Genomic DNA, 72,089 nt, shown 5'->3' on the forward strand with positions numbered 1-72,089 from the left:
GGCAGGCAAGGTGCAGCAACAACACTTGAGGGGAAAATACATTTGCTCTGCCCTGGAGTTCTCACATACCACACAAATCTAGCATCAATACAGATCAATACAGTGGTACCTCGGGTTAAGTACTTAATTCGTTCTGGAGGTCCGTACTTAACCTGAAACTGTTCTTAACCTGAAGCACCACTTTAGCTAATGGGGCCTCCTGCTGCCACTGCGCCGCCAGAGCACGATTTCTGTTTTCATCCTGAAGCAAAGTTCTTAACCTGAAGCACTATTTCTGGGTTAGCAGAGTCTGTAACCTAAAGCATATGTAACCTGAAGCATATACCACTGTATAACCATCACTGAACTGGAAGACCTCTTGGCTATATTTAACACCAAGGAATGATTTCCCCCCCCCCCCCAGCATTAGTGTGTTTTTCAGGGTTGCCATCGTTCCGGCTTTTCCCGGACAGATCTGGAATACTGTAGTTGGCAGCAGTGTCTGGGCAGAAATCAGGAAAATTTCCGGGACAATGTGGACGCCGGCAGTGCCATTTTTTGCCATTTCCCCGTAAAAATAGCTCAAGACTGAGAGTTATAAGCGATTTTGTCCAAAAAGCCCAACAACTTTCGCCAAAACTAATAAAAGCTCAACAACTTTGGCCAAAAAACCACACACAAAAACGCAGCTCAACAACTTTTCTGTCCAGATTTTCACTGTTTGAAATATGGCAACCCTAGTGTTTTGAGCTTGAACATATGTTGCAGGGGTACCATATGTAGTTCTGCCAGTGCTGCTCTCCAGTTGTTCTGGACTACAGCTCCCATGAGCCTCTGTCAACATGGCTAATGGTCAGGGATGATGGGAGTTGTAGACTACAAGTCTACAACTTTTGGAAGACACCATGTTGACTACCTTCATGTACTGAGTAGAAGATACTTCATAAAACAATTGCATTTAAACTTCTTTGCCTAGGGCATTGTGGAGGATGCTGTTTCACTGTTATTTGCTCAAAAAGAAAAAGAAAACAGGGAGGAGGAGACAGAAACTGTGCTATTTCTGCCATTACCCCAGGGACACTTTTGGAGAATTTCTCATTCTCCTGCAGAAATTTGGTGAAATGGCCCCTCCAGATCCTCTGCCCACAAATAGGATAGCGAATTTCGAGAGCCCATTCACTCACAGTTGTTTCTGCTGTTTGTGAATGACTGTATTTCATTGGCATGGTTGCAAAAATGAGGCATGTGATTCACTGGAACCAAAGGCTCTGTGCAAAACTGAAGAGCTTTCACCCTTGTTCTTACTCTGTCCCCAAACTGACAGCTGATGCCTTTGACGAAAGAAGCAGCTCCTGCGTTTGAGGAACAAAGTGCGCAGCTATTTCCGAAGCTTTTCATGCTGGTGAAAGCATCAGAGAGAGCTTCCAATATTTGGATGGTAAAGGCCTTGGTTATATATCTTAGACTTGCTCCATGATCCTCTAGGGATTTACCTTTGGCTTCACTGCTCTTGGTTATATGACCTGTGAAAGTAGCCCAAGGCAGAAATCTTATGCACAACTTACAAAAGGAGCGCTCAGATTTTCTGTTGAGCAAACATGCTTCAGATCCAGTTGCAATAGGCATGGACAACTCAGTACCCAAAGATGATGTACCAATTTCTCTCCCTCTTGTGTTTTCTTGGTGCGTCATAATGGGGTCCTTCTGATTAAAGGACAACTAGACTTGGACAGTACTTGGTCCTTTGCTATTTTGTCATTTTTGCAAGTCGTGGAGCCATTCCTATCTTCTCTTTCATCATCTCTACCGCCAGTGGTGCTAATTTGGCAGGCAGATGCCCGCTACTAGTCAACACCCATCCCAGGAAGCTCGTGACTCAGGTGATATCTCCTGAACTAACCTGTGAATCAAGTTTCTCTGCTCATTTAAACTCACAATTATTGTGATTCATTAACTAGCTCTTGGCAAAAGTCCCTAAGAAGAACAGGAAACTAATAACCCATTCCCCACCCACGAGGGTTGGAATTAGGGATGGATGAGTCTGTCAATCTTGGTTTCTCTCAGTTTCTCATTTTTCCAATCTTGACTTCAGTTCTCCGCATTTCCACATCTTTCTGCAGTTTTGGTTTTTTTAAGTCCTTGTGAAAATTGATCAGGGTTTGATCATGATTTTTGCCAAATAGAGTAGAACCTCAGGTTACGTACTGTTCTCCTTATGAATGCTTCGGGTAACGAGCTCTGCTAACCCGGAAATAGGTCTCTTGGTAGCGAACTTTGCCCCGGGATGCAAGCAGAAGTTGCGTGCCAGCGGCGCGGCGGCAGTGGGAGGCCCCATTAGTGAAAGCTCACCTCAGGTTAAGAATGGTTTTGGGTTAAGAACAGACCTCTGGAATGAATTAAGTTTGTAACCGGAGGTACTGCTGTATACATATTGTCAAAGCAATTTCCCCTAACACATTTTTTTTGTGTTATTTTCACCAGTATATAAATATGCACACTTTTTATGCCAGTATAAATGCATTTTTGTACACATCGCTTGGTTGGAAAACTGCGCTGCAAGATTCGGAGAAGTGTGAATTTTGGGAGTGTTTTAGTTTTGCATATTGTTTTGCAAAATGCGAAGTATGTTGCTTTGCCTTGAAATGTGAACTGAATAAAATTTCTCCTCCATCTCTAGTTGGAACAGGGAGACAAGTGGGAGGTGGGTGCCTGTTTTTTAGGTGATTGTAAGAAGAAGAAGTGGGATTTCTATAGAGGACTACTTATCGTGCAGTACAACATAGTCTTTATTGTGTCTTAACCTTGACAACAATTCTGTGATATAGTACACGGCATGAGAAATGAAGCCCCAGGAATAATCTCACTGACATCGCACTGAAATTTATCAGAAGCAGCCAGGCTGCTGTGTCGGAGGAAGGGTAAAGTCCTAAATATACTTACGCTGGAACCAACATGCAGGGGAATGAGTTCCAGTTGTGGTGGTAGAACAGATTGTGCTACAGCCAGTAAGGGATAATAATTTTGATTGCTTCCGTGTAGAAAAACAAAATCAATCCTGCCTCCAAACAGAAAACCAGATCTTTACTTGTTACACTGGTTCTCTATTTGCTGGAGTTCCTAAATTCATAAGCATTAACTTCACTACCTGCTCTCTGAAGCTGTATTCTATTCTCATTTTTCTATATGTGTAGACCAAGCCTCAGTCCTATTGATGGGATGTACCCCCAAGAAAAGCTGCTTAGGCCTGGCCTGTAAGTATTCTGAGGGTTGGTGCCAGATAAGGACATGCATACATCAAGGATGCCCTTTCTTCTATCTCTTGTGACTTTGGCACTCATTGGGTTTGCCAGTGGTTGTCTATAATCAGGCCTGTGGATGAGCTCCGGATGTTGGAAGCAAGGAGAAAGGATGAGAGGCAACAGCTTAGGATGCTGTGTCTGAAGATAATGCAGAGACCTAGCAGAAGGCCCAGATCTCAAGCTCCAGTACTAAAAGATTTATTGAGTAGTAAATATCCAAATTATAGTGTCGTTCTTAATGTCCCTCCAAAGTTTGTTGAACTCCAAGGGCCATCAGCCCCAGCCAACATAAGGATGAGGGGATTTGGAGTTCAACAATTTATGGAGGGCCACCAGTTCTGTATGCCTGGTGTATTGGAAGCAGATTCCTCTCCTAGACTCTTAGTTCAATAGCTGACCAGCACAGGGTGATCACAGATTCCCTCTGGTGCCTACTTTCTCTTCTTTGGGAATTCGCAGACAAAGTACATCATGTGATGGCACTCCGTGTCATTCCACTGCCCGGTGCTGAGCATTTCCACGCAGTCTTCCTGCCCGGAGGTGTCTTGAGGTTCTCCTTCCTTCCAATTGCTGTAGCTCTGCAATGGAGTACGGTCGGCATACACGAACTGCCCTTCGTTCTCCATGTCGCTCAGGCCAATGAAGACTCGGAAGAGGCCACTTTGGGATACATAGTCAGAGATCACGGCGTTGGCAGCCTCATCCTTCGGCATCGCCAGAACCCCATCTCGGATCCTGCAATGAGTGAGCGCTTCCTTGTAGCTTTTTTCTTCCTGTACGATGTAATAGTATTTCTCCTCTGTTTCCCTGATACCTGCTAACACTTGGAGAAGAAAAACAAAAAGCCTGTTTTAACAAAGCAGACTTTTTCAGGATATCCTCAAAAGCCCCGAATCATTATTGTTGTGATTTATTAAATTTCTACACGACCGTTCATCTGAGGATAGCAGGGAGATTTACAATATAAAAACAAAAAGATACATATCAATCAAATATTTATTATGGTCATAGACCAGCATAAGTAGGGTGGGGAACAATCATTTAAAATCTGTAAAATGTTTTTTGGAAAGCTAAAATTATTAAAATAGAAGGTATTTATAAAAGACTATTGTAGTCTAAAAGACGCTAAAAGAATGTAATAGAAGGGTTAGAAGCATTAAACGGATGTGGAAGAACATAAAAGGTCAGTATATAAAAGGCTATGGTATAGTCACAAACAAAAGCAATAAATTCTCACCCACAGTTTAAAAGGCCATAAGTTGATTAATTAGCCAAAGGCGTGGAAGAAGAGGTATGTTTTTGCCTGGTGCCTAATTACATTTTTATGCCACCTTTCCCAAATGGCAGTTTTACAACCAAGGAAATGAAACATACCATTCTTCACAAACTTGATGGAACTCTTGAGCCGAGCAACGTTGATGTCCAGTTGTCCAACGACTTTGCGATATTTCCCGCAGTCACAGACAGCACCTAACCCCATATAGGTATATAATCAAATACCCAAAGCATCAAATTGGGTAAGCATTACATAGCTGTTTAAAACAAATATACATATGATAAAGTCAGGAAGGACCTGGGTGTGGTCTGATGCCCCACACAACTCCCGGGAAGGAGTTTCCCCCATGCAAGCTGCTCTGAAGGTTCTCACAACCCGTTCGCCTGAGTCAGTTTGGGGTTGCACGGGTAATGCCCAAAGGAAAGGAGGAAAACTCCTGTTGCATGACTGGAAGTCCTTGTGCTGATTTCCACTAGTGAAATGAGTTAGTTGAGTTCATCCCATGGAATTGCACTGACCATTTGCAGCACCCAAAGCATGGAGACATGTTGGCTAACCTTTAACTAAGGTTAAAGGGGACATTTTAATTATGGTGCTGGAGGAGACTCTGGAGAGTCCCATGGACTGCAAGAAGATCAAACCTATCCATTCTTAAGGAAATCAGCCCTGAGTGGTCTCTGAAAGGACAGATCCCGAAGCTGAGGCTCCAGTACTTTGGCCATCTCATGAGAAGAGAAGACTCCCTGGAAAAGACACTGATGTTGGGAAAGATGGAGGGCACAAGGAGAAGGGGACAACAGAGGACGAGATGGTTGGACTGCGTTCTCGAAGCTACTAGCATGAGTTTGACCAAGCTGCAGGAGGCAGTGGAAGACAAGAGTGCCTGGCGTGCTCTGGTCCATGGGGTCATGAATTGTCAGATACGACTAAACAACAACAACAAAGGGGACTTTGCCACGCAAAGCCAAACTATGGCTCAGAAGCATGAATGCAGAAGCATGCAGGCTCTGGGAAGGGAAATAGAGGCCGCCTCGCTCCTCCCATGCCATTTTGGTACTGTGCCACACTGAGCTAAGCCATAGTTTGTTGTAGCATGCCGTCCATTTTCCCAGCCAAACCATGAGCTGTGAAGCAGAGGACAAAGCTTGCATTTAGAAGCAGTCTTGAGACTGGGAACCGTTATAACAGAAGGTCCTCATTTGTAAGACCTCCTTCCTTACAGACCCTCTTGGGCGCTAAAATTGGTAGAAGGGGCCATCGTGGTAGTTTCACCACACTCAGAATTTCGTGGGTGGGTGTGTCCCTGGAAAAGGCATTCCCTGTGGCAGCTCCTAAATTGTAGAATTGCCTCTAGACAGGACAATGCATGTAGCACTTTCAGTGTGGAGTTTCTGTTGTATGGTGAGTGTGCACCTTTTTAACCTCATTCTTTGACACCTGATAATCATGTTTTTAGGATCCAGACTCATCTTGTGACTGCAAATTGTTTCAAACCCTTTCTAATATTGCATTTTTAAATTGTTGCAACCCAACCTGGGACCTTATGGCGAAGGACAGCTAAGAAATTGAAATAATCATTATAATACTTCTAAGGGTGTTCAGTCAAATGCACACGGAAGCCCCCTTTTTGTTTAACACTGGAAGGTCAGGGGTAGAATGTGCAATGGGACAATCTGGACAATCCTGGCTTATTCAGCCATTGCTTCTTAATTCAGGAATGAGCATCATACTGGGAATGAGCCGTGATGAGGCTCCAGCTAACATGTCCACACTCTTCTCTTTTACCCACCGGGGGAGATCAGAAGCTCCTGCTTCCAGTTTTAAACAACTCATGGTTCCACATTTTGTCAGGGGACTATGGTTTGTTTAAACTCTAGTGAGGGCGCAAACCAGACTCGGAAGCCAAAGGAGCCCTGTTCAGGTGCTCAGCCTGAAATGCCAAGGGCCCTGAAGGAATGTGCAGGGCTAGTTCTGCCCCTTTGGTGACACTGTCCTGAGGCTACACGTGATTGGGCAAGTCTGAAGGAGGCTACCATCACAGCAGAGTTATCACAAAAACCCTGATTGGCCAGAATTCCTGCCCCCATGTCGGAAATTCTGTTGCTCCTTTCAGATTCAGCAAGCGACACACTGGATTGGGAATACTTCTAGTGTACTTGATGTCATTGAGAGGCGCAGAATTAATCACACACGTTCCAAAGGGCCTCTTTGCATGTTTGGAAGTGAAAGCCTGAATAGGGCTAGTTTGATTCTGGTTTGTTCTCACAAATGTTTGGACGTAACAGGAAACTGTGGCTTCCATAACAACAGCAGCAGTAGCAGCAAAAACTTCCACTCTCCTCTGGAATGTGAAGGGGGGTGGACCTGCAGACATGATGCTCATCACAGCATGTTCACATAATGGAAAACATGCTTTTTCATTATATATGAACCAGGCCTCTGACTTGAAATATGGCAGAACTTTTAACGTGGGCCTGTCTCCCGCAGCAGCCCAGCAGCATTAGTCAATGTTTTGGCAAAAGCATGTTTATTGCCGCTGTGTGTCCTCTGTCTTTTATAGGTTTCAACGTGATTATTTTACAGTCGTGTTTTTAATGCAAGCTGCCTCAAGCTCCTGTGGGAGTAGGGAGGATAAAAATACTTTTTTTTTGTGGGCTGGGAAAATAGGCAAGCTGTTATGGAGGAAAATGCAGAAAGCGCATTTGCTTTTCTGCCACCTGCAATCTCAACCTGCGTTCTGCTGACTTTTGCTGCTCTGTCTGCTAGAGTCAGGTGAGGCTACAGGAGAGCAAGTAATTTCTTTTTTTTGTGGGGGTGGCTTTTGTCCACTGTTACTGACCACATGCTACAGCAGCTGTGAGGAACCTTTGCCCCTCCAGATGTTGCTGCTGAACTACAACTCCCATCAGGCTGAGCAAGCATGGCCAATGGCCAGGGATGATGGGAGTTGTAGTTCACGTCAGCAACATCTCGGGGAGGACAAAGGTTCCTCACTCTTCCTCTGCGGCAGTGCTTCCCAAACTTGTGTCTCCAGCATTCGCATCATGGCTACCAAGCAAGACCAGTGGTCAGGGATGATGGGAATTGTAGTCCAAAAGCAGCTGGAGACCCAAGATTGGGGGACACTGCTGTAGAGTTTTTGGTACTGACGACTCTTTGGTAACTGCCCTCTCTTGCAGCTGTTTTGTCTAGTGGGCTTCTGTCATCTTGCAGCTAGAGCCTATTAGCATACTGTAATACACACAGTTTATCACAGCCATGCATTCGGGATGAATGCTTGTTGCAAAATGCTGAGGGCCTTTTCGCTGGACTGCTTTAGTCCTCAGCACGTGCTTCAGCTGGGTTGGCAAGAAACACCCAAAATATTCAACCTTGCAAACTGGCCTTGGATTCTGTTTGGGCCTGGCAAAAAAAAGGCCAAAACGAAAACACCCCGGCAACCTGTACTCCTGAACTCTTTCTAATTCCCCTGTTGAAAGGAGAAGGATTAGAGTTACGTTATGCAATATCTTTCCTTTGTTTGCATAGTACTCTCTCTGCTTTAGGGAGAATGTCAATATGTGCTTTAAAAAATAATTTGGTGCCCTTAAGAAGGAAAAAAACTGGATTTAGAACAGAAAAGCCCTTGTGTGACAAAAATAAAAAAGAGTTATGTCTTTCTTTAACAAAAGTTTTCAGTGTGTTAAGATAACAGAAATCAGGACTTAATGTGTGCCAGGTTTTAATGTTGCATCACTGACCTGGGGTTTTGTATATAACTATTTATTTATTTATTTATTTATTTATTTATTTATTTATTATTTATTTATTTTCTATCTCTCCTTTTTCTCCACAATGGAACTCCAGGCGCTGAATTATTGGCGGTGCCATCACTGGCTGCTGCCTGGTTACTGCTGAACCATGACGGGGCCTTCTTGGTGGTGGGATTGTTTGTGGAATGCCCTTCCCAGTGAAGTGTGTCTACTTCCCTCATTAAAACCCAGAAGGGATTCAAACACAACCCTGTTCAAACTAGGCTTTTAAAGGCGGAAATATACTGTCCCCAGCAAGCCTTGAAATTATTAGCTGCGAGGGTGCGTGGCTGTTTTTAAAATGCTCTTGGACATTCTTTATGCTTTTAAATGGCTTTTATTGTTTGACTGCTTTGCTGTTCACTGCCCTGGGAGGAAAGGAGTAATAGAAACTGAATAAATAATATTTAGTCGGACCCATAGGAGCCAACTCCGGGGGGCCGAAGAGGTCTTTGCCCTCCCCCCAAAGTTGATGGGCACCGCCATTCATATGTTGTGGGTGCTCTGTGTCATGTGATTGATTGTGCAGGGTAGGGCATACCTCCCCCCCCCCCGTTATTTTATTTAAGTCGGCACCCCTATTTGGACCCAAACTTGCTGAACTTGGGCCAAAGTCTTCTCCACTCACTTTCCATTCAAAGTAGAGAAGGAGAGGGAGTGGAACCCTACTGTTGTCGCTGCTTCCGACACCCTCTGACCTTAACCTCTGACCTTTGCTTTTAAAACCCAAGGTCTGCAAAGAGATGCCTAATCCTACAAATGCACGTTGTGCCCCCTTGCAGACCATCATCTCTTTGTGCAAATGTCAAGGAACACGGCTTGTATGGTGGCTTCATTCCTCCTTCTCCACAGATACGTTGCACATTTGGTAGGTAAAAGGTAAAGGACGCCTGGATGGTTAAGTCCGTATGGCGCTCATCTTACTTTCAGGCCAAGGGAGCCGGCGTTTGTCCACAGACAGCTTTCCGGATCATGCGGCCAACATGACTAAACCACTTCTGGCACAACAGGACACCGTGACAGAAACCAGACCACATGGAAATGCCATTTACCTTCCCGCCGCAGCGGTACCTATTTATCTACTTGCACTGGCGTGCTTCCAACTGCTAGAAGAGTTTGGATTTGATATCCCCCTTTTCACTCCCCTTCAGGAGTCTCAAAGCGGCTAACATTATCCTTTCCCTTCCTCCCCCACAACACTCTGAGAGGTGAGTGGGGCTGAGAGACTTCAGAGAAGTGTGACTGGCCCAAGGTCACCCAGCAGCTGCATGTGGAGGAGCGGAGATGCGAACCCAGTTCCCCACATTATGAGACTACTGCTCTTAACCACTACACCACACTGCTAGGCTGGCAGGAGCTGGGACAGAGCAACAGGAGCTCGCCCCATTGTGGGGATTCAAACCGCCGGCCTTCTGATCGGCAAGCCCAAGAGGCTCAGTGGTTTAGACCACAGCACCACCTATGTCCCTAGTTGAATAATACCTCCATGGGCATCATGAGAGGGAGATTACTGTTGTGTGCATGACCTGCTTGTGGGCTTCCCATGGGCATGTGGTTGGCCAACGTGAGACCAGGATGCTGGGATGGATGTTCTCATGATGCTGGGTGGACCTTTGGTCTGATCTATCGGGCCTCTTCTTATGTTTTCAGATCAGTGTACAACACAGTGCGCACAATGTGCATGATGCAGCATAGCAGCTAAGAAACAGAAAAACAAATCAGAAAGCCTCGCCCTTTCCATGATTTTTGTTTGAACTCACCCATCCCACCTTGACTAGAGAGATAATAATACTCATCTGCTTCTCCGGACTATGAAAGGATTAGAAGAAAGCACTTTATGTGGAGTGGTTTGAACATTTAAACACACCATTGAATGGCTAAATATTATAACACACTCAGTCAAGTGTGGCATCCTCACAAGCTAGATGATTGCAAAAGGGGTGGGGGGACAGCCTGTCGGAAGGACAAAGCACTGGAGGAGGAAGAAGAAGAAGAAGAAGAAGAAGAAGAAGAAGAAGAAGAAGAAGAAGAAGAAGAAGAAGAAGAAGAGTAGTAGTAGTAGTAGTAGTAGTTTGGATTTGATATCCCCCTTTATCACTACCCGAAGGCGTCTCAAAGCGGCTAACATTCTCCTTTCCCTTCCTCTCCCACAATAAACACACTCTGAGGCTGAGAGACTTCAGAGAAGTGTGACTAGCTCAAGGTCACCCAGCAGCTGCATGTGGAGGAGCGGAGACGCGAACCCAGTTCCCCAGATTATGAATCCACCGCTCTTAACCACTACACCACACTACACACTGGAGAGGGGCTGTGGCTCAGTGGCTGAGTCTCTGCTCTGTGTGCAGAAGATCCCAGGTTTGATCCCTGGCATCTCCCGGTAGGACTAGACAAAAGGTCCCTGATTAAAGACCCAGGATTGCTGAGGCCTGTAGAGCTAGATGGACAGAAGCTTTGTTGTTGTTTAGTCATTTAGTCGTGTCCGACTCTTCGTGACCCCATGGACCAGAGCATGCCAGGCACTCCTATCTTCCACTGCCTCCCGCAGTTTGGTCAGACTCATGTTTGTGGCTTTGAGAACACTGTCCAACCATCTCGTCCTCTGTCGTCCCCTTCTCCTTGTGCCCTCCATCTTTCCCAACATCAGGGTCTTTTCCAGGGAGTCTTCTCTTCTCATGAGGTGGCCAAAGTATTGGAGCCTCAGCTTCATGATCTGTCCTTCCAGTGACCACTTAGGGCTGATTTCCTTAAGAATGGATGCGTTTGATCTTCTTGCAGTCCATGTGACTCTCCAGAGTCTCCTCCAGCACCATAATTCAAAAGCATCAATTCTTCGGCGATCAGCTTTCTTTATGGTCCAGCTCTCACTTCCATACATCACTACTGGGAAAACCATGGCTATAACTATACGGACCTTTGTTGGCAAGGTGATGTCTCTGCTTTTTAAGATGCTGTCTGGGTTTGCCATCGCCTTTCTCCCAAGGAGCAGGCGTCTTTTAATTTCATGACTGCTGTCACCATCTGCAGTGATCATGGAGCCCAAGAAAGTAAAATTTCTCACTGTCTCCATTTCTTCCCCTTCTATTTGCCAGGAGGTGATGGGCCCAGTGGCCATGATCTTCATTTTTTTGATGTTGAGCTTCAGACCATATTTTGCGCTCTCCTCTTTCACCCTCATTAAAAGGTTCTTTAATTCCTCTTCCTCAAGGTTGTATCATCTGCATATCTGAGGTTGTTGATATTTCTTCCGGCGATCTTAATTCCGGCTTGGGATTCATCCAGCCCAGCCTTTCGCATATAAGTTAAATAAGCAGGGAGACAATATACAGCCTTGCCGTACTCCTTTCCCAATTTTGAACCAATCAGTTGTTCCATATCCAGTTCTAACTGTAGCTTCTTGTCCCACATAGAGATTTCTTAGGAGACAGATGAGTTGATCAGGCACTCCCATTTCTTTAAGAACTTGCCATAGTTTGCTGTGGTCGACACAGTCAAAGGCTTTTGCCTAGTCAATGAAGCAGAAGTAGATGTCTTTCTGGAACTCTCTAGCTTTCTCCATAATCCAGCGCATGTTTGCAATTTGGTCTCTGGTTCCTCTGCCCCTTCGAAATCCAGCTTGAACTTCTGGGAGTTCTTGGTCCACATACTGCTTAAGCCTGCCTTGTAGAATTTTAAGCATAACCTTGCTAGCGTGTGAAATGAGTGCAATTGTGTGGTAGTTGGAGCATTCTTTGACACTGCCCTTCTTAGGGATTGGGATGTAGACTGATCTTCTCCAATCCTCTGGCCCCTGCTGAGTTTTCCAAATTTGCTGGCATATTGAGTGTAGCACCTTAACAGCATCATCTTTTAAAATTTTAAATAGTTCAGCTGGAATATCATCACTTCCACTGGCCTTGTTATTAGCAGTGCTTTCTAAGGCCCATTGACTTCACTCTCCAGGATGTCTGGCTCAAGGTCAGCAATCACACTACCTGGGGTATATGAGACATCCATTTCTTTCTGGTATAGTTCCTCTGTGTATTCTTGCCACCTCTTCTTGATGTCTTCTGCTTCTGTTAGGTCCTTTCCACTTTTGTCTTTTATTATGGTACAGAAGCTACCCCTCAGTCTAAGGCAGCTTCCTATGTTCTCCTCCACCAGGAATGGGGAACTTGTAGCTCTCTTGATGGACCACAACTCCCAAACCCTCCCAAGTCCCCCAATTTTCCTGGGACAGTCCTGGAATTGCAAAAGCCACCCCAGCTTCTGATTTGATCCTGGAATGTCCCTATTGCCCCTTCCAGTTCTGCCACTGCTGAGCTCGGGGAGGAGAAGGGGCTGGCGCTTGCCCTAAGCGGTGGCGAGGGAGCATCCCTGTCAGGATTTATGACCTCCCTCTCACACCAAGACATGGCAGGCTGGTAGTTTTATAACTTTCAGATTTATTGGTGGCGCTGTGGGTTAAACCACAGAGCCTAGGACTTGCCGATCAGAAGGTCGGCGGTTCGAATCCCTGTAATGGGGTGAGCTCCCGTTGCTCGGTCCCTGCTCCTGCCAACCTAGCAGTTTGAAAGCACCTCAAAGTGCAAGTAGATAAATAGGTACCGCTCGGGCGGGAAGGTAAACGGCGTTTCCGTGCACTGCTCTGGTTCGCCAGAAGCGGCTTAGTCATGCTGGCCACATGACCCAGAAGCTGTACGCTGGCTCCCTCGACCAATAAAGCGAGATGAGCACTGCAACCCCAGAGTCGGTCACGACTGGACCTAATGGTCAGGGGTCCCTTTACCTTTACACAGTAGTTTAGTCAGAGCACACAGCTCAGTCTTCCTCACTAGATGGGTCAGTTGAGCCCACTGAAGGGTGGGTTCTTTTCCAACAGGATACACCCCATTGGCTGCTCCTCCTTCTGTGGGCTTGACACCAAGTCTGGACTCTGCCCATCCTCCTAGTACGAGGAGACTCAGGAGCAGATTGTCCAGTTTGCCCCTCTTCCCCTGAGAACATGTCTGAGAGCCATGGCCCCTCTGCCTGCCTTATGCTGTCCTGAAAATTTACAGCCTGCATTCCCGGATGGGAGGTACTCACTTCACTCTCTGCATGTGAAGAAAGCAAGCCTCCATCTATTTCTGCCTGCCACCCCCCTCAGTCCTCAGAGCCCTCGCTCTCACTCTGGGAAGGAACGTTCCTGACAATCCCATTGCCTCTCCCTGGCCATTGCCGCTGGCCACCTCCCGTGGGCAACTTGTAGCAGTTGCTGGCGAGTGGGCAAGGAGGAGGAAGGGAGGCTGTAGCCACTGAGGCCCAGCCCTACGACTATGAGGACCAGGCAGAGGGCAGGAAAACAAGGGAAGCAGAGTGGAGCATAAGGAGTCTTGATTTTATTTTTAAATGCTTTGTGTGTCCGCGTCTGATATTGTCTCTTTCTAAAGTTTACAGTAGTACCTCTGGATGTGAACGGTATCCGTTCCGGAGCCCTGTTCGCATCCTGAAGCGAACGAAACCAACGTCTGTGCGTCTACGTGTGTGTGAGTCGCAATTCGCCGCTTCCGCGCATGCGCGTGAGCGTCTGCGCATGCGCGAGCAGTGAAACCCAGAAGTAACATGCTCCATTACTTCCGGGTCGCCGCGGAGCGCAACCCGAAAATACTCATCCCGAAGCTATTTCACCCCGAGGTATGACTGTATTTGTTGGTGTGTATTTTTCAGTTGTGGGGAGTGAGAAGTGCCTCTATATTCACCTGAGGAATGTTGGACGGTATGAACTCTCATCATCACTGACCATTGGCCAGGCTAACTGGGCTGATGGAAGCTGGGTGGCCAGATTGGGAGAGCTACCATCCCTGGCTTACACGCACCTATGGAATCACTGCCCGCAGACAGGAGCTGCTTGGGAAGCCAAAAATAAATCAAAACGGCCTACCTGCTTTGCCCTTTCCTCCAGATACACCAGATAACCCCTTCAGTCCTTTGTCACCTGATTAAAGGAAGAAAACACAGGGTGTACACATAAGAAAACAGAACTGCTCTGTTGAGTAATGTTTGCTGAGTGGGTTTGAAAGAGGGACAGGGCTAATAATAATAATAATAATTTATTACTTATACTCCACCCATCTGATAGGGTTGCCCCTGTCACTCTGGGAGGTTCCCAACATAATAGAAACACAGCAAAACATCAAACATTAAAAGCTTTCCCGATACAGGACTAAGCGGATGTGCCAAATTAAACAGGTCTGCTTCAACCCTACCGGCCCGTTTGGATGGGAGTAAGTTCCACTGAACACAGTGAGACTTATTTCTGAGTAAACACACATGGAATAGCTCTTTCGGGCTTTTGTTTTAGTGGACAAAGCTGGGAGCTTTTAATAGCTGACCCATTAAAAGTTCAGAGGCTTCGTGGCTGGATGGCGCCTGGTACTGCCTTCCTGCATGCATGAGCAGCAAGTAATGGAGACCGATAATAGTTTTTCGAAGAGTTGATTTGGGTATTGTGAGAGAATCACAATTGCTTGCAATGTGCACACACACACACAGCCATTTCTTGGGAGTCTCGCTATCGTTTCCAGCTGAAGTGTTCTGAAGCATCCCGATCAAAACCCGACAGGTTGCTAAATGTGTCATGACTGCAAACCACACCTGTGTTTCTTAAAATATTAATAGCAGGCACTAGTGGGAAGGTTTGTTGTTGTTGTTTTTTGCTGGAACCTCAGTGTGTGGGATGGGGAGTTTTTTTCCCCTCTTGTTGCAACCTCAGAAAAAAATAAACCCTCCCCCAGTTGTTATTAGCCCTGGGGTAAAAATGTCCCACTTGCCCAATAGGAGTATCCATTTATTTATTTATTTGTCATTTATTTAAGGTATTTCGAACCTGCCCTTCATCAGAACTGATCTCAGGGTAGAGTACAATGGCGTTATGCCATGAGATAAATCTCATTAAAATGATTACAAACCTGAAATCTGTGAAGTGCAAAAACAGGTAAAAACACCTGTAATTAAAATCAGAAATTCTTTTTTTAAAAAACAAACAAACAGCACCCCTACAAATCCTTGCAAACTACAAACAGGCATCATTCATTCCTGAAACGACCAACCTACGAATGCCTGGGCGAACTAATAGGCTTTCTGTTGACATGAAAGATGATTTAAGTGCCAAGCGTACCTCTAAAGGCGTCCCCCAAGGAGGATGGCACCACAGATGCACAGGTGTTCTGTAGGAAATTGCCCCCCACCCCAGTGCATACTATTAATTTATTAAGAAAGACAGATGTGGTTTGTTGTACCTGCTTAGAGCCACGTCTGGTTTGTCTCTGACATGAGGATTGTCAATGTGGTGCCTGGTGGTATGAGGAAGCTCAGTAGCACCTCCTATGGTGCCTGCGAAAGCTTTCTGTAAATATTCCCTCACAAATTCACAGTGCATGAGAAACTGCTTCCTCTTCCTGCTCAGTTCTTGCTGTAAAGGGCAAGCAGGGAGGCACATCTGGTATGCGTTATAAGAATTTTAATGTCTCAGATACAGAATAAATTTCAAGGTCTCAGATACAGAATAAATATCCATAAATGCACACATATCTAAATATATGAACCATGTGTCTGAAATAGTATGGGGGAGCAATCCTGAAGTCATTTTGACTCATTTAACCTCAAATATTCCTCTGCAATAAGGGAGGCAAATGGGGAAAGCCTTCCCATTGTCTTTTTGCTTGCAAATCCTGTCTTTAAGGGCGTATTTGTGTTTGAATAGGGTGAGCCTGTGACCTGGATTCGGGGACTAAAGTATTAACCATCACAAAAGAATGGCCAGGCTGCCCAGGTAATGCAGTCAGTGACCATTTTCAGGTATCCTGGCAGGCAGGATTTCTGCTGCAGACCGCCTCCTTCTGTGATGTATGTATGATTTTGGGGGAGTGGTCTTGGGCTACAGGGTGGACAATTTCAAAAGTTGTTCACGGTTCTCCTCCCTCCTGTGTGTGGTGAGTTGCAACAGTTCCTTGAATAAAGATCAGGCTTACTAACCACTTTGCTTCTTAATATACTCTGGTTGGCCTCTGTTGTTTTCTCCTACCTATAGGGAACCCATTTAAGGACTCTATAGGGAAAGGGGGCAGAATACATGGAAAATCACAAAGTTCAGAAAACAGCAGGACCTCTCTTGGGACATGCCACTGGTGGCTCTAAAGTTCCCGCTCTCTAAGAGAAGACCTTCAGAGGAATACTTCAGCTTGAGTGTGCTGAATGGGCATTGTTAGCTAGTTTGATTCTATTAATTTAGGATTCAACCGATACCAAGAGTTTCTCTCTGACCACAGGTATTAAATTAGCACACTGAAGCTAGCAAATTGGGTCCTCCCTTAAAGAGGGCATGTATTGTGGTGAGACCTGGACAACCGACACCCTGTGTTGTGTGGGTACAATTGGTTAGCCACAACACCTAATTGGTGGGTACAATCTGGCCAATGGGATGCAGTCTAAATGGTTTGAGGGACCTATTTACGCCCATGCATGTTACCCAGAGCTTCCTCTTTCGGCGTATGCATTCAGAACACCCGCCCACCCCTCCCTACTTTTAGGGCTATGCAATTGACCTTGCTATGCCGTTGTGTGTTGTCTGTTGTTGGGACAGGGGCACGGCAGGAGTTTTCCCCAATTGGCTGGTGCCATTTTAGTTTTGCCTGCTGCGTAGCAAATCATCACAACTTGTAAGGTTGCAGATAGGCTCTGGTTCAGGTGATAGGGATGGGCGAACGCTCTCGCCATCCGTACGTGAAGGAATTCAGGGACTCGATGGTTTGGTAAACCCCTGTGAGGGGGTTGTGCCCGTGCCTGAGTCTAGAGGGACATTTGGGTGGTGAAGTTAGCCTGTGCCCGGCTTTCCCCTTATCTAGGAGTCTTGGTTGACCACAACCTTGACATGAGCCAACAGTGTGACGCGGCAGCTAAAAAAGCCAATGCAATTCTGGGCTGCATCAATAAGAGTATAGCATCTAGATCAAGGAAAGTAATAGTGCCACTGTATTGTGCTCTGGTCAGACTTCACCTGGAGTACTGTGTCCAGTTCTGGGCACCACAGTTCAAGAAGGACACTGACAAACTGGAACGTTTCCAGAGGAGGGCAACCAAAATGGTCAAAGGCCTGGAAACGATACCTTATGAGGAATGGCTAAGGGAGCTGGGCATGTTTAGCCTGGAGAAGAGGAAGTTAAGGGGTGATATGATAGCCATGTTCAAATATATAAAAGGATGTCACATAGAGGAGGGAGAAAGGTTGTTTTCTGCTGCTCCAGAAAAGCGGACATGGAGCAATGGATCCAAACTACAAGAAAGAAGATTCCACCTAAACATTAGGAAGAACTTCCTGACAGTAAGAGCTGTTCGACAGTGGAATTTGCTGCCAAGGAGTGTGGTGGAGTCTCCTTCTTTGGAGGTCTTTAAGCAGAGGCTTGACAACCATATGTCAGGAGTGCTCTGATGGTGTTTCCTGCTTGGCAGGGGGTTGGACTCGATGGCCCTTGTGGTCTCTTCCAACTCTATGATTCTATGATTCTATGGGTGTTCACCCTTGACTGACCTATGCTGGTGCCCTGAGTCAGCGTTACCTGCGTGGCAGGGAACTAGTCAAACAAGAGCCTTTTCAACCACTCACTTTCTGTAATCAATAAGTTGTGGCCTAAATTCTGCCAAAAACCAAACCAAAATTTTGAGTCAAGTGTGAATTTATTTAGGGGGGAGGTTTCTGGGTATGAACACGCAAAGAGTGTGATATTGTCAATCACTGGTGTCATGAATGGTCACTGTGTGCTTGACCATTGCAGAGAAATTCCAAAGAAATGAATAAATGAATTCATATAAGATGTATTTTCAAAAACTTTTAGGCAACCCTGGTAAATCTCAGGTCTTCTACTCTGCCAGTCATGGGTTGAAGGCATAAGACCTAATGTAATTCACAACTTTCTTTTTTCTTTTTTTCTTTGGCAATAAAAGCCATCTGTTTAATTTGGGAAGCGTAAATAGCAGATGTTCCACATTTTGCTCTGCGCCATCACAACACATTCCAAAAGTATTAAAGGCAAACCTACCCTTTCTGCCAATCGGTCCAATTTTACCCATGATCCCTTGGTCGCCAATATCGCCAGCAGCTCCTTTGTCTCCTGTGAAGGAAATACCACAACAAGTTCCCGTTTTATTCATTCTCACGCCATTTTCATATGACCTTGTGTAAGTAGATGACCTTACCGCCTTCTTCCGAGAGGACTGCTGTTCTAGTTAATAGCCGTGTGACAGGCAGAAATTCATCGGGCAAATCTTTCCTCAGTGCAGTGATGGGAAAGATTTCCCTTGTTACATTTCTGATTGTCGCTCAGAGGCCCTTTAAGGGGTGGTGGTGGCAACAACAACACTGTTTTTTTTTAAGAAGTGGGGACATTTAGTTTCCTCCAGCGAGCCAAGGCTTCAGCCATGACGCTGAAGCCATCTGTAGAGCTGAAGCTGTGAACATTCATGCTTTCCCTTGTTTCCCAGCCGAACAGTAGGTTTCCCATATGTTCTGAGAGCCCAATCCAACAGAGGGACTGTCTTTGATTCACCGGCACTGGAGGTTCTGAGCCGACTGGCAGCAGATGGCTCTGCGCACCCGCCGCCGGCACTCTTGCAGAAGAAACAGTATGAAATTTCAAAGCTTATTTGCCAAACTAAAAGTTCCCAGTTGAGGAGACTGGAGGCATCGTTTTTTGGTTTTGTTATGTTTTTGTTTCATAAAGCTTTTTTTTTTTACTTTTTAAGGACGATGCTGAAACCAGAATGTGACAGTCTTAATCCACAAGCCCCTCTAGGGCTTACTGATTACCAGCAATGTGCTTGCCATAATGATGATGCTCAGGTTGTGTGTGTGTGTGTGTGTGTGTGTGTAAAAGGAGTATTGCCAATGGCCAAGGTGGCGTTGTTAGTCCAAAAAGCATCTCGACGACACCAAGCTGGGAAGGCTGTTATTCATGCCTCCTTGGAAGCAAACCCCATGAGATTAAAAGTCTTGCGCCACCCTTTGCAAAAACTGGATAAGTGGGAATTTCAAAGGATGGCTGTGTTTCTGGAGGGGGAAAGGGAGACCTTGATGCAGGGATGGTTGCCCCACTTCATGGCAGCTCTATGTCTTTTTAAAATATACTTTAGACCCCATGTGCACTATATAGTGGTACCTCGAGTTACAGACGCTTCAGGTTACAGACTCTGCTAACCCAGAAATAGTACCTCAGGTTAAGAACTTTGCTTCAGGAGGAGAACAGAAATCGTGCAGTGACAGCGGGAGGCCCCATTAGCTATAGTGGTACCTCAGGTTAAGAACAGTTTCAGGTTAAGAACGGATCTTCAGAATGAATTAAGTTCTTAACCCGAGGTATGACTGTACTTTAAAGTAGTATCGTGCCACTTTAAACAGTCATGGCTCCACCCCTGCAAGAATCCTGTGAACTGTGTTATGTTCAGGGTGCTGGGAGCTGTTAGATCTCTACCCGCCCCCCCCCCTCATAATTTCCTGGGTTTCCTGAGAGGAGGGGTTGATTGCTAAATCACTTTGAGAACTATGCTCTGTGAGGCTGGCGGGGGGAGAGAGGGGTCTCCTCACAACTCTCAGCACCTTTAACAAACTACAGTTCCCAGAATACTTTGGGGGAAGACAAGACTGTTCAAGAGCTGTATGATACTGCTTTAAACATATAGTGCAGACGGGGCCTTAGTTTCACAACCCATGAGAGGAATGTCCCAGCGTCTTCCTTTAGCATCTCCTAAAGCTGCAAACCACGTGAATAAATGGAGCAGCCCTGTTTTTGTAGAGGCGGCAATTTAGGTTCTTTTAAGAGCCAATAAATGTGTATGGCAGGCAGCCTATCTCCCCCCACCTGACGTCAAATCCCGTTTTTGCAATATGAAGCAGCGTTGCACCAGAGAGTGTTTTATTATAGCTGCGCATTGAACGTATTTCGGTCGTAAAATCTTACTGATCAAAAACCTGAAGCGTTTAGGCCATTATAAATGTGTGGACAGAATTTATATGGCCATTATTTGCGCCCAACTAGCTGTCTAAAGTACGAAGCAATTTTGCCGCGAAATTTTACGCTGAAGTCCACAGCCAGCCTACGGAGCTGGCATGGGGGCCATTGGTACAATAAATGGCCTGTTTAGCACCTTATGTTCTTTGGTCACCCTCTGCCCTATTTTATCCTACTTCCTAATAGCTCAAACTGTGGCACTTCCTCCCCACACCTTGATGCGTAATGTATTTGATGTGTGATCCCTTTCTGTCTCCACTGTGGGGCATCTCAACATGTGGCAAGCTGCTTCTTCTAAACAAGCTGCTTCCTCATCCTGGTGTCCTTCAGATGTTGTTGGCCCAGTGGTGTAGCATGGACTGCCAGAGTCCGGGGCAAGACGAGTATTGCTCCCCCAGAGATCAACAGCTTCCTCTACAGAGCCAGAATCAGCTTCCCTTTGCAGATATTCTGGTGTGGCGGGGACACTCATTCTCCCTTGGCACGAACTTTTCCTATTCCATGTTGTCGCTGGCACCAGCTGGCAAGGGGGTAACAGAGCAGGGCGGAGCACTGCTGATAGGCTGGAAGGAAGTATCAATAGCTTGGCAACCTACCGGAGTGGCAGTCGCAGTGCCCCATGAACGTCAAGCACACCAGAGAGACGAATGGAGGGTTGGTCAGGAGTGGGTATCTTTCTAAAGCCCTGCAGAGGGCACCCTAGCAACTGGCTGTCACCCAAATCCATTCCTCAGTCCATCCACGCAAATATTGGGAGGTTGACTGTGTGAGGGGGAGGGTGCGCTATTTTTTTAAATACTATTTTCCATCTTGAAATTTTGCACCCCTAAGAATTTTGCGCCCAGGGCAACCACCCCTGTGGCCCTGTCCACACGATGCCAATGGAAGGCACCAGGATGTGAAGGCTGCTCTCAAGTCTCAGTAGGCCCATTCAGCTTGGCCAATGAGGCTGTTCTCCACAAGCCCTGCCCACCTGCCCCACACCAAACTGACATCAGATGTGGGGCAGCCATGGCTGCAAGGGAAACATCTGGGAGGCTTGAAGTGTGTTTGATTGTTCCTCTTGCTTTTGGTGCTGAATTTGAGCATCTCACCCACTGAAGGAGGCCACTGATAATTAAAAGCCAAATGGCTGGTGTAAAAGAAATGTTTTTGCTGGTGCATAATGGCAGCAACGATGGTGCCGGGTTTGGGGAGAGCATTCCACAAGCACGGAGCCACAGCTGAAAAGTCACCGTTCTGAAGTTGCATCCTAATGCGCACAGAAAAGGGCCTGAGATGATGATTGCAGGGTCAGAGTTTATTCTTTTTTCCATTAATCCAGAGGCATAACTGAGCACTTGTGAGAGCATCCCAAAGACGGAATGAATATGGGAAGGTGGAGAAGGCCCAAGACATTTCCAGGGCACAGCAAATAACCACGCACACCTTTACCTTTGGGTCCGGTGGGGCCGAGTTTCCCATGCTTGCCCATTTCTCCTTGGTCTCCCTTTTTGCCTTCATCTCCTTCAAAAACAAACACACTGGGTGAGTGGGCAGAGAGGGAGAAAACAGACACTATGATATAAGTCATATGATACAGCTCACCTGCCCCACACCTGATGTCAGGTGTGATACAGGTAAAGGCATAGCTGCAAAGGAAACAATCAGACGCCTTAGAGTGCTGTCTTCCTACTTGCATTCCAGCATACTGTTTAAGGCATAGCTGTCAACTTTTCCCTTTTTGTGCAAGGAATCCTGTTTGGAATAAGGGAATTTCCCTTAAAAAATGGGGAAAGTTGACAGCTATGGTTTAAGGTAGAGGATTAGGGCAAACAGAGGAGGTGCCAACCCTGCTGGCAGTGTGTTAGTCAAGTTGTTATTGTCAGCAAAAGAAAAAAGACTAAACTATGACCACCTTGAATTGATTTTTTTGTCCATGGAAAACTATCCTCTCCAAAGAACATTCTCTCAACACAGAGTTTGAAGATGTACCAAGAGTTGACTCTTGCTGCCCTCTTGTGGTGTCTTTTGTTGGTCCAAAACTCACCCATTTCCTTTTTCTAGAGCTGTGTAAAATTATTCCTTGAAATTCTCCACCCAGGGGTAGATCTATTATGAACCTAACAACATTTAACCTTCAGGGCCTCTGATCTCAGAGGGGGCCCATAAGTGACTTTAGTCTGCCTACAGCTTGACTTCACCCCCGAAGGCACAGTCCTCCATTGTCTCCCAAGACCAACAGATGCCAACAACAACACCAGACCCAGTTTAAGTCGCATTGAATCGAGAGATTAATTTTTGTCTTTGTCTATATTTCAACAAAGGGACACGGGTGGCGCTGTGGGTTAAACCACAGAGCCTAGCACTTGCCGATCAGAAGGTCAGCAGTTCGAATCCCCACGACGGGATGAGCTCCCGTTGCTTGGTCCCTGCTCCTGCCAACCTAGCAGTTCGAAAGCACGTCAAAGTGCATGTAGATAAATAGGTACCACTCCGGCGGGAAGGTAAACGGCGTTTCCGTATGCTGCTCTGGTTCGCCAGAAGCAGCTTAGTCATGCTGGCCACGTGACCTGGAAGCTGTACGCCGGCTCCCTTGGCCAGTAAAGCGAGATGAGCACCGCAACCCCAGAGTCGGTCACGACTGGGCCTAATGGTCAGGGGTCCCTTTACCTTTACCTTTATATTTGAACATTCCCAAAGCTTGAGAGTCGGTAGCACAGATGTTGTAAAGGTGTGGCAATCTGTCGTGGAACAACCCCATTGAAGAAGATAACGGTGGTTACCCACAACTCGTTGCTGGTTGTGAAGGGGTCTTCACAGAACTGGGGAGTTGGAAGGGACCATGAGGGTCATCTAGTCAACATGACAGTTCAAGCTTCAGGGCCCCCCAAATGTAGATCTGCCACTGCCTGCACCCACTTTGCTGGCAGATTGGTAGCAGGAAAGTAGTAGAACTCCATTTCTCCAGGTGCATAATAAATTATCCCAGTGGTGATCCTTATATCATGTCTGGTGGGAATGTGATAAAATTAAATAAAAATAATAATTGGGGAAATATACACAAGGAACTGAAAAAAAATTTTAAAACAACAATTGGTAGTGTAATGGTTCTGGTGTTGCTCGTGCGTAAGTTGCCGCCACTCCTGGCTAGGTTACCTGGTTGAACCCTTTCTGTCTGGACAGCCCTTCACTTCGTGGCTGTCTCAGTCGCTGGCAGAATCCGTCAGTGGACGTTTCTTGAACTTCTTCCAGCAAAGAAGTTCTTTGATGCCAAGTCTCCGCCTACTCTCCCTGCACGGAAGTCTTCTGCGCAGAGAGGGTGTGGGCAGCGGAGGCCTTGTGCTCTCCCCGCTGGTCTCCGGTGAAGAGTCCTGGAGCCTCCTCTCCGATTCCCCCATCTGCCCCCCTTCTCCACTGGTGTTACGCTGATTTCCTTCCCCAGCAGATGGGCTGCCTTTCTCCCTACTGGGACCCTCTCCGACATCCCCCTGGAGCCTTCCCTCGACCTCTAGCTCCGATGGCAGTTCCCTGACAGGTAGGAAGCTAAAAACATTCCTTTTAGGAATTATAACAAATGACATCCCCAAAGACATGAAGAGAATCTTTTTATTTGCAACTGCCTCCGCAAGGGTTATTGATTGCAAAAAAAAAAATGGAAATCAGAAGAAATACCAACATTGAAAGATTGGCAACGTAAATTTTTTGAAATGACTGAATTAGCCAAAATGACGGCAACAATTAGAGTGCAATCTAATCAAAATCTCAAACAGGAATGGAAATGTGTAGAATAATACATGACCAAAAGATGCTCCAACAAGAATATATTGATATGTATAGGCTGATTTCACAAAGTTAAGTTTTAAGTTAAGCTAAGCAGATATATAAGATTGAATGTTTAATTATTAAGATACAAAATTACAATCTCAATAATAAAGTTACAAAATAATAACAAGGAAGTCACACACGGGTGGAGGGAAGACACAGGGCAAGAAATAGGGCAAGAAATAAGAAATGGATAAAATGTTGGTACATAATGAAATGTGAAAATGTGAATTTACGAATATAATGTATATGTATCACTATGTAAAGATCTCATATATGTATTGCAACATTAAAAATAAATAAATAAATAAATAAATAAATAAATAGACTAAATAAATAAATTATCCCAATGGTTTCTGAGGGCAACTGCACTGCCAAGAGAGGCACACACACACACATACCCCACTCATCTCAACACCAGTATGCTACTGAATACCTTTTCCTGGGGTAGGAGGGACAGTGACATTGAGGGAGTACTGTTGCCTTTGTGCCTTTGGCCAACCCAAGGCATAGAGGCTGCACAGATCAGCTGTGGAGAGAGGCCACATTCTTGTCTTATGCACTTGCATGTCTGCTCGAGCCAAAATCAAGGTTAGCCTTCATTGCCTGCTCTTGGGGCTTCTGTAGTTGGAGGGTAAGACCCAGGCCGAAACCACAAAGATCACCAGCATGACTTTGGGCCTGCACTCTTTCTCCCTCAGCCTAATCTACCAACCTCACAGGATTGTTGTGAAGATAAAGTGCAGGGAGGGTGGGACTTCTGCGCCTTGCACCTGCACCAGAGGGTCTCAAGCTATCATCTGTAGAACATAGGTGGCCTGGAAGTCCCATTTAGGTGGCATGTGGAAGGTTAGTCAAAGAGTTGAGAATAACCTGTACTTGCCTCTGAAGTTGATTTTGTTTCTTCCTGACTCAAAAAGTTGATTTCACAGGCATCCTTGTTACAAGACGACTGTTATTAAAATATGAGTAGGAAGCTGTCTTATCAGAGCGTTGGTTGATCTAACCTAGTGTTGACTACACTGCCTGGCAGAGACTCTCCAGGGTTTCAGACTGAGGAATATTCCCAGCTCTAGGTGCTGGTTTTGATCTTTAGAGCCCTTTGTGGCTTAGGGCCCTCGTATTTGTGGGACCGCCTCTCCTGGTATGCCCCGCAGAGGACCTTAAGGTCCATGAATAATCATAGTTTAGAGGTCCCGGGCCCTAAGGAAGTCAGATTATCCTCCACCAGGACCTTCTCAGTGATGGCTTGGACCTGGTGGAATGCTCTGTCCCATAATAAGACCAGGGCCCTGCAGGATTTAACTTCATTCCGCAGGGCCTGTAAGACAGAGGTATTCCACCTGGCTTTCAACTTGAACTTAGCCTGATCTTTTATTCCCCTTCCTTCCCTCCCCCTCCCCTTTTTATGAAGATTACCCGCTCTGGGATCCCACAGCTAATTCTCCCCTGGTCTCCACACTGGCCCAAATAGGACTAATTTAGCCAGTTAGCCCTGGTGATCATCTAATGTTTATCGGATGGTTTTACCCCCTAAAGTGATTTTTGAATTCTGAATTTATTGTTCTTCACATTTTATGCTGTATTTTATGCTTTTTGTTGTTGCATCAATTGTTTTAAATTTGTTGTTAGCCGCCCTGAGCCCGGTTTTTGAACCGGGAAGAGCAGGGTACAAATAATTTTTTAATATCATTTATTATTATTATTACATAGCAAAACCAGAGATTGAACCCGGGCCCTTGTGTGTGCAAGCCAGATGCTCTTCCACTGCAGGTTGCAGAACATGGATTTTCTCGTTGCAGAATTTGGCACGGAATTCGGATTTTTAATTAATTTTTTAAAATTATTTTTTTTAAAAGCATGGAGAACACATAGGTCAGAAAAGAAGGGAGTGATGACAGAGACGACAGGAACAAGAGTCCAGCCAAGAGTCCTTGAGGATGTGGGGTGAGGTCCTTCTGCACTTCCAACAGGGAGCTCAGAACATGGCAAACTCCGCTTCAGACTGAGCTCGCTTTTTTCCAGAAGCAGAGCTGTCCAAGTGCCACTATTAGGTCTGGAAGATGGTCAGCAGCAGCAGCGGTGACCACAAGAAACAGGGCTTGGAGGCACTGACTGATGTCAAGGAGTTTATAATTGACATTTGTCAAAATAATGAAAGGCGAGCGTTCCAAAACACACCACATAGCTGCAGGGTGAACTCCCATTATTCCCCTTCAAATTGCCTTCCATTCCAGTTACTGAACACATAGGACCCAATTCAGATTCCTTTGAAGTTCTCAGCAACAAGCCCGCCAACCTTGGCTGAGGTCACCCATTCCTTTTCTTTTCGACGCGGTGAACCGATCGTGCAATTACTTCAATATGTTTCCGGAGTCGCACCTCTCCTACGTCCTCAGGAGGGTTCGACGAGGACGCAGCATGTTGCAGTTTGGATAGTGCTTGAACAACAACACGACTCCTTCAACATGTTCTAGGGGTGTTGCCGTGCTGGTTCATGCAAGGAGTCACAAGGCACCATTAAAAATGGAGGAAGATATTGTGGCAAATGTGCTTTGGGTGATGCCATGCATTTGTCAAAAGGGGGCTCTGGCTTGTGAAATAAATTGATTATAGTCTTTTGAGGATGCCGTATGAATGTAAGAAAAGCCTTTCTGGATGAGACCAAAAGCCCATCTTGTCCAGCATCCTGTTTCACACAATGGGCAATTGTTTATTCCATTAGATGGTGGTGATGATGATTTTATTTTACTCGTACTTTGCTCATCTGACTGGGTTGCCCCAACCACTCTGGGTGGCTTTCAACTTATATAAAAGCAGAATAAAACAGCAAACATTAAAAACTTCCCTATACAGGTCTGCCTTCAGGTGTCTTCTAAAAACAACTGATGAACTCCTTTTACCAGTCCACAATAGAAAGTGTCCTTTCATATTGTATCACAGTGTAGTATGCTGGCCTGACAGCCACGGACAGAAAGTCTCTACAGAGGATGGTGAATGCAGCACATGATATCATGGGCTGTTCCTTGAGTCCACTAGATGACATCGCAAGGGATTGTTGCCTTAGGAGAGCGAGAAAAATTATCAGGGATGACTCACACCCAGGTCATCACCTCTTTAATCTTCTACCCTCGGGCAGGAGATATAGAAGTACAATCAGCCATACCAACAGGCTAAAAAATAGCTTCTATCCGTGGGCTATTAGGCCGTTGAATGAAAAACAGCATAGCGAAATTGACTTGTGAGGTGGTGTGTTGTTTGATAAGAGACTGAGTGTTTTGGGGGGGGAGGCTCGTTTAATTTCATTGTACACAGGTTGTACAATGACAATAAAGGTATTATTATTATTATGTATCATTCTTTAACTCCTTGACATCTGATGGGAGGGCATTGCACAGTGAGGGCGCCACCACCGAAAAGGCCCTCTCCCTGGTTGTCTGCAACCTAACTTCTCACGGTGAGGGAACCCAAGGTGGTGCATCTGTGTTCCAATGCTGTCTCCCATCCAAGCCCTGCCCATACCCAAACCTGCTTATCTTTAAGAAAGTGGTGGTCTTATTTGCAGAAGGTCCCAGGTTCAATCCCCGGCATCTCCAGGTAAACCTGGGAGAAACTCCCTGACTGAAATCCTGTAGGGCCACTGCCTGTCAGTGCAGACAATCCTGAGCTTGATGGACCAAGGTAGAGTTCTAAACTGCTTGGGTGGGACCAAGCTACCTGAAGGACCACTGCACTTTATGTAACCCTGTGAGAGAACTGATGAATTTTAACAGGGAGAAATGTAAAGTATTGCACTTGGGCAAAAAAAATAATGAGAGGCACAAATACAAGATGGGTGACACCTGGCTTGAGAGCAGTACATGTGAAAAGGATCCAGGAGTCTTGGTTGACCACAAACTTGACATGAGCCAACAGTGTGACGCGGCAGCTAAAAAAGCCAATGCAATTCTGGGCTGCATCAATAGGAGTATAGCATCTAGATCAAGGGAAGTAATAGTGCCACTGTATTCTGCTCTGGTCAGACCTCACCTGGAGTACTGTGTCCAGTTCTGGGCACCACAGTTCAAGAAGGACACTGACAAACTGGAACGTGCCCAGAGGAGGGCAACCAAAATGGTCAAAGGCCTGGAAACGATGCCTTATGAGGAACGGCTAAGGGAGCTGGGCATGTTTAGCCTGAAGAAGAGGAGGTTAAGGGGTGATATGATAGCCATGTTCAAATATATAAAAGGATGTCACATAGAGGAGGGAGAAAGGTTGTTTACTGCTGCTCCAGAGAAGCAGACACGGAGCAATGAATCCAAACTACAAGAAAGAAGATTCCACCTAAACATTAGGAAGAACTTCCTGACAGTAAGAGCTGTTCGATAGTGGAATTTGCTGCCAAGGAGTGTGGTGGAGTCTCCTTCTTTGGAGGTCTTTAAGCAGAGGCTTGACAACCATATGTCAGGAGTGCTCTGATGGTGTTTCCTGCTTGGCAGGGGGTTGGACTCGATGGCCCTTGTGGTCTCTTCCAACTCTATGATTCTATGATTCTATGAACTGAAACCTTCCACAGAGGCCCTTTTCATGGTACCTTCAGCTTTTGGTAACCCAACAACACACAAGAGGAAAAAAGGGGGTGGGGAATAAGAATGTTATGTTTCTGGATAATATGTTTTGTTTTAATTTTGGAATAAAAAAGTTTTTTAAAAAAAAGTTTGACTCCATGCAAGGCAGCTTAGTGTGATCATATGAAGGAATCTTGTATGTGAGGCTAACTGCAGTTTGGAGTTGAGGGTGAGTGAGATCAGGGAAGCAAGATGGGATGAAAGGGTTAACTGACCCTCCTGCAGCTGCTTTTAGGTGAAAAATGAGACCTGGATCTTTTTCTGGCTTGATCCTTAACGTGTTAATAATCTCCCAAGTACTTCTCAGTGGATGAAGTACAATTTTTCACTCATTTCTTCGTCCTCATAGCATTCCTGAGAATTAGGCTAAGACAATGGAAGTCACCAGACCACCAGGGGCCTGCAAACTTCATTCAGGTGCTCTGGACCCCTGACCATTAGGTCCAGTCGTGGCCGATTCTGGGGTTGCGGCGCTCATCTCGCTTTATTGGCCGAGGGAGCCGGCGTACAGCTTCCGGGTCATGGCAAACCAGAACAGCACACGGAAACACCATTTTCCTTCCTGCCTGAGTGGTACCTATTTATCTACTTGCACTTTGACGTGCTTTCGAACTGCTAGGTTGGCAGGAGCAGGGACCGAGCAACGGGAGCTCACCCCGTCGCGGGGATTCGAACCGCCAGCCTTCTGATCGGCAAGTCCTAGGCTCTGTGGTTTAACCCACAGCGCCACCCATGTCCTCTGCAGCATACCTGCATTAAATACCCGAGCTTCCTTTATGACTAATGTACAAAAGACACATCAAACCAGCAGAACCCACCTTATTAGAGTCTCGGTCATTTTATTTCTTTGATAAAGAATTTAATCATTTCACAATTATTGTATGAGCCTGGAAAAAGCTGCAGAGGCCAAGGTTGGTCTTGCCTGCAGGAAGTGAGACTAGCACATTTAATATTGAAATAGGCCTGTTGTTATGAAGGTCTGCAGTACAGGTATCTCTCATGGCCACCTGGGGGCAGCCTTGAATATCTATTAAGCAAGGGGTTTCATCAGTCCTTTTTATTAGGCACTTTTTAATTCCAACCATATCTTTTCAGAAGCCAGTCCTATTTGATTCAGTGCTGCTGACTCCCAGGTTAGTGTACTTAGGACAGCAGCCTGAGCCATTTGCTCTTATCAAGGACTGACTTTTAAAGCCAGCGTGGGCCACTGAGATTATCAGGCCTGCCCTGAGTAATCCTTGCAGTGTATTTTTAGCCCACGACTTTTATCACAACCGTAACATCTGGGTGAACACACAGAACTGAGGAGGAAATGCACCTTGTTTAGCAGCTTGCGTGGTGCTTTGCAGAATAAAAACATAAGCAAAAGGCAGGTCTCCTGCCCCAAGGAGCTTACAATCAGAAACTGGTGGGGAAGATGCTGTTCAACGTCTGGGGTCTTGTGCTCCTCTTGGGGCGGCGTGGAACCTGGAGCACTTACGGGAAATGGGAAGGAAATTCTAGTTTTGGTATTGTATCTCGGCCTTTACAAGACTGTTCGGTTGCATTTATGTTGTATTTATGTATACACTTACTGGATTTTAAAATGCGAAGCAGTTTAAAAATGTGTTTCAATAAGCAAATAAATAAATAAAAGTATGAGGGTTCCATGTGTACCACAGTGAGAGTGCTCCTACTCACGAGGAGTTGGCATTAAGCAAGTAAGCCAGGATAAAGTTGTGCCAGATCCAAACCCCATTCAGGAACAAGACTGCTGCTGGCTACGCAGTTCCAAGCCTCTCAGAGCGAAAACAAGTCTTTAAAATAGAGTTTGGCTGTAAAAACACCCTATTTGCCAGGTCATGTGACTGAGCTGAACAGAGTTAGGATCCTGCATAAGCCCCACTGCTTGGATTTGATACTGCCATATTCCCAGAATGGTCCTTTTTTTTGCCAAGACGACAAAGCTGTGCTGGTGTATCCCTGGGACTGCTCTTCCTATTCAGAAATTTCTCCTCTTCTTGTTCAACTGAAAACGACCCCTTTGATCTAATCCTGCCCTGTGGGGCCACAGTGAGCACATGTCTTTGCCCTCTTATTTTTTTTATCTGCACGACAGCCTTGTGAGGTACTCCAAGCTGGGGCAGACTGATTCATGGGGTTCCCCAACAAGCAGCGTAACTGGGCAGGGATTTCCAACCTCAATGTTTCATATGCTAACCAAACAGCCTCTGCCACCACTGTGCTGCACTAGCTTTTTTTATACGGTGGAAGCGAAATCATAATCATAGAACACTGCTGGAACTGAGGCAATGTGGGAAAGAGAATAATTGTCTCTCTCCTCCAATTGAGTTGGCACGATAATTAACTACGGACCCCAGAATTTCAGGTCCCCTATAAACCTGTGCCCAAGTTTTGCAGTTGTTTTGCAGAGGAAAAAACCCCATGTTTTGCAGCACCCCACAAACTGGGTACAGTGGTACCTCGGGTTACATACGCTTCAGGTTACATACGCTTCAGGTTACAGACTCCGCTAACCTAGAAATAGTGCTTCAGGTTAAGAACTTTTGCTTCAGGATGCTCCAGTGGCTCAGTGGTGTACCTCGGGTTAAGAACTTTGCTTCAGGATGAGAGCAGAAATCATGCTCCAGTGGCGCAGCAGCAGTGGGAGGCCCCATTAGCTAAAGTGGTGCTTCAGGTTAAGAACAGTTTCAGGTTAAGTACAGACCTCCGGAACGAATTAAGTACTTAACCTGAGGTACCACTGTAATTGATACATCAAACACAGGGTTTGTAATTAACACCATCAGTGTCCAAATCACTCCAAACCAGTGCCAACAGTTTTGCAGCAAAAATCCCATGTTTTGCAGCGCACCACAAACTGAGTAACTGCTCCTCAAACCAGGGGCATAGCCCTGGCGTTAATTCAAGTTAAAATATTTCCAACTACAGGGGGCGGGGAGGTGCTTAACCCTTTATAACCCAAACAAACACTACATATTTCTTCTGCTCCATTATAATTTACAGTACTTTACTTTTCCCCAACCAGATGCTTAGATCAGGGATGGGGAACTGTTGTCCCTCCAGATATTGCTGGACTCCAACTCCCATCAGCCCCGGCTAGCAGGACCAGTAATCTGAGATGATGGGAGTTGTAGTTGAGCGAGAAAACAGAACAAGATCGGAGGGCCACCTGCTTCCCACCCCTGGTTTACATAATAAAACACTGATTAAGCATTGTAATTTGTGCAACTGACATTTGAATTATTCTTCCACAACAGGCATTGTCTATCAGATTAAAATGCAAATAAGTTTCCCACCCACTCTGCAAAGGATTGCCAACTGACTAGCAAAATGCCTGAGCTTGGACCTTCAGCGGCACTAAATCTGATGCTCTAAAATATAAGCTCTCACCATGATTAGCTGCAGAAGACTGCAAGGTCTTCTGCTCTTAAAGGCACAGTTGCAGAAGCAGCCAAAAAGTTGGCAACCTTCCTTCCCCAATTCTATGTGACACAAGAGCTGGGGGGAGAATCATAAGCAGTGTGTTGGTTTCCCCTGAAGCACACACTGCTGTGTCTCTTCAGCAACAGCAAAGATGTTTAGCACACAGAAGGCTCACCTTTCGGTCCTGGTAGAATGGTATGGGTGGAACAGATCTCCGTCGCTGACCGGTTGTCGTCATCCAAACCAAAAATCTGCACTAGGAGGACAAGAAAAAGCAACAGGGAGGTTTCGTGTTTCCAAAGTTGGTTCTTCATGCTGCTCGCGCTGTTCAGCTCCACAGGAAATGCCCTTCCTCGTTCCAGCCTTAATAATTGCTAAAATAAGATTTCCCATATAACTCTGGAAAGCAAGCTCAATTGAAGATCCCGCTTGATTAGAGCTAAATAGAGAAAGGCCATCAAGAGGCCCTGTGTGTGGGGTGTGTGTGTCTGTCTCTCTGTGTGTGTTACCATACACTGGGCAATATATTTATGCAGCAGTGACAGTTGTTTATTAAAGTTTATCTCTTGGCTGTGAAATAATTAAGTGCACTGGCCGGAGGAGATGTCTTGAATGCACAAGCCGGCCTCTGTATTTGCCTGCTGGAATCTGAGAGCTGATTTCTTATGTTCGTCAGAGAAATATAATAGAAAAGGCATTAAGGCAGCCATTCTAAAGACACTGCCTGGAGAGTAATCCCTGTTGGAGATAATGGGACTCCAGGATGTGTAAACACACCTTGCACTGTAAGGCTGACACGGCCGTCTCTACCATTGGACGGAGAGAGACATGGGCACTTCAGAAAAAAAGGATGCTGGAGAGTCAGGGAGCAGAATGAGGTGTTGGAGGACAGAGCTGCCTATGCCATTGCCTGCTAAGGTGACCTGCTCCTCTCAAGTGCAGTGGAAGTCCCATTGCCATTCCGCCACATCTGTGCATGGAATGTGAGAGAGGCGGTGCCATCTTGCTCTTTGCCTCAGGCTGCAAAATGGCTTGGACTGGTTCTTAGGGGACTCAACTACATTAGTCAAAAAATGACATTTTGAATTCGTTATAAATATGCAACACCAGATGGTGCCAGAGAGCAAAAAAAAAAAAAAATCTATGCAATTTTTACATAGCGTTTTCTGGCCCTTTGCTATAACGATTTGATTTCTGACTTATTTATAGCATTTTTCTCCCTGTGTGTAGACCCACCCAGGAAGCCCTGCTGAACTCAGACCCCATCTGCTCTATACATTTTAAGCAGTATTTGTGGGGTCTCGTCATCCAGGCAGGTCAGGACCTCCATACACGCTGCCCAGGCTTGTGCCCCAAGGAGGTGTCGCTAACATAGCAATTTGCCTTCATCCCCGGAGGCACATTCCATTGCCTCTTGAGACTGACAACACTTTAATAGCCATGGCTTCCACTGAAGAATCCTGGGAGTTGTAGATTGCTAAGCATGCTGGGAGTTGTTAGGATACCCCTGTTCCCCTCACAGAGTTGCATTTCACAATCCCCCTAGCCAGGAGATTCTGGGAATTGTAGCTCTGTGCAGGCAATGAGGAGACTCTCTTAATAGCTCTCAAAGCCATTAACAAACTGTTTTCCCAGGGTGCCTTGGGGGAAGCCATGACTGTTCAAAGTGGTATTATAGTGTTGCTAGGTAAAGGTAAAGGAACCCCTAACCATTAGGTCCAGTTGTGGCCGACTCTGGGGTTGCGGCACTCATCTTGCTTTATTGGCTGAGGGAGCCGGCGTACAGCTTCCGGGTCATGTGGCCAGCAGGACTAAGCCGCTTCTGGCGAACCAGAGCAGTGCACAGAAAACGCCGTTTACCTTCCTGCCAGGACTCAATAATACAATTAGTTCCTTGTTCACAGGACCAGCATACAAATAAGCAGAGTGTGGCGGCTGCTTCAGGCAGCAGATATTGGTTGTCATGACAGGGTATCAAATTGACGGTCATTTAATTCATGGATATATAATTTCTATTGCCTGAGAAGTGAGGGGAGGCGCTTCTGCAATTTTGTTCCTCAGCTACCAAAATAACTTGACCGGCCTTGGGTGTGATGCCCCCTTAATGCATGTTTGCATTTGCTGCTGTTCCTCAGACAGCAAAATGTCTTGAGACAGGCCTGCCTGTTCACATTTCCTCTGTAATTCTGCTTTTGGGCTATTTTCTCCTTTAGAAGCATAAAATGGAGACTCCGTAGGCACACAGTCCAACCAAATAAGGGCCAATGGAGATGCAGCCCCCCCCCCCCGGTCTCTGAGCCGCCTCAGCTCCTGGCAAACCAGCACCCCCTGGCCAGCCCCAGAGGCACCAGTAGCCAGGGCTGCTGTTTAAAGACTATTTAGTTAAATATGTTAAATTAAATTAACTGGAAAGCTTGCAAATACCAGATAGGCTTAGGATTTAAATATACAATGTGACAAATTAATATGTTTAAAGTTGAATTGTAAAGAAAGATGTTAAGTGATTAAGTTAAATTTTTAAGAATTTAGGTTTTGGAAAACCATTAAAATGATATACACTGAAATTCAACCAGGGGGATACGAGGAAGTCACTTAAGAATGTTATGAAGTTTGGTTTAATTACGGTTGAGATGTATTTTTGTCTGTTTGTTTATTTGTTTGTCTGTCTTAAAATTTTTAATGGAAAATTAATTTTGAAAATTGGGGGGGAAAGTAGCCAGGGCTGCTGCAGCAAACAGCTGTGCAAGCCTTTAGGAGCCAGCGATGTGAGAGGGCAGCAGAGGAAGGAGGGAAGGAAAGAGGGACAGAGGCCAGTGTTGCCCATGGCACCCCTGACCATCATTCAAGGCAACCCAGGGTGTCACAGCACACTGGTTGAATTCCACTGGTTTAGTAGATTTCTATCCTGCTTTCCAACTGGAGTTGTCAAAACAACCAACAACAGTGGATGCACCAAGAACCACATGCTCACAAAATAAAACAGGCCTAAAAAGGTTGCCGACTCCCGCTGTAATCGATCTACACGTCCCAGCTTAGTTTGTTAAAAGGCAGCTCTTTCCTGTGTCAGAGCTCTTAGATCTAAAGTTTAAAACAAACGCTAACTTCCACGACCCGATAAAGCTCTGAAGAGAAAAAACTACCCTGGGAAAATATTTCCTGCTTCGTTTTCATAAATATTTATTCAATTCCTTCTGGAGCACCCGTTTCGCCTTGAGAAAAGTGAACACACGTCTTCCTGTTGCAGAGTTAACTGTTTAGATTTGAAGCGGTTTGCTTAGACTGGGGGAGATTTAGGGGCAAATGCTAATGCCCACCTTGAACAGGTTCAGAAATTTTGCGATGGTGCTGGAAGGCTGTTGCGTGTGAAGGAATCTAATAATAAACGTGTGTTATTTATTCATGTTCACATTTTTATCCCCTCCTTTTTCAGTTTATGGTAGATAGATAACAGTGCAAGAAATACAAAGACAGCGTAAACATTAAAGGGGAAAATCCTCTGGGAAGACCTGGCAGGATCAGCAGCTTACAGTGTGGAGGATCTCAGATGGACGATTCCCACATTCACCAGCTTGGGTCCCGCTTGTGGGCTTCCCAGGGACGTCTGGGTGGCCACTGTGAGAACAGGATGCTCAACTAGATAGGCCTTTGGCCTGATCCAGAAGGGAGGGTCTTTTTATGTTCTCATACCCCCAAGAGCCGAAGAATTGATGCTTTTGAATTCTGGTGCTGGAGGAGACTCTTGAGAGTCCCATGGACTGCAAGAAGATCAAACCTCTCCATTCTGAAGGAAATCAGCCCTGAGTGCTCACTGGAAGAACAGATCCTGAAGCTGAGGCTCCAATACTTTGGACACCTCATGAGAAGAGAAGACTTCCTGAAAAAGACCCTGATGTTAGGAAAGATGGAGGGCACAAGGAGAAGGGGACGACGGAGGACGAGATGGTTGGATAGTGTTCTTGAAGCTACCAGCATGAGTTTGACCAAACTGCGGGAGGCAGTGGAAGACAGGAGTGCCTGGCGTGCTTTGGTCCATGGGGTCACGAAGAGTTGGACACGACTAAACAACTAAACAACAACAACCCCTGAGAGCAGCCACTTTCTTTTGTGCCATGCCCCATTGGGTCCATTTTGCAGCTGGCACCCACAGCACTTAATTTGTAAAATCAAATTAAGCAAGACTAACAGAATCAGCTGCCCAAGGCAGACACCTCACTCTATCTAATGGTGGGGCCAGCTCAGTTGCTGCAGTTTACCTGGCCACCGTTGGGCTAGGTTGTCTGATGCAGCAAAACAGTTCTTACTTTCTGATTTACCAGATCAGAGAGATTGGCAGGCTAGCGAGTGAGCCTTAAGCAAATACAGTGGTACCTCGGGTTAAGAACTTAATTCGTTCTGGAGGTCCATTCTTAACCTGAAACTGTTCTTAACCTGAAGCACCACTTTAGCTAATGGGGCCTCCCGCTGCCACTGCGCCACTGGAGCATGATTTCTGTTCTCATCCTGAAGCAAAGTTCTTAACCCGAGGTACTATTTCTGGGTTAGCGGAGTCTGTACCCTGAAGCGCCTGTAACCCGAGGTACCACTGTACCACGTTCCATTGGAGGACCACTGAGCAAAACATTTTGGAAATGCCCTTGTAGTACAGATGTTAGCAGAAGATAGGTATGAATCTAATGGTAGATCTTTGGATGACTTTTTTTTTGGGGGGGGGAGTCTTTTCCACCTGGCTCTGGCTGGTGGATCTAGTTGGGTTAAAAAACCCAAAATGTATCCCGCAAGCCTGAAATATGTCCACCCTTGATATAGCAGATGTAGCTTCAAAATGTTTCCTTAAGGGTCAAATTAATATGATACAACAGCAGATCACAGGAGAAGCTCAGAGTTAAATCTGTTTTCCAGCTATGTATCACAAGCCAAGATTTCGTTAGGTCCCACAGGGACAGTAATTTTCCTTCCACTGGAAACCAAAGAGGAGCATGTGTTCAAAATCAAATGAAGGAAAGCTCCATTTGATGTATAGCTGGGGTTGGGAACCTGTGAAAATCCAGATGTTGTTGGACTACAACTCCCCTAATGTTGGACCATTGGCTTTGTTGGCTGTGGATGATGGAATTTGGGAATTCAACAACATCTGGAGTACCACAGTCTCTTGCTATCAGGCCATAGGGCAAGTGGAGCTATTTTCATAAGTAGTTCCACTTATATGTCCTTCAACCTGCCGGTTGATGCAGCAAGCTGGGACGCCTGCAAGTAATTTCTTTGCTGCTGTTTTGTGTGGCCGGCCCTACCATTAGGCAAGGTGAGGTAGCCACCCTCAGGTGGCTCAGTGTGCCTTATGCCAGTCATACATCCCCTTAACTAGTTTGCGGCCCTCAGGTGCACTGTGGGATGCCATCCCATTCAAGTAAATTTCAAGTGCTAGTCCAGTCATCCTCTACTCATGGAGGGGGGCGGGTGGGGTGCATTCTTGCCCTTTGCCTCAGGCAGCAACATGGGAATAAGGTGCAGGCTGAGGGGGCCTACACACCACCATACATTTAAAGCACATGACAAAGAACCATGGTAACTGTATTTTCTCTGTCACAGAGCTACAATTCGTTCCTCCCTTAACAAACCACAGTTCTCAGGATTTGGGGGGACGACGTCATGTGCTATAAACAACCCCCTCGGTATGTAATGTTTTGTCTCCATATCCCCCTAATAAGCCACCTCACCACATGCCTTTTGAGGTCCCTCGCAGCACCTTGACTCTATTTAAAGGTTAGCTGATGTGTCTGTGATGGCCTGGGATTCGGACTCGGAGGCTGAACCTGAGGAATCCCAGCCTGCACAGGAGTCCCTGCCTCCGGAACCAGCTGAGGCGGGGCTGGGGCCTGAGCCTGAAGGGTCCTCAGCTGTGCTGGATCCTCAGGTGCAGGCACCAGCTGAGTCTGCTCTGGCTCCTGAGGTGGTGGAGGACCCATTGCGTGCAGGTGCTCCACTCTCAGCCCCGTCAGGGGAACAGGAGGTTGCCTCTGGGTCCAGTAACCTTCCAGCCTCTCCTGAGCTGCAGAGGCTCAGGGCAGAGAGGCGGAGGGAACTAAGTTCCTGCAGGAGGCGTGCTCGCCTCCAGGCCAGGAGAGGCAAGTCAGCCCCAGTCCCAGGTGGCGGGAGCAAGATTGTTGGTAACCTGTTCCTGCCAGCACCTTGTCCTGCTCTTCTGCCAGAGTTCCTGACCTCGCCCGACTCCTTGCCTTGGACGCCGCTTCAGCCTTGATGGACAGCCTACACACCACACCCTTGACCCTGGACTGGACACGGACCTCGCCACACAGTACCCCCCCCCCCGGACCAGAACAGTGTCCCATGTTCCCAATTCTTTGGAGCGCCAATTTGTTCAGCACAGAGTGTCATTCGCCTCCCCACTCCCCAAGTTCTTCTCTGTCTTGGTTCTGTGCATGCATTTGTAACATTCAGCAGGCTAGGTGCCCAAAGAACGCTGCTTTGTAGGCAGATACACAAATGTTCTTTTTTAAGGTCAGCTTCCATACCCTTGCTGACCTCCTGCTGTTCCCGAGTATGTTTGGAGAGAGGTGGCCCTGTGGTTGAATTTCTAATTGGCTGTGTGCCACGACTGGTGCTGGGAATTACATTTTGGTGGTGTGAGGCGGGATAGGAAAATGGCACAGGGATTCCCAGGGGGCATGGCATCATCAGCACACATGCCGTGGCGCTATGTGCTGGAAGACGAGCTATTTCTGAGCATTCATGGAGGAAGCTTGTAATTACAGCACTCATTCAAAAGGTCACACAGAGGTCAGATTGTGGCACCCTAAAAGACGAACACTGAGACGTTCGAGAACTGAGGTCTTCATCCGAAGATCTCAGGATGGTTCAATAAAATAAAATACAATACAGTGGTACCTCAGGTTACATATGTTGGTTTCTGCTTCCTTCACTGAGCAGCGAAATGCTTGTCACAAGACAATGTTTACATTCCACAGTCAAATGCTGTTGGGTTTTCTCACGGGAAAGGAGACTGGATGTGACGTACACTGGTTTCCTGTTTTTCACTGTTCTTTGCAGTTCAGTGTGATTCTCTCCGTGCTTTAGAGGAGAGAGGATGCCTTTCTCTGCTCCGGCAGAGGGAAGATGTTTTTCTGTAAATTACCAGCTTTGAAGTGCAAATAAAGTAATATAGAGCATGTTGGCACGTACTTTTCATCATTCCGCTGTGCACTGGACACTGCTTATCTCCAACATTTGGTTCCGGGCCCAGAAAAACGCAGTGTTTTGAGAATGGACTCCAGAAGTCGGGCTCCTGGCAAAGGAACAAAGGAGCAAAGAATTGGAGTGCCGGCAAAGGATCGGAATGCAGAGGGCCGGATCGGACGATATCTCTGCGCGTCAAGATGATTTGATGAGGTATGTGCTACAGCTCCGGGCAGCCTGCCAGCTTCTAATTAATGGCTTTATGGCTGGACTTTGAACCTTTATAGCCGGTTTTGCCGTGGCACAGGCAAAAGGCTAGGAGGATAAATTTTTCCTATGCTGGGGGAAATCGAAAGTAAAGCAGCTGCAGCAGTGTCGCAGCATGAATTTAAGACAGCAGAGAGAACTTTCACTTTTGAACTTGCCTTTGGAATGCGGTTTGAAGCAGCTGCAGATAAGCAAAGCAGTTAAGCAGAAAGGCACAGGTTCACAGGCAGAGGCTGTTTTGAATTTGCTTTTTGGATTGAAGCAGCTGTACACAGACGCAGCATGTATAAAGCAGCCTGATTTAAAGCAGCAAAGATGACGCTAAAGGCTAATGCCAAAGTCATGATGGCCCTTCAGGATGCTTGTGGGATTCCTAAGCTCAATAGGAAGAACTATGCGGACTGGGTTCTCTATGCAGAGGCTATTCTGCGGAAAGAGGGTCTGTTTAAAGTTATTACAGAGACCCCCCCAGCTCCAGTTACAGATGAATGGAAAGCTATGGATTCCAAGGCAAGGGGAACTCTTACGTTGATAGTATCCCCAGAAGAGCTCTGTCTGTTGCGTGATAAGACCTCAGCCAGAGAAATTTGGGACGCTTTGAGAGAGGCTCACTTGAGGACAGAAGCTGGGTCCACAATGTTTTACTTTAACAAGCTGCATAATATGGCTCTTGCTGAAGGTGGAGATGTGCGTATACATCTGATGGAGATGCAGAATCTGAGACATGAGCTGCAACAGAGAGGACTCAACTTTCCAGAGGAAGTGTATTCCTTTATGATACTACAATCTTTGGGTTCAGGTTGGGAGTCTGTTGCGACTCAGATTGCTGTACAGCCAACTGCTCAGCTAACAGTGGACTATGTTACTGCCGTGATATTGAATGAAGCGGATCGCCGGGGTGCTAGCTGCATCAACAAGGGGGAGACTTCACAGACGTCATCCCATAGTGCAGTGGAACCACCAGATGGCGCCAAAGCTTTGAAGGCAGTGAAATGCTACTCGTGTGGACGTCTAGGCCATATGAAGAGGGAATGCAGATATCCCAGGGCCAAGACAGAGCAGCGCAGCGAAAGCTCATCGCGTGGAAAAGGCCGAGGCAAAGGCAAAGGTCCGGTGTCCAGGACAACGCAGCACAAGGCAATGGTCTCACGCTTCACTCCAAAGGTTGCAGAGGTCCAGAAGACGTCTAGATCTTTCTTCGTTGTTGATTCAGCGGCGACCCACCACATGTGCAACGATAAGCGACTGTTCGTGTCTTTTACACCACAGGAAGGTGCGATTCACCAGGCGGATGACCACACAATCCCCAGTAAAGGCTACGGAACTGTTGTTCTTCACAGTTTGGACTTATCGATACAGGATGTGCTTTATGTGCCAGATGCCAAGCATAATCTGCTCAGCGTTGGACAGCTGAATGAGCGGAAAATTGACGTTTCCTTTAAGAACAAAAGGTGCATCATCACAAAGAAAAATGATTATGTATTGCATGCTGAATATGTTGATCGTTTGTATGTTTTGTATTTTGATGATGTTGTGCAGGATGACACTTGTTGCATTGCAGGTTCTAACAAAAGTTTGCATGCAGAATGTATTCACGATTTTCATCGAAAATTTGGTCATTTGCATTTTGAGGCAGTATCTAAAATGCCTGCCTTGGTTGAAGGTATGACTATTAAACCCTGCAGGTACCACATGAAGTGCAAGGCATGTGCAGCAAACAAGGTAAAAATGGCTGCGAAAGGTAAGGTGTCTAGTAGGCAAGCTACAGAACCATACCAGGTTGTTCATGCTGATTTGGTTGGACCACTAGCGCCCTCTTTGGGTGGAAACAGGTACTTCATGGTTCTCATTGATGCATTTTCCAGGTATATTTATGTGTACAATCTCAAGCAGAAATCAGAGGCTTTTCCAAGGTTCAAGGAATTCTGTGCTTGGTTGGGAAATGTGCATGGTAAGAAGGTAAAGACTCTTTTCAGTGATCGCGGGGGAGAATTCACTTCTCAGCAGTTTGAAGCTTTTCTGACTGAGAAAGGAATTCAACACGATTTGTCTAGTCCTCGCTCGCCATGGCAGAATGGACTTGCGGAACGAGCAAATCAGACATTGCTTCAAGGGTTAAAAACCTTGCTGCATGATGCCAATCTTCCAGAGAGTTATTGGGCCGAAGCTCTCTCATGTTTCACTTACAGTTATAATCGCAGGTTGTCTTCAGCGATTGGTTGTACCCCCTATGAGAAGATGTTTGGCAAGAAGCCATACATCAAACACATGAAAATTTTTGGTTCTGACATGTGGGTTCACTCACCACAAAGCTCCAAGTTAGACAAGCGTGGATTGCATGGTATCTTTCTAGGTTATCAGAAAGGGTCTTACAGAATAATGATGACTGACTCTAAGGAAATTAAGCTCACAAGAAGTGTTGAGTACAATGCCAAGTGGGGGGAGAATGTGGGAATTTTCCAATGTTATCCTGATGACAGTGATGAAACTGAGGATAGTCAAAAGCAACCGCAACAACCCACACCCACTGATGAAGGTTCTGAGTCTGAGTCTGAAACTGAATCGGGTGATTCAGAGGATTTCAAGAGTGCGAAAGCCTCTATGCGACCCTCTGAAAGCTCTGATCAAGAATTGGAGGAACCATTGTTCACAATAGGTCACTTTTCTCCTAAGAAGGAAGAGGAGAGTATTGAAGACTTAAGGCTAATTCGTAGGTCACAGAGAGCGACAAAAGGCAGACCTCCAAAGAGATTTGCTGATGAGTTTGCTAAGATAGCAGTAACAGCTGTTAAAAGCTCCAAGAAGGTGTTTGAACCTTCAAGTTTCCAAGAAATCCAGGATTTGGATTCAAAGGAAGCTGAGCCATGGTTAAATGCCATGAAGGCTGAGCTTGATTCCTTGGAAAGGAACAAAAGATGGGACCTTGTTCCAGTAGTTCCAGGAATGAAACTGCTTGGAAGCAAATGGGTCTTCAAAGCGAAGACTGATCAAAATGGCAAGATAGTCAGACACAAAGCCAGATTGGTAGCCAGAGGTTTTGCACAGGTACCAGGTGAAGACTATCACGAGACCTACTCACCCACAGTGAGGTATGAGAGCATTAGGCTTATGCTCAAGCTAGCTGCAGAAGAGAATCTACACATTAGTCACCATGATGTGAATACAGCTTTTCTGTACGGATCTCTAGATGAATCACTTTATATGCTTCCACCTGATGGCGTACAGGTAAAACAGGGATTTGTTTGTGCTCTGAAGAAGTCCCTTTATGGTCTCAAACAAAGTGCACGGTGTTGGCACACAAAACTCACTGAAGTATTGTTTTCTCTAGGTTTTAAGCAAGGGAAAGCTGATCCATGTGTATTTGTCAAAGAGGAGGGGCAAAAGAAACTGTATTGTTTGTTTTATGTTGATGATCTTTTATTCTTTTGGAAGGATGTCACAATGTACAATAACGCCCTAGCTCAACTGAAAGAGCACTTTGACATGAAAAATCTTGGTGAGGTAAACAACTACCTATCTCTGGAAATAGAGAGAGATCAAGATGGTAACATTCTAGTACACCAGTCACGGAAAATTGCTGATGTGTTAAGCAAACTAAACCTGATGGATGCTAACCCTGTGGACACACCGATGATAACAGGTTATCAGGTAGATGACACTGAAGAAGCATTTTCTGATACTACACTGTACAGGAGTGTGCTAGGCAAGCTAAACTTCATTGCCAGATGTTCAAGACCTGACATTGCTGTTAGCTGTAATTTGCTAAGCAGACAAGTCAACAATCCTACTGTTAAGGATTGGAAAGCTCTGAAACGCATAGCGCGGTATTTGAAAGGCACTATGCATTACAGACTGAGATTTAACAATCAGAAGTCTGGTGGTCTTGAGATATTTGCAGATGCAAGTTTTGGAAGTGACACTACAGACAGGAAAAGTACGTCTGGAGTTTGCTATAAGTACAATCAGGGTCTATTTGATTGGTCATGCAAGAAGCAAACAACAGTTAGCTTAAGTACTTGTGAAGCTGAACTGAATGCACTGTCTTATTCACTTAAGGATTGTGAATGGTTGTTACAATTGTGCAAAGACATGAAAATTCCTGTCAAATGTCCAATCCAGGTTTACCAGGACAACAAAGCATGTTTGGCTTTGCTGAATTCTGAAGGTTGTAAGCAAAGCACGAAGCACTTGCAATTAAAGTTGCAACATGCTAGGGAACGTATTCAAAAGGGACTCGTAACGGTGTCCTATATGCCAGGTAATGAAATTCCTGCTGATGTATTGTCCAAGATTGTATCAAGGGATCAACACTGTACCTATGTGCAGAAGTTGGGTTTGTGCTGATATTGTACGAACACGCTGCCCAGTGATGTTCACAGAAAGGGGGAGGATGTTGGTTTCTGCTTCCTTCACTGAGCAGCGAAATGCTTGTCACAAGACAATGTTTACATTCCACAGTCAAATGCTGTTGGGTTTTCTCACGGGAAAGGAGACTGGATGTGACGTACACTGGTTTCCTGTTTTTCACTGTTCTTTGCAGTTCAGTGTGATTCTCTCCGTGCTTTAGAGGAGAGAGGATGCCTTTCTCTGCTCCGGCAGAGGGAAGATGTTTTTCTGTAAATTACCAGCTTTGAAGTGCAAATAAAGTAATATAGAGCATGTTGGCACGTACTTTTCATCATTCCGCTGTGCACTGGACACTGCTTATCTCCAACAACATACGCTTCAGGTTACAGACGCTTCAGGTTACAGACTCCGCTAAGCCAGAAATAGTACCTTGGGTTAAGAACTTGGCTTCAGAATGAGAACAGAAATCGTGTTCTGGCAGTGTGGCAGCAGCGGGAGGCCCCATTAGCTAAAGTGGTGTTTCAGGTTAAGAACGGACCTCCAGAACGAATTAACTACTTAACCCGAGGTACCACTGTACAATACACAAGTAAATAATTAAACCAAAACAATAACCCCTCCCTTCCCACAGACACATTTAAAAGGCTATAATATTAATCAGCCAAAGACCTAGTTGAAGATGAACATTTTCGCCTGGTGCCTAAAAATATATAATGAAGGTGCCAGGCAAAGCTCCCTGTGTAGAGCATTCCACAAACAGGGAACCACTACAGAAAAGACACGTTCTCAAAAAAAAACCCCAGAGTCCTTTCTGCTGGGGATAACCCAGACTGAAATTCCCAGGTGTCAGAAAAGGTTATTCATGTACGCAACAACTGCGGCCCATGTTTTGTTAGCCCCAAAATGGAAAGCGAGCGAGGTCCCAACTAAAGAGGATTGACAACTCAAGTTGATAGAATATGCACAACTTGCAGATTTAACATACAGAATAAGAGAGCAAGAACATATGTTTTAAAGAATATTGGAAAACGTTTATTGAGTATATGGAAAATAACTGTGTACAGCTGAAAACACTGGCAGCATTAAAGTTAAATTCAACAGAGTGAATAATTCTTGATGGATGTAATAGTGGAAAATTGATTTGAATGGCTATATAGTAAAATATGCAGGGATGTAAAATATGCAAAATGAACCAAGGGAAGGGAAGAAGGGAAGCCACAGGATATTTTAAAGTTTGTAAAATGTTTGTTTGAAATTGTAAAACAGAAAATTTAATAAAAATTATTATATATAAAAAAGACACATTCTCATGTTGCCATCCTCTGGACCTCACGCCGAGAAGGCACATGAAGAAGGAGCTCAGATGATGAACGTGAAGTTTGAGGCAGTTTATATGGGGAAAAGCAGTCTTTGAAGTCAAAACCAACACTTCGAATTGGGCCTGGAAGTAAATTGGCAGCCAGTGTAACCAGGTCAGGATCAATGAAATGTGCTCAAACCATCTCGTCCCAATGAGCAATCTGGTTGCTGAATTCTGCACCAGCTGAAACTTCTGAAATGTCTTCAGTGGATGGGTGGCAGATGTAAAATTGTGGTGGGTAGCTGTAAGTAGTTAGGTTCATAGGGAAGCGAAATGTCAAAAAATTACAGATAGTGACAATTCAGTTTTAGCTACTGTGTGGCAACACTTTTCAGCAGCATTGTGATAGGTAATAAACTGATCACAGCAGCGTTAAGTGGCAAAACAATCAATGTGACTATGCAGATTAGCATCTGTAGGCTGGCCCAAGACAAATTGGCACCTAAGGTGGATCCCAAGACCCTGATGTTGGGAAAGATTGAGGGCACAAGGAGAAGGGGACGACAGAGGACAAGATGGTTGGACAGTGTTCTCGAAACTACCAGCATGAGTTTGACCAAACTGCGGGAGGCAGCGGAAGACAGGAGTGCCTGACGTGCTCTGGTCCATGGGGTCACGAAGAGTCGGAAATGACTAAACAACAACAAGGTGGATCCCAAAATGGCAGCCCCTTCCATGCCAGGGAAAAAGGGGTGAGGAAAGATCTACATCAGGAACAAGGGGGAAAGAAATATCAACATCAGGATCTCATTGCCCCTGGGAATCCTGCCGCCTGAGGAGGTCACCTCACCTTGCCTCATGGGTGGGCTGGCTCTGGGTCGAAAAGTAAACCAGTGTCTCTGTTCAGACCTAAATAAATTGTAATTCAGCAATGCCATGATGGGGCCTCCCTTTGGAATTCTGCCGCCAGATAGCAAAGGAAAAGGAGGCATTTGGAGGCAGTAGACTGGATGCAGGGGTGTGCATGAGACTGAGGTGATGGCAGAAAAGCAAAGGGATAAATTATATGCAGAAGGGGAAATGGCAGGGACAAAATATGATTTGGGATGGATAAAAGAAAATACTTATTGTGGTGCATAATTAAACTATGGGGTGAATATGCTCCTATAGGGGGCAGTGTTGGCCACCACCTTGGATGGATTTCAAGATGAATTAGGCAAATCCATGGAAGATAAGGCTGTCAATAGCTGCTAAGAATGGTGCCTAAGTTTTCCCTTCACATTATCTCTTAGAGATCTCCAGTTCCTATGGCTGAGCTTTTTCACAAAACCACTGCAAGCCTGTGGCGTGGATCTGACCAATCAGAACATTGGATCTGTGCTTTGATGTGCATCCAGCTACAGAACTATTGTTGACCATGTCCTGTCAATGGCCATATATGTGCAACGAAACCCATCCATGCATCTTCAGCCACATTTCTGGGCTTGGAACTCTTCCCCAAATGCCGCTAGGCAATGTCCACATATGGCTATGGAGCGGCACACTCCACGCCTGGCGGGTAACGTGGTATGAAGCCTTCGCGCTAGTGTGGTAAGCCAATTCCTGTAGGGTGCCGATCTCCACCAGAGATGGATTTTGCTTGGCAACCGGCAGCGAGAGCAACCAATTGTGGCTCGGCCGTTCTCCGGCCTGCTGCATGCTTCACAAACAAGCACAGCACCAGAAAGAATTTCCCCAAGTGTGTGTCTGTCTGTCTGTGTGTGTGTGTTTGTGTGTGTGTGTTCTCCTCTACAGAGTATCAGCTACAACCGGCATGAGTCAGTAACCCGCAGAGTCTTTCCCCATCATGTGTGGGCGACAGGATACCCACCACAGCACAGCATTTTGCTTTCTCTCCATCGCAGCGTCATTAATGTGGACTTCTTTCATATGGACTGGGCACTCTGACAAAGTGTATCTTTATCCTCTGTGGTAGCATTCCAAATTGATGTAGCAATACATGGACTTTGAGACTTATATGGTCAGGAATGAGAAGTCAGCTTCCCTCGCCTTTAAACATTGCTTTTACCCAGTGATGCGCAAATATTTTACTGAAAGGACCCTCACAACATCTTCTGTCCTTGCCCCCATCCTCTAACCCATACGTATGTGTTTCACGTCAACTCACAAGACCAGTGGACTGTTTGATAACTTGGATATTCCTGAGAGCAGCCTTCCTGAACCTTGGGTCCCCAGAGGTTATTGGACTACAACTCCCATCGTCCCTGACCGCTGGCCCTTCTCACTAGGGATGATGGGAGTTGTAGTCCAACAGCATCAGGCAACCCAAGGTTGTGAAGGCTGCCCTAGAGTTTCAGATTGATTGTTCCCACTCTAAAAATCAGGGACAGTAGAATTGCAATACAGCTTTAATGGGATGCAAAATTGGGGGAGGTGTTTTTGGAGATGGGGAGGGGAGGGGCATGACGAGGGTCAAAATGATTGTCCCACTTAGGGGTGGTAGCTTCAAATTCCCTGCTGCTACTGAGTGCCAGTTTTCTTCGGAATCTCTTCTACCCAGAAGACACCAGGGGAAAGGAAGGAAGCAATAGTTCCATTTCCTGCTTCTGTCCTCCCTCTAGTTTCAGAATAGCACAAAACCTCCTGCTCTTGGCATAGGCAAATCTGTAAATTTGGTTTCTCATTTTTCCAATCTTAAGTTCAGTTCTCTACATTTCCACAGCAGTTTGCAAACTTTTTTTTTAAGTCTTCATGAATATTTGTTAGCATTTTAGTGCAATTTTTTCCAAATACAATATACACATTTTTTTGTAATATACACATCTTTGTAAAGGAATTTTCCTAATATATGCATTCTTATGCACACCTTACCCCAGTATATATGCTTTTGCACACATTACTTGGCTGGGGAACTGCATTGAAAAATTCAGAGAAATGTGAATTAAGAAGAATGGCTGAGTTTCATTCACATATTGTTTCAGAACAATCTGTGAACTGAATCAAATATCTGAATCAAATATCCTTTCCTCACTCTGACATCATCTGGGTATAAGGGAACTTTGATGGTTTGTGCAAACCTTTTAGTAACATTTTCTCTGCTCAGTTTAGTAACATTTTCTCACCAAATTGAAGCCTCAAAAGTTCTGTTAAGTACTTTCAGCTCTATGGCTGACGTTTCTCAGTCAGAGGTGTATTATTATGAACTGCAGAATATCTCTATTTCATACTACTAGAAAACAGTTTTTTATTTCACTATGAGTGAAACTAAAGACATATTTTTTTTTGTCGGAACTTGATTACAATTGATTTGACTGCCTGAGGCCAGATGAAATTTATTTCTGTTATTTATTTGTTGAAAATAAATCCCACCCCTCCTCCCAAAGCAGCCCAGGGCAGCAAACCAACAAGTGATAAAACAATAAGAACATCTCAGAAACATCTTTAAAACACTTTCAAGACAGATTAGTAATATTATTTAATTTATATACTGCTTATATGCCAAAATGGCTTCGAAGTCATTTACAGCTATAAAATCCATCCATGATTAAAATACACAGTAACTTTAAAAGATTGTCAACTCTTCATATCTATAGCTATATCTATATCTACCTATATATCTATATATAGAAATAGATATATATAGCTATATATATTTCACAGAGAGCGAGAGAGAGTAATAAACAGCAACAACAAACAAACAGCATTTTTTTGACCTGGACAGACACTGGAGTTAGTCAGTTGCATGAGTCATTACGGAAAGAAATCAATGTTGAGATGGCATGGTCCCTTGGGGCATGACTAGTAGCTGCATGCAGCTTGGGTAAACTTTCACTGCCGCATCAAAACAAACCCTCGAGCCCGAAAGGTAACCACTGAAACAGCTACTGCTCAGCCAAATTATAGTGCTTTTAATTGGAGCGCAACATAGAGCAGTGTGAGTCACCCTACCGTTACTTTTCAGCAAATACCACTGCATTGTGGATAACAGCTTCAGTGTGTCCCAGTGGCAAAGACTCAACAGACCTTGCAGAAACAAACCCCGATCCAAATAGAAGTTCCCTCACTTTGACCAACCTTTACTCATCACAGCTACTAGTAATTCCTAGTGGTCTACACATATCCAAAACTGGAGGTCTGTAGCAATGAAAGGCTCATGCATTATATATATATATATATATATATATATATATATATATATATATATATGCAGGTTTTGGTGTCCTCGGGTGTCTTCCCGTGTAAAAGTTGGGGTGTCTAGGCGACGTTTCGACGAGGTCTCACTCGTCATCTTCAGGCATTTTGCAGATTCCAAATTGCTCTTTAACACGGAACATCACCACAAGAGAATAATCATGGAAGCCATCGAGATAGAGAAACACCCTCACAACATGAACAAGCGTGACGACACATCCCGCTTGCCAGACATCTGGAAATTAGCCCTCCCCACAAAAACTGACACCAGATCCAGAGGCACACAGAATGCCAACACCAATCAACCACACCAGACCCAAACCCAGACCCTCTCCACAGATGAATTACTGACACCATCCAGTAGCCAATCCATGGTGGCACCTCCGGATGCTGCACCCCCCTGCAATCCCTACACAGATCTGGCTGACACAAGCCACAAAACCACAGCTCGCCCCTATACACGAAGCCAAGCCAAAGCACAACTAAGTGCAATACAGCCATCTTCTCAGGAAAACTCTTCACAAAGTTCAAGAGGTCAAGACACAAAGACTTTAGCAACTAATCCACACCTAATGACCCACCTAAGTGGTACTCAGGATATCACTCAAGAAATCACTCAAGGTATCTCTCAAGTAATTAAGGAACAAAAGAAGAAAAGGCACACTAGCCTGGGAACTTCCTCTCTGCCCAGAACATTGGAGGCTAGACACCACACCCCCTCTACAGTATTTATAGGAACTCAAACATTGAGATCCCGCTCTGTTCCAGTAACAAGAAGCCGAAAGCACCAGCCTGAAGATGACGAGTGAGACCTCGTCGAAACGTCGCCTAGACACCCCAACTTTTACACGGGAAGACACCCGAGGACACCAAAACCTGCATTCCTGTACCCGTGAAAATCTACGAAAGCATATATATATATATATATATATATATATATATATATATATAATGCTTTATTTAAATAAGTTTATACACACAGAGAGAAAGCCAGTCGTGATTCATAGGAAGACACAACAAACTGTGAATGGAACAATCCAATAATGCTAAAAAACAACATCTCAAGTTAGTGAGCCACTACATTGACATGGTTTTATACAGGTGTAATATGTTTTTAAATTTATTCCAGTCCAATATACATCTTTCCCAAAGTTCCTTCTCGAATATATCTAGCCCATAACAGGCTGAGGAGGTTCCTGGTATGTCTAGATAGGACTGAGAAAAGCTCCCAGCCTGACATCAGAGCACTTTTTTGTTCCAGAGCTTTTCCCTGCTCTTTGCTGCTGAACCGGAGCAAACAGCAATCCATGGTAAACCTGAATTGCTGTTCGTTGCGCTTCAGTTTTAACAAGCGGGTTTTCATGGGGAAAGCTCTGGGGCGAAAAAAAGGAGTGTTCTGACACAGAGCTTTAAAGTGCAGACCTGTGTCTGCTTTCCACTTTCTTTCTTTGGCGATCACTCGTAGCTGAGTAAGATTGTCTTCCATAAACACAGTTTTAACAATGAGTCTGTAAGGGACTGTGGAGACCAATTCTGGACACACAAGTCCTTCCACAGTGGGGACATTGGTTCCCGGGCAGGAGTGGATCACAGTGTGGATTTGCCAAGTGTGCCTTCCTCTTAGCACGTTTCTCGCATTCTGAGTTCGAGTGTCTTCAAAGTCCATGACACCTTTGGTAAAGGCTGTTCTCCAACCTGAGCGCTTGCAGGCCAGTGTTTCACAGTTGTCAGTGTTTATACAGTGGTACCTCAGGTTACATACGCTTCAGGTTACATACACTTCAGGTTACAGACTGCTAACCCAGAAATAGTGCTTCAGGTTAAGAACTTTGCTTCAGGATGAGAACAGAAATCGTGCTCTAGCGGTGCAGCGGCAGCAGGAGGCCCCATTAGCTAAAGTGGTCTTCAGGTTAAGAACAGTTCCAGGTTAAGAACAGACCTCCGGAACGAATTAAGTACTTAACCTGAGGTACCACTGTAGTACATTTTTTTTAGATTTGCCTTGAGACAGTCTTTAAATCTCTTTTGTTGACCACCAACATTACGCTTTCCATTTTTAAGTTCGAAATAGAGTAGTTGCTTTGGTAGACGATAATCAGGCATCCGCACAACATGAGTTTAGATGAATGCTTAGCCATGTTCATTCATTTCAATGGGTCTACTCTGAGCAAAAGCTAGACGAGTACAATGCCGAATAAGTGGACTGACCCTAGCAGATGAAGACATTCATTTGGAGCCTATGTGAGCCTCACCCTCTTTTCTGTTTCCCATTTTAGAGAGATGCTTTTGAAGCTCCTCACTGTCTGTTTGAGATTTGTCCAAAGCTTATGCCAGCTGAGCAAGGGCTTGGTAGGCTTCAGCATCCAGCAATAACATCACCATCATTTAAGAATCAACTCACAGAAAAAAATATTCTCTAAATGGCCTTGTTTGGAAACCACTGAAACACATTATGATGGTGAAAGACGTGCTCCTTACACTCAGTAGGCCTGGTCTGTTTCTACTTTATCTTTTCGGTTAGGAGGCCTGAGGTCCAACCATTTTTGCTTACTGCTGCAACTTCTCCCTTTCGACTTGTTCCAAAGCTATTTGCATTGGTGGCTTTCAGTTTTCCACTGGGTCTCTCATGTGGTAAGACTACCAAGAGGTTGCCTGTCCTCAATAAACTCCCTACTGTTACCCTATACAATGTCTGGTTTTCGTTCTTTTTATAAGAAGTGGATTTGATGCTCTCCTTTCGTGATGCAGTTACCAGGTGCAGAAATGTTTACAAAAGTGTGCATATTGGAGGAATGCTAGTTTTAAAATACAGATAATGATGAAAATATTGCATACGACAATGCATTCCATTAGGCAAAACTGCATAACAAAATGTGCATTTTAGGGGAAATGCATGCTAAAATTCTCAGGAATTTTTGTGAGGACACACACACACACATTCCAAATTGATGCATAAATTCAGCAAACTGAAACTAAGGTTGATAAAACATAAAACTTTGAGAAAGCTAAATTGACATAAGATTGTAGCTTAAATGCACTTCAGAAAAATACAGGCAGGAGTGAGAAAGATCTACCGCAGGCATAGGCCCACTCGGCCCACCAGATGTTTTGCGACTACAATTCCCATCATCCCTGACCACTGGTCCTGTTAGCTGGGGATCATGGGGATTGTAGTCCCAAAACATCTGGTGGGCCGAGTTTGCCTTTGCCTGAGGGCCTGGGAAGCTGCCCTCTGCCAGTTAAAATAGACCAGAGATGGGGAATTTGTGGCTTTCCAGATCATGCCGAACTCCCAGTTCGCCTCAACTCCAGCTACCTTTGCCAACCGTTGGGGATGGTAGGAGTTGTAGTCCATCTAGAAGGCCCCAGGCTCTCCATCCCTGATGAAGACAATGCTGAGCTAGATAAACCAGTTTCAAACATTTCCTTCTTTCTACTCCTCCTGCTCGTTCCCCTCCCTAAACCCTTCCTCTGTGTGCCTTTCTCCTGTTCCCTCGAATCCTGGCTATGAGACTGGGAAGTATCCCAGCTAGAAGAAAAATGGTTCGAAGGAGAATTATGGGAGAAAAGCTGCTGGTGGGAGAAGGTTTAGCACCCAGCGTCTTGCCCTTCCCCCTGCAAATGCCCCTCTCTTCATAGAATCATGGAACTGTAAAGTTGGAAGGGACCCTGCAGTAGTCCGACTCACTGCAATGCAGCAATATGCAGCTTTCCCATATAGAGATCAAACTTGCAACCTTGGTATTATCAGCACCCATGGATAGGCAACCTAAGGCCCAGGGGCCAAATTCGGCCCAATCGCCTTCTAAATCCGGCCCGCAGTCGGTCCAGGATTCAGCGTGTTTTTACATGAGTAGAAGGTGTCCTTTAATTTAAAATGCATCTCTTGTGGGGCATAGGAATTCATTCATCCCCATATATATATATATATATATATATATATATATATATATATAGTCCAGCCCTCCACAAGGTCTGAGGGAATTAGAAGAAGAGGAGGAGGAGGAGGAGTTTGGATTTGGTCACTACCCTAAGGAGTCTCAAAGCGGCTAACATTCTCCTTTCCCTTCCTCCCCCACAACAAACACTCTGTGAGGTGAGTGGGGCTGAGAGACTTCAAAGAAGTGTGACTAGCCCAAGGTCACCCAGCAGCTGCATGTGGAGGAGTGGAGACACGAACCTGGTTCACCAGATTATGAGACTACTGCTCTTAACCACTACACCACACTGGCTCTCCAGTGAAAAAGTTTGCTGACCCCTGCTCTAACCAATTGATATTGTATTTGCACTCTAACCAACCACTTATATTATGTAGAAAACACAGCATTAGGAATCCTGAGTTTGTTGCATAATGTCTGGGACCAACCTGAAGTGTTTGTGTGTGTGTCTTCTTTCTTTTCAGAAATAAAGAATTTATTGCAAACAGGACATTAAGGCCCATGAGAATCATCTGGATGAATCCCAGTTAGAAGAAAGTTCTAAAAGTGTCCTTATTGACACAGCACATGCATCTGAGTTAAGTTTAGGTCAGAAGTTCTGGAGGCTAGTGGAAAATGCAGAAATGTAAGCTGGCCTCCAGACAAGATGTCCCAAAGGCCAATTGCTATGAAAAACAATGTATTCCCAAACAAGAGTGTGTGTAAGCATCTATCCGCAATTGTGGGTGGGGAATCGGTAAATTTGTCCCTGGGTTTGGCACACTCATGGGATACCAGTAAATGTCATTGAATTCTACTCAGTACTGATCCAGAGCAGATTCCAATGTATAGTTAGCAGAGTAAAAACCTAAACATGTTGCAGGATTCCCCAAAAATTGACCAGAGAAAATTTATATTTCATCAGCAGAGCTTTACAGCTACTGAAGGCAAATGAGCATAATGGTCACAAATCCAATACAATCAGGATTGGCACTGTCCATAAGAAATCCAGTTGCAGCAGACTTAACTTAAACTTACAATGACTATAATAAGTCTAAACCTCAACACTAAGCATACTATGGACAGAACACCACACCAGACAGAAAAGAGATAGAAGGAGAAAGTGAAACCCAGACTTTTTCTGGCCTTACTTTTATAGTCAGCATATAAGAGTACTAGTTTAAATCAGCTGTACTCAGCTTCTCTAAAGCTATAACCCAAACATTATGAACCTTCTGCTTGTTTCTTTCACACAGAGAAGCTTCCAGAACCGTCTTGAACTAATTAGAAAAGGAAAGATCTCTACACATCTTTCTGCACTAAGAAATGCAAACTGACAGAAAGGATCTATTAATTGTGGTTCTCTCCATATCTCATTTCCCCAGTCTTAAATTTAGTTATCGACATTTCTGAAGCAATTTGAATTTTTTTTAAAAAAAAAAAATCTTGATGGAATTTCCTCAGCATTTTAGGGTGAATTCAATCCAACTGAAACATTTTGGTGTGCGGTTTTGGCTGATGTCGACGTTTTTACTAGTGATTTGTCCTAATATCATGCATTTTTGTATGTTATTTTCACTAATCTGTTCATTCTTTGTGTACATTCCCCCCTAATATAGGTATGGGAGGGGGTAAAAATTGTTTGGAGAACTTCATTTAGGAAAATTCAGCTAGGGTGGATTTCAAAGGATAACTGTGTTTTGGTTCTCATACTGTTTCAAAAAGTGCAGATTTGATAGGTAAAGGTAAAGGGACCCCTGACCATTAGGTCCAGTCATGGCCGATTCTGGGGTTGCAGCGCTCATCTTGCTTTATTGGCTGAGGGAGCCGGCGTACAGCTTCCGGGTCATGTGGCCAGCATGACTAAGCCGCTTCTGGCGAACCAGAGCAGCGCACGGAAATGCCGTTTACCTTCCCGCTGGAGCAGTACCTATTTATCTACTTGCACTTTGACGTGCTTTCAAACTGCTAGGTTGGCAGGAGCAGGGACTGAGCAACGGGAGCTCACCCCATCACAGGGATTTGAACCGCCGACCCTCTGATCAGCAAGTCCTAGGCTCTGTGGTTTAACCCACAGAGCCACAGATTTGATAGTGTGCTTTAAATACACACTGAACTGATTTTCCCCCACATCATAGCTGTCAACGTTTCCCTTTTTTAAAGGGAAATTCCCTTATTCCAAATAGGATTCCTTGCAAGAAAAGGGAAAAATTTACAGCTATGCCCCACATCCCTACCACCTGCTAAAAACACCTGCAACCCTTCAGATGTTGTTGGACTGCAAATCCCATCAACCCCAGTTTAGCATGGTTAGTTATCAGGGATGATGTAAGCTGCTTTGAGACACATGTGAAAAGTGGGGTATATACCCTGCTCTGCCCCTCTATAATTCAATCACTACCCCTATATACTATTGGCAGCAAGAGATGCATTCTCATGCTAATCCTCTTACCAAAAAACAACTTTCCCAGCAAGAACTGAAATGTTCCCAGCCGGAATGACAGGCACAACGTTTCTTCTTCCCTGCTATTATTTGACATTACCAGCTCACTGGAAAAAGAAAGCGTAATTCTAAACTTCATTTTGGAAAATCCACATCATCTGTGGAACGGCAATGTGGACGATCCCTTCCTTTCTTGTGTCTGAATTTGGTCTTTGTCTGATGAGAGTCTCTGTGCAAGCCCTAGAGATGTGCCAAGTAAGAAGAACTGGCCTTTGGGAAAATGCCTCCACAGACATCAAAGCTCCTTTTCACGGAATGGGGCGTCATGTTCGCTCTCGCTTTTGTTTTTCCTTGAAATTATAGAGTTCAAAATTTGCTTTTCGCCACGGCAAATTTTCATCAGACATCGGATCAGTAATGCTCTTGCCGTAAATGGGCTGGGCTCAGGATACAGACTGTCTGCAGCTATCACATGAAACTCCCCGTGTATGGCATCCTTCTTCACCCATCAGACACTACTGCAGGCAATGAAGGCTTATTGAAAAACCACAAATTCTGAATTCATTTCTCAGCAAGGCCCACCAGTTTTCTTTCTTTCTTTTTTAATAATATTTTTTATTAATTTTAACATATAAATTATAAAATGTACCACAAAACTTATCACTTATACAATCTTTTTGAACTTCCATCAGCCCCTCTGATGATCCACTGTTTTAACCACTTCTTATGCATTTCTTAACTTTATATTGCCTTTACATCTCTTAACAAATCATCCTCCCCCTTATCCATTTTTACAATACGTCTAATCAATACTTTTACAATACTCCTCACAAAACCTATTGCAACCTTACAAACTTTGTCTGTTCTTCACAATTACTTTTCAAATAGTCTGTAAATTTACTCCAGTCTTCCGTGAATTTCTGGTATCGCCGGTTTCGAATCCTTCCTGTTAGTTTATCTAATTCTGCATAGTCCATTAACTTCATCCTCCATTCTTCAATCGACGGTAACTCTTCTTGCTTCCATTTTTGGGCCAATAATATTCTTGTTGCTGTTATTGCATATAAAAAGAGCTTACATTCCTTTCTACAGTGGTGCCCCGCAAGACGAACGCCTCGCAAGACGGAAAACCCGCTAGACGAAAGAGTTTTCCGTTTTGGAGGCACTTCGCAAAACGAATTTCTTTATGAGCTTGCTTCGCAAGACGAAAATGTCTTGCGAGTTCCTGCGGGTTCCCCCCCCCTTTTCCTAAGCCGCTAAGCCGCTTATCAGCTGATCCGCTGATAAGCCGCTTAACAGCTGATCGCTAAAAGCTGCTAAGCCGCTAATAGCGCTAATCCGCTAAGCTGTCAATGGGCTTGCTTCGCAAGACGAAAAAACCGCTATACGAAGAGCCTCACGGAACGGATTAATTTTGTCTTGCGAGGCACCACTGTATTTAAGGCCCACCAGTTTTCGATGGTATGGTTGAGCAGTTTGGGACAGGTGTTAAATCTTTTGTGGTTTTACCTTTCTTTTGAGAGTCTGGTTTGTTTGAGGCAGCTGTTTTAATGGTCTGACACAGTATAAGGCTGATTCCTCTGTATCTCCTCGCCCAACAACTGGAAGCAGTGTATCGAAGAGGAGGCACTCATCCTAACATCTCTAGGGAGGCTCAAACTCTCATATATATTTTTAATTTGGTTTTTCAAATTAAAATTTTACAGAGATACACCAAACATAAATCATAAAAGCAAGATTCCAAGGAATCTCCTGGACTTCCCTTCTCCCCTTTGTGGGTCACATTGTTAATAATTTCCTCCTGCATCTTTTATGATGATCCAAATCTTTTACATCTCCATTGTGTCCAAAATTCACCATTAAACTACAGTGGTACCTTGGGTTACATACGCTTCAGGTTACAGACTCCACTAACCCAGAAATAGTACCTCGGGTTAAGAACTTTGCTTCAGGATGAGAACAGAAATCGTGCAGCGGTGGTGCAGGGGCAGCAGGAGGCTAAAGTGGTGCTTCAGGTTAAGAACAGTTTAAGGTTAAGAACAGACCTCCAGAACAAATTAAGTTCTTAACCTGAGGTATCACTGTACAAGCGATATTCCAATCCTATTCACAATTTTAACGGCTTACAATGGTCTTTAAGATAAGTTATAAATTTCCCCCATTCCTTATTAAAATTTTGGTCTTCCTGATTTCTGATTCTTCCAGTCCTTTTAGCCATTTCAGCATAGTCTGCCAACTTGATCTGTCATTCTTCTCTGGTAGGAGCTTTATCTTCTTTCCATCTCTGGACCAATAACATCCTTGCAGCCGTGGTTGCATGCATAAATAGTCTTTTCTGCTCCCTTGGGATTTCAGCACCCTCCAACTCACATTTTGTGTCCTGGCCTTGTTGATAAGGCCTTTTCTTCCCTGTGTGGGTCTCGAACCCTTGACCTAAGAGGGCAGCAAGTGTGTGTGTGCTGGGCCCAGGGGTTAACCTGAGCAGAGCAGTCCAGGTCCAGTCCCAAATCCAAGGATTCCACGAAGAGTCAGTCCAACGGGCCAAGGCAGGAAACCAGGCTAGGTCAGACACAGGGTCTCAGGCAGGTTCTAGCAAACAGCAACGTTGCTCCCACAACCTGAGGTGGGGCCCGACAGACTTTTATCTTTGTCGGGGTAACGGCTGGTCCTGATCCCCCGGTGACTCACCACCCTGTCTCGCCCGAAGGCGAGCACTCCTCCTGCGAGTACTCAGGCCTCTCCTTCACTCAGACCTTAGCCTCTGCAGCTCAGGAGATGTCAGTGGGTTACTAGAGCCGGAGGCTGCCTCAGCCTCTCCTGACCCAACTGGTAGTGGAGCAGCTGGAAGTGATTGCCCAGCTGAAGGCAACAAGGTAATCCCAGCATCTGGAGCCAGGGCAGGCTCAGGCCCCTGACTTGACTCAGCTGGTGCTTGTTGCAAGGGAACCTGTGCAACTGGGGCTCTTCAGAAGCAGGCCCCAGACTTGGTTCAGATGCCGCCTGAGGCAAAGGATCCAGTGTGGACTGAGACACCTCTGGTTCTGAGTCCGAGCCCAAGTCCCAGGCCATCACAGTGTGTGCACGCGCTCTGCAGGTGTCTTGCGCAGTGAGCTGTACGAATGTCATGTTATGTGGCCTATCCTTCCTTCCCTTTGTGTGCTGCATGCTTCTGAAACAGTGTCTGTGAACAACATAAGAGGAATCGAACCCTTGGCTTGAGAGATGCCTGGGGATGATTAGCAGGGGGGCCAGTCAGTCTGGCATCTTGCATGGTGTTTCTGCGGTGATGGAGGTGGGTGTGTACCTCGTCTTTATGAGTTCATTGGCTTCATATGTGGGTGGCATTGCTGGCTCAGTCCCTGATTGGTGGGCACTGGCAAAGTTTACAGAGATGCCTGCCGTTTTTGTGCTGTTTTTTGTATTTTCTACTTGTGTGACCTTCTGGGCTGAGCACACATTGGATACATGGCGTAATATCAGCATGGGATTGTCAAGTGTGCTCAACTTTTAGTTGCGTTGGTGCCTTAATTAATTGCACACAATGCTTGATTAAAACTTGGGGTCCTAATAAATATGATCAGACGATTCAGCAAAATGCAGTTAACACAAGCGATGGGCTGGAGGGGGGGCGGTTCGTTTTCACGGATCAGCTACTCGTGTTACATTTTCCTTGCTCCTCTCCAGGTTCCTGCGCCAAGTTATGCAACATTTCTGCAGTAATAACCGAAAGCTGTTTTCATTTAAAAAACCATCAGCCCACAAAATCTAAAACACAGCATTGAAATTGTACACGTTCCGTCCTAAGCAAATTTGAGCATTCAGAACTTAGTAGTGCAAGCCCATCCTAGATGTTCTCCCATGGGAGTCAGATATCTGGGAAGTGACATTCATCAGGTCTTTCTTGTTGAATTTGCTCTCCCTGGCACAGAGTGGTCCTGAGGCTATGCAGAATAACTGAATATCCAGTAAGAACCAGGGAGAGAAATCCAATTCTGTTTGCATTATAAGGAGAAATTTCCTAAGTGTTGCTTTTTGGAATATGTGAACCGGAATTTGAATATTCTTCCAAATTCACATCTCTCCAACCAAACAGTGTGTTACGAAAAATGTGTATGTAAGGGTAAAAAGTGCATAAAATGCACATATTAGTGAAAGCAACATACAAATATATGCATTGCATATTAGGCAACGTTGCTTGCAGAAACATGTTAGTCAAAAGTAGGAGAAATTTGCATTAACATGCTGGAAATGTTCAGGAGAAAGTGAATTTAACAGATTCATCCATCCCTAATAGGCAGTCCTTCCTTGCCTGTTTAGAAAGGTTATTTACACCTTTGCCCAAGTACACAGGAGCTTTTCATAGACAGGTGGCTCCTGTCCAGCTGAGAGAAAGGCCAGTTATACTGTGTGTCACTGCTGATGCAAGGCTGGCTCCCAGAGGACCTCTAGAAGAGGAATATGTCAGATGACTAGAAGCTGGGCAGGAGCTCAATACAGCCTGGGCTTCACTGAGACCTGTTTCTATCAGCCAGCTGATATTTCTCATTCAGTGAATAGTTATCTTTCAATTGTTCTGCCTTAACCACAGCTTCCTGACCTAGAAAGAATGCAATAACCCTGGATATTATATGAATGATATGCTATGCTATATTATAGAGTTGTTGTTGTTGTTGTTTCAATTTATTAGTCACTCAACTCATAGAAAGGCTGTAAGCAACATAGAACGTTTCGAAAGCACTGGAATAAAATCAGAAAAGTAACAATACATCCCAAAACAAAAACTGTATGGCAAAATCAATAACACAGCAGCACAAACATACCAGCAATAAGCAAAATCGTGATAATCCATCACAACACTAGAAGGAGAGAGAAAATACTCGGGACACAGGCCCATGGCACATAGCTGCATAAATTTTGCATATGCTAATTTATGTGTATACACACAAATTAAGGTCCCTGAGTGGCTGGGGTCTCTCCATGTTACTTCGTTTTTGCAGCATGTTCATCAGTCCTGTGAGCTAATTAAAAAGGAGCCAGAAAGGTTTAGGGACCCAAGTAGATGGAACCTGGAGCTCAGTCGTCCCCCCATGGGACACCCCCTAACAAGGTAGCCCCTGACTACAATGGCGGTGGTGGTTGTTCATTCTGTCTACTCTGGAGAGCAAAATATTGGAGCTGCGTGAAAGGGTAATTCCAGTAGGTAGATAAGATCTTTGAGACCTAAAGGTGGGGTTTACATTAAAATGATAGAAATGGACTTTGTTCTAAATGGGAAGTATCACGATACAGAAAAATCGGGAAGTGAAATGCTGCTTTGTCTCTCACAATGCTTGCTACTCAATCTCTGTCTGTCTGTCTGTCTGTCTCTTTCCTTGTACAGTGGGTTTCAATTAAAGGCTGTTGCTTATTCCAACAGGATCTCAGTTTGCATACCCTGCAACATGCCGAGACGAAAAACCGGGATACGCATCTTCCGAGGCCGCGTTCCTGTGTGAGTCACGTGGCCCACATGAGATCACGCCCCCCCCCCAAAAGTGCTTTTTCAGAGCAAGATCACAGTGCAAGATCACAACACCCAAAATGGCTACTGTGCTCTCATGTAGGGACGGAGGAAGGCGGTGCGGTAGGGGTGGGCCGCCCCAGGTGTCACCCTAGGGGGGTGACAAAATGTCAGGCGGCACTCACTGCGGGGCCTCCAGCGTGCCCGAGCCATGGTGAGACTCAGTGGCTTGGGCGCGCAGACTCTGTGCTGCCCAAACGGTCCGCCCACTGCCTCTCTCCCAGCTGTTCTCACATGAAGAAAGAGGATAAAACTGGGAAAGTTGAGGGATGGGTATGCAATTTGTGGGGAAGTTCATCTCTTCCATCTCTAGCTGCAACCAACTCCAAAATAGCAACCCATCCCAGCATAGATACATATGGGGCTTAGTTTGTTCTTTTCCAAAAGTTCTTATTGGCTTCTTAAGGACATAATGTTCATGGTCTTGATGGAGTCTCATTCCAGATTGCAAAATACAACACACGTTAGAGAGTTTTAGGGAGGCCTAGAGAGTCAACTGTAAGCACTTGGAGAGGCTGAGAGCACTTAGCTGGCCTGGTAGGAGCCATAGACCCTGCAGGGGGTCCACCCAGCTGCTTTGGGAACGTGACGCTTGTTTCCTGCTTGCTCCCTTTAGGCTCTCTTTGTATATATTTGCCAATTAAGCAAATATTACAAAGGCGCCATTGTTCCAGAGTTCTCTCTCCCACGTCCAAACGAAGCCCAGCAGAATTATCTTTGGACTTCTCGGTGATTGGGGAGTACTTATATAGCACGGCCAATTAAATTTGTTCACAAGAGGGATGCTTTCGCAGAAGACTTGCAGTGTTTGCAGCGCAGGTCTAATTTTATAAGATATAAATGCTGGCAAATGTGTTCCAAATGGCTACAGATCCTTCTTTTCCTTTGTTTCAGTTCATTGGCTCCCCTCCGGTTTCCTTCCCTTAAGCATTCCTGCTTCTTAGCATCCTTTCAGGCACATCTTGTTTTTGGCTCTGATATGGTATGAAAAGCAGAAAACATTCATTGTTAATGCAGACAAGCGTCCCTAAGGATGTGGGTATTTAATGTGAATGAACTGGCTGGAGCTCATTATTCTGAAATAGTCTACATGGATTGGTGGAGGAGGCAATGGATGCTTTCCTTCCAGATGTTGTTGGACTCGTAACACCCATCGTCTCTGGTCATTAGCTAAGCTGGCTGGAGCTGAATGGGAACTGGAGTCCAACAACTTCTAGAGAGGACCACATTCACTAAGGGCCTAGACCAGTGTTTCTCAAATTTGGCCCAAACTGAGCTGCCCACTCGGCAATTCCCCGCATGCTGCGCTAAACGGACACAGCGCAGCATGGGAACTCACTTTCGCGGCACCAAAAATCACGTCTGCATAGACGCAGATGCCAGAAATCATGGGGGCGCACGTGATCCAACCCACGGAGGGATCTCTGCTGGAGTGAACCGGCCCAGGCAAGGTAAACCTTGCCGACCCCTGTATGTAGTCCAACAACAGCTGGAGACCCAAGTTTGAGGAACATGGTCTAGGCTAAGGGTTTAATCTACTGTAGGTTTAGAAAAACAGTGCTAGAAAACAGTAGGTTTAGAAAACAGGAAGTAGAGCTGCTGGCATTGGTGGCTATTGCTCATTGGGACCATAGCTGTCAACCTTCCCTTTTTTTGCAGGAAATTCTCTTATTCCATCACCGTTTCCCGCTGCTTCCTGCTGCTATCCCAGATTGTTAGATATCCCGTAGACTGTCCCCAGGACAGGTGAGGCTGCTGATCCCTTATTTTCAAGGCTGCTGATCCCTTATTTTCAAATCTGAAAGTTCACAGCTATGGTTGGGACTGGTAGGGCAGAAAGCCAGGAACCCAACAGTAGGTGGTGCCAGAGGCGATTGCAGGCAGAGCCAGCTAATTCTAGTTTAGTCCCCACCCTCCTCCCCCTTGCTGAATTCTACAGGGGGCGACACTGAGACTAAAGAGGAAGGTGCTGACAAGCAATGCAACCCCTGGACTGGTTGTAGGTCAGAAGTCAGGCAGGTGGGGGCTGGCTGAGGGCAGACAGGTTGGTGTGGCAGTGCCTCATTTGCCCTAATGGACTGGCTGTTGGTGGTTCAGATGCTAACCACATGAACCCAGCAATGGCAGCTGCCTTTGCTTTGCTGTGGGTGGGCGGCGACTTTCAGGTGAGTTGTGAAAAATGAGATCCTGACTCCGAAACCACTCCACAGGAGATCAGACAACTTGCGCTTGCAAGAATAGCAATGTCTGTCCTGGTCTCCTGGCCAGCATTATGCTATGGAAAAGTCATCTCAATTCTTTTATTGCTTTAGCAGGCCAGGGCTCGCTCGTCTTTATTTCCTTCCCATCCATTTGTGTGGTATTGCTGGCACCATGATAATAGCTGCTTGTGTTCCTAGAACAGCCTGGCTATTCTCAAGGGTAGCTGGCTATAATTTAATAGTTGGTGGAGCGATTTATGGGCACCCTGTTTCTCTCCCCCCGAGGCTTGCAGGCTTTCTGAAACAAGGATAGCCTTGCTCTGTGCTGGGAAAGGGTCTACAGTAGCTGAGAATTTCTAGCAAGCGTTACCATGCTGCAACAAGATGGGCTTTAATCCATCACATGGACACCCTCCCACGTGGAAATGTTACATGGGGGCCTCACAGTTTCTCAGATGCTAGATTTCAGGCAGCTCCAAACAAGTTGCCTGGGCAACTCATAACCATGGAATTTTGGAGGACCTTGGGTGAATGTTTGAAGAATCACAACTTCAAAAAGAAAATGTCCACCCTGGGGTTGTATTAAAGGACCCCTGACCATTAGGTCCAGTCGTGGCCGACTCTGGGGTTGCGGCGCTCATCTCACTTTATTGGCCGAGGGAGCCGGCGTACAGCCTCCGGGTCATGTGGCCAGCATGACTAAGCCGCTTCTGGCGAACCTGACCAGCACATGGAAATGCCGTTTACCTTCCCGCCGGAGTGGTACCTATTTATCTACTTGCACTTTTATGTGCTTTCGAACTGCTAGGTTGGCAGGAGCAGGGACCGAGCAATGGGAGCTCACCCCGTCATGGGGATTCAAACCACCGACCTTCTGATCAGCAAGTCCTAGGCTCTGTGGTTTAACCCACAGCGCCACCCGCGTCCCAGGGGGGTTGTATTAAGGCACAGTAAAATAACTGCATTCTCTCATTAGGTAGGCTAATCATTCAGAATAACCTTCTGACAGGAAGAGCTGTTCTACTGTGGAAGGGACTCCCTCAGAAGCTAGTGGACTCTCATTCGTTGGAGGTTTTTAAACAGAAGTTGGATGGCCATTTTTAAACTAGGAGCAATCCATGCCATACATTTAAAGTACATCTAATGCGCATCGTAAGCACATGACTTCCCCCAAGAGAATCCTGGGAACTGTACCCCTCACAGGGCTACGACTTCCAGCAGCCTTAACAAACTCCAAACCTGTATTAGAGCTCTCCCAGAGACCTGAATATAATCCCATTAAATGAAACTGTTGGTTAGCGATATGTGTAGTCAAGGTTCAAGACAGACAAGAGAAAAGCCTGTTCTTTGAAATGAGTAAAAATGCAAAGGAATCCAGATTAGTTAAGCTTCTGAACCAAGCCTGATTTTAGCATGCAAACCTAAGCTTGCAGTATGTCTGGCTGTGCACCTAACGCACTAATGAATAATAAGCAAAGACTTTTGAAAAAGCAGGGGTGATGGGGAGGGGAGCAAAAGGAATCGCAGCACTGTGAAGTTACGTCTCCTTTTTCCAACTTCCTTCCGCTAGCCCAGCCGGTAGTAAGAGTAACTGCAAGATTTCCAGTATCCACGCCCCCTTAGTTTACATCCTACAGTTCTTGGAACCAGGAACACTATTTGAATTCATGCTAAAACCGGAGAACAGGAGCTGGGATTTAGTCACTTCAGTCACTGCTATTTATAACGTCTATTTGTGGAGGACACAGGTGGGTGCTTTGACTCACTGCACACCATCACTAAATATAGGCAGGAGCCTTTTGGAAAATCCCATAATGATGTCTCTCTGGTGTCCCTGGAAGACAGCGAAGGAACCGACAAATGAATGCAAATTGCACCGTGCGAAGGCAGAAACCTCTTGTTGCCAAGATACATGTGGCCAGGTGGGAAATATTTTTTAAAAAGCAGCATGAAGGAGACTGACGTTCACTGGGTCATATTTTTTCTCTCTTCTGAATCTCTTTCTTCTTCTTCTTCTGAGAATGCACCTGTTTTTTTGGCTCTAATTGTAGTCTGTCACAGACTTTACACTTGCCAGGAAAGGGAGTTTTCGTTGCTCTATTGATCTAAGGAAATGAGGAATATAGGATGTCTGGGACGGTGCTTGATTAGGGGATATAGCTCATATAGCAGGGATGGGGACCGCCTTCTTCACTGGGCAACCTATCAAGGGCCAGAGCCAGAGGCCAAAGTGGATGGAGCAACTCATGTAAAATGTTCCTTTATCCCATAGCCTAGCTTCTTCACACACTTGCACACCCTTCTCTGTCCTCCATGCAGGCATTCCAGAGAGGCAATAAATGCTCAGGGTGCAATGCAGGGCCAGCAAGGCGTGTGGCCTGGGCAGAGGGGGAGTGGCCTAGAGAGAGTATTGAAGGCTAGGCAGAGAGGACTGGAGGACCACATTCAGTCTTCAGGGGCAGATCTACACTCGTGGTTTTTAACATTAAGGAAGGATTAAGGAATGATTTTGATAACATAGATGGACATGTGATGTTCTACTTTTTACATTCATAACGTGTTATTACCTTGTCTTTTTTACTGCTTAATTTTTTAATCATTTTATGCGGCTATATCAGTGAAACACTGCTCATATGTAGTGTTTTACCTTTTTTTACTGCGTTCAAACTCTGACACACCCCCTCCAATGGTATTCGAGGGGCAGATAATAAAGGACATGGGAGGGGAAGGAGGGAAGGAGGAAGAATTAAAATATGACAACAGACAGACAGACAGACAGATAGATGATAGATAGATAGATAGATGATAGATAGATAGATAGATAGATAGATAGATAGATAGATATAGATAGATAGATAGATGATAGATAGATGATAGATAGATGATAGATAGATAGATAGATAGATAGATAGATAGATAGATAGAGATAGATAGATAGAGATAGATAGATAGATAGATAGATAGATAGATAGATAGATGATAGATAGATAGATAGATAGATAGATAGATAGATAGATATAGATAGATAGATAGATAGATAGATAGATGATAGATAGATAGATGATAGATAGATAGATAGATAGATATAGATAGATAGATAGATAGATAGATAGATAGATAGATGATAGATAGATAGATGATAGATAGATAGATAGATAGATAGATAGATAGATAGATAGATAGATAGATGATAGATAGATAGATAGATAGATAGATAGATAGATAGATAGATAGATATGAAGAACTCTCCCCTCCTTGGCTATATTGAGACCCAGGTAGCCTGAACTCCGACAGGATCTACCTCTTCTGGCTCAGACTCAGCCCTACCAGAACACTCCTGTGTTTCCAAGATCTTCAACCCAGTCTCCCCATCCAAGCTGCAAGGCTCTGTCGCTATGGATAGTCTGTGTGTATTTTTAACTTAACTCAGAACCAGTTGTCCCTCAGTCAAACCCCATCCTTCTCCCAATCTCACTCCCTAACTGCCCTCTCCAAGACAAGTCCTATCCAACTCTCTCCCTCAGAAACTGCTCCTTTTCTTCTCCCCCAAAGTGCCGTTTCTTTCCCCCTCTGTAGCTAGCTGGCTCTAGCCAATCTGCGAGAGGATAAGCACCCTGGTTTCAGAGGAACAGCATCACCAGACCCTAGTCTGGCTCTGCTGTCCGTCACAGCTCCCCTACTGGTCAACATGCTGCAAGAGGATATTTCTGGAGGACAACACAGCTGATTTTCCACTGTTGGCGCAAAAATTCACCATAGTGAGAAAGACTGACCAGGTGACTTGCGTACCTTGCCAGTCTGCTGTTCAGAAGATGGGCAGCTCCCTTCTTGTGGTTCTTTATCTCTAAGCAGATTTGGAGCAAATACTTTTTTGAATAGAGGACACCAACAAATATAGGACTGTTGTCTGTTAGGTAAGACACATGGCCACCACAGTTCTATTGATCTAACCAGGGATTGAATCTGGAGTCTTCTGCATGCTAGTCCAATACTCTGCAGTCTTTCCCGAGCCCTTTGACCCTTCACACATTCCTCTGAATGCCTGGAAGCAGGCTAGTGTGCACTAGCCTTAAGACGTCACATTTGGAACACATTCTAAAAGGAATGGCCTAAAAAACAACTGCTTCAACTAACATGTAGGAAAAACAGTAATATATGCAAGACTTAAATGCAAGCCAATAAGATAAGAATTTTCCAGAGAATGCGGAAGGAAAGGGAAATCATTATGAAAATGGGGTTGAATGGGAAATGTTGCCTCAGGATCTCCACAGAGCAACTACAGCAACTTTGTCCTCTTGTTTTGATAACCAGAACCCTGCTTCTTATCAGGCTACATTTCTCAGGGGTTCATTCAAACACATGGCCCCTTTTCTGCATTGTGCAGGGATGTGGTCCCAAAAACACAGGGGCATTGCCAAGGACTCAAAAGACTTGAGGAACAGGTCCAACATGACGCAGATTTGTGGAGGGGAAGGAGCAGGAGATCTGGAGACCAGCATAAATGACCTGGGGACTTGGGCTCTGGGTTTACCCCATGTAGACACCCCTTTCAAGAGGACTGCACCACATGCCTTTTCTAAACCTGGTTATTGGTTGTTGGAAATGGATTGTTGCCTTACTGTGCGCCTCTGCCAGTGCTCAGAGCTGCAGACTCATTCGCTGCAGTCACAAAACTATTCTGAGAAGATGCTGACCCAGGAGAGAAGGCTGTTTGTTTGTTTGTTTGCTTCTTTCTTTGTCTCTGGCATTGCCAAGGATGGTCAGGACCACCAAGGGAGTTCTAGAGACATCATCATCCCTGAAGATGGATAATAGGCCTTGGCAGCATCAGAGGGGGACAAAGTTAGCCGTATCAACCTTATTACACATGTTGAATTACAAGGACCACACATGCTAGGACTTACTCAGTACCTAGTATTGAAAATTGAAGGACTGATTTTGGTGTCATCTCTGTAACGTCTTGGATGGGTTATGAGTTTGAGGTTATGGGCGGCGTTGCTTTTTCACGGCTTTGTTTTTATTATGTAACCTGCCACAGGAACTTTTGGTGTAGGATGGGAAAGGAATACTATACTATTGTTATTTATTTATTTATTTATTTTATTCAATCAATCCATTTATATCCCACTCTTCCTCCTGAAGGAGACATGGGTGGCAAACTTATCAATGACGTAAGACATTTTTAAACAGCGTTCTAAAAACAGTTAAAACCTAATAATTAAGAATACTGGGTGTTATCCAATTAACGTGTTCCATTAGCATAAGGATTTCTGCTTGCACAACAGAACATTCTCCCCTCTCTTCCCCCTACATATGCCCCATGCCCTCCGCAAATCTGCTGTGGAGGGCTGGGGGAACCCCTAGAGGGAACCCCCAGGGAACCCTCTAGACGAGATGTAGAGGTTGAGGGGGGAGGGAAGGGAAGAAAGTTCTGTTACACAAATAGAAATACTTTGGCTGATTATACAATTTACTTAACACTACTTTGGATACGGCCAATAAAGCGAGATGAACACCGCAACCCCAGAGTCGGCCACAACTGGACCTAATGGTCAGGGGTCCTTTACTTTGAATACAAACCATTATGTTGATGTTGATTATTCCTTGGGGTGTATGGAATGTTAGGGAGGAGGAGTAACTCTGGTGTGGGACTTGTCATGCTCCTTCTGTCCACCTTTGGTCCCCACTCAGCACTCACCTGTGGCTCCTGGAAGCTGTCAGCGTGCGACAGCAGGCACACACTGGGGAATGGCTTCGACTGGCTGGCTAAACCAGGTGAGGATAGCCGATGGATCTCAAATCCTCTATGTGTTAGGGACTTCCCCTGCATGCAAAGACAGGCTCCAGCAGATTGATCGGACCAGACCAATAGTGGGTCCAATGGTCAAGACGTGCTGTAGAGGGAAGCGAGAGACCAACAGGACTCGTCAACCTGGGAAGGCTCTTGCGGGATTTCTACAGGAGAAGAAAAGACTAAGGAGTAAACCCTACACAAATCCAGAGTGGAGTCCCTAAGACAGTTGGATGGCGCCTCCTTCTGGCAACTCCTGCAGCCAAGCTGGTGCCAAATGGACCACATCAGTGAGACCAAGAGGGGGGTCTTGTTGTCTTTGTTAGGTTTCTGTTATGCCACTGTGCAGTTCTTGGAGTCACAAGACTCTGTTGACATTCCAGACTGTTGGAAGTCTCACGGGAGATGGGAGACGGATGTTGAAGTTACTGGTTTCCTGTTTCTTTGTTCTGTTGTTTTCTGTCTCTCACAGAGAGCAGACGCATATTCTTTTCTGTCTTAGTTAGAAATAAAGGAGCAATGTAACACATATTTCTGGCTCCTTCTGCTGCTGTCTGATTACTCTGCGCAATGGACAGCGTGCCTGAAGTCTCATTCAAAGACCTAGGTCATTAATCACTGTCAGAGGAGAGCCTGGATGGGGTTCTGAAGATACGTCTGGAGGAGTAGCCATTACAGCTCGGTCGTATGGAGGCTCCAACAGTCTTCGCAGCCCAGGACCTCCTTACACACTGCCCAAGCTTGCGTACCATTGAACGTCAATCCCGTACGGCTAATGGAACAGTTTGACTTCACCCATGGAGGCGTACTCCATTGTCTCTCGGGACAGACAGATGTCAACAACATATTATTATAATATAATATAATATAATATAATATAATATAATATAATATAATATGTGGGCACCCAAAGTCTCCACCTTTCTTGCATGCAAACCCTTGTTCATTTGCCTAGAGTTATATTCCCCACCATACCCAAAGCTCCTGCTTGAAGTACAACTGTGTGCAGCACATTGAAAAGGAAAGAAACAGCAGTTATGGATGGACAGAATAAGTCCGGAGGCTGGCCTGCTATTTTTATAAATAGGGATCATCAAAGCATTTACATGAATATTCTGTGGCATAAAACAAATGAACCATTTTGCCAAAACAATTCCCCCATAGCAAGATATGTTTTGGCCATTTCTAAGCAGAGGCAGATCACTAGCAAAAATACCTTTGTCAAGACATAATAAGCTTTTGAGTCATAACTATCTTCTGTGTATAACTCTTGCACAAATATTTGAATAGCCACATAGAGTGGGAATCTGAGGGCCAAGCTACACATTTCATACAAAGGACCATAGTCATAGTCTGACATCCGTTTAAAAAAATACTCTGGAAGGCCATTTGAGGAAGGGACAACTGAGGATCAGGAAGCAAAAGAGACGAAGGTGCATTTACTCACCTCTTTTCCTAAATGTTGTTTCCCTGCTCCAAATCATGGCAACCAGCAATAGCTCCTGCTGCTCAGAACTGTTACCAAATATTTGCAAAGTTGAACATGCGCCAGGAGAAGCCAAAAGTAGTTGGGGAAAGTGTTTGGACAACCGCAGTGCCCCCCCCCCAGCACCCTTGAAAGACCCCTCTAGAAATGCCAAAATCTACCCTGGGCAAACCATGCTGGGTGTTGTATGAGTCAGTGTGTGATTTATCTATTTATGGAAATGATTTGTCATTGTTCACACTACCACAGAGCCTGGAACGACCCTAAAAGGCATGAAAATGGTTATTTCCTTTTGATATCTATTATTTATTATTTCAACCTAGCAGTTCAAAAGCACGCCAAAAAGCGCAAGTAGATAAATAGGTACCGCTCCAGCGGGAAGGAAAACAGCGTTTTCATGCACTGCTCTGGTTTCAGTGTTCCATTGCGCCAGAAGTGGCTTAGTTATGCTGGCCACATGACCCGGAAAAACTGTCTGCGGACAAGTGCCGGCTCCCTCAGCCTGTAAAGCAGGATAAGCACCGCAACCCCAGAGTCATGGACTTAACCGTCAGGTGTCCTTGACCTTGTCCTTTTTATTTATTTATTTACTTATCTATCACCCACTAACAGAACACAACAAGGCTGTGCAGGACATAATGTATCATGAAAGAATGCAAAGCTGTCACAAGAATGACTGACTCACCTAAACAAAGAAAATTGAACAACTGAATGGGCCTGTGGGCAATAAAAAAAGTCTTCAAGAAATGTCTGAAGGTTAAAAGGGAGGATACAACTTAATGTAAAAAACAGCTACTGTACAATTCCCAGAGTTTCATGCAGTGGCGTAGCGTAGGTTGTCAGCACCCGGGACAAGACAAGTAATTTGCACCCCCTAACCCGTGGATTTGCGCCCCCTAACCCTAACCCCCAGATGTTGCGCCCGGTGCGGCTGGCCCCCCCCTGCACCCCCCACACTACGCCACTGGTTTCATGTGAAGAGAAATTGATTGTTAAATCGCATTGGGAGGAGGGAAAGGAGCCCCCTAACAACCCTCAGCTCCCTTAACAAACTAGAGTTCCCAGAATTCTTTGGGGGAAGACATGAATATTTAAAGTGGCATCAACAGTGCTTTAAATGCTTGGTGCAAATGTGGCCGTATGCAATCTGTGCCTGAAGGCATTGAATAAAGCTTACTTACTTTCTGACATGT

General features: G+C 45.2%; 1 protein-coding gene across 1 annotated transcript; it reads right to left on the reverse strand.

Moving 5' to 3' along the window:
• Positions 1-2,743: 2,743 nt before the first annotated feature.
• Positions 2,744-32,716, reverse strand: COLEC10 (collectin subfamily member 10). The gene is made up of 6 exons (XM_083749420.1): positions 32,378-32,716; positions 21,797-21,868; positions 18,398-18,469; positions 14,245-14,298; positions 4,653-4,748; positions 2,744-4,101 (listed from the first exon to the last, which is right to left on the reverse strand). The coding sequence occupies exons 1-6, from the start codon at positions 32,514-32,516 to the stop codon at positions 3,710-3,712; spliced, it is 825 nt and encodes a 274-aa protein (XP_083605546.1). The 5' UTR covers positions 32,517-32,716; the 3' UTR covers positions 2,744-3,709.
• Between the last annotated feature and the right edge of the window lie 39,373 nt (positions 32,717-72,089).

Source organism: Podarcis gaigeae, assembly GCF_964106915.1.
Source record: "Podarcis gaigeae genome assembly, chromosome: 7".
NCBI lineage: Eukaryota > Metazoa > Chordata > Lepidosauria > Squamata > Lacertidae > Podarcis > Podarcis gaigeae.

Excerpts from the sequence above, each read along its gene's own strand:
- COLEC10 (XM_083749420.1), bottom strand. The coding sequence starts at position 32,516 with ATGAAGAACCAACTTTGGAAACACGAAACCTCCCTGTTGCTTTTTCTT. Across the intron at positions 18,470-21,796 it reads CGGCCCCACCGGACCCAAAG|GAGACAAAGGAGCTGCTGGC; the intron begins GTAAAGGTGTGC and ends TTTCCTTCACAG. Across the intron at positions 14,299-18,397 it reads TGGACCGATTGGCAGAAAGG|GTGACAAAGGACTGAAGGGG; the intron begins GTAGGTTTGCCT and ends TCCTTTAATCAG.